This window comes from Arachis ipaensis, chromosome B6 (genome assembly GCF_059453495.1).
Source record: "Arachis ipaensis isolate K30076 ecotype BB chromosome B6, ASM5945349v1, whole genome shotgun sequence".
In the NCBI taxonomy this organism is placed as follows: Eukaryota; Viridiplantae; Streptophyta; class Magnoliopsida; order Fabales; family Fabaceae; genus Arachis; species Arachis ipaensis.
Genome location: NC_142441.1, coordinates 61,898,698 through 61,970,786, shown reverse-complemented (window position 1 = coordinate 61,970,786; position 72,089 = coordinate 61,898,698). Strand labels below are relative to the sequence as shown.

General features: G+C 39.1%; 3 non-coding genes across 3 annotated transcripts; 1 reads left to right on the top strand and 2 right to left on the bottom strand.

Moving 5' to 3' along the window:
• Positions 1-16,059: 16,059 nt before the first annotated feature.
• On the bottom strand, positions 16,060-16,167 carry LOC148555807 (small nucleolar RNA R71). The gene has a single exon (XR_015886843.1). It is a non-coding gene; the product is annotated as a small nucleolar RNA R71 (small nucleolar RNA).
• A 26,475-nt stretch (positions 16,168-42,642) lies between these two features.
• On the bottom strand, positions 42,643-42,750 carry LOC148555806 (small nucleolar RNA R71). The gene has a single exon (XR_015886702.1). It is a non-coding gene; the product is annotated as a small nucleolar RNA R71 (small nucleolar RNA).
• Positions 42,751-64,798: 22,048 nt separating this feature from the next.
• On the top strand, positions 64,799-64,905 carry LOC148555805 (small nucleolar RNA R71). Its single transcript, XR_015887841.1, has one exon. It is a non-coding gene; the product is annotated as a small nucleolar RNA R71 (small nucleolar RNA).
• The last annotated feature ends 7,184 nt before the right edge of the window (positions 64,906-72,089 follow it).

Sequence of the window (72,089 nt, the reverse complement as noted above, 5' to 3'; positions counted from 1 at the left end):
GGACTACAGATGCTGTTGGATTCTGACCTCCCTACACTAGAAGTGGGTTTTCTGGAGCTACAGAAGCCCAATTGGCACGCTCTTAATTGCGTTGGAAAGTAGACATCCTGGGCTTTCCAGCATTATATAATAGTTCATACTTTGCCCGAGATTTGATGGCCCAAACAGGCGTTCCAAGTCAGCTCAAGAATTCTGGCGTTTAACGCCAGAACTGGCACAAAAGCTGGAGTTAAACGCCTAAACTGGCACAAAAGCTGGCGTTTAACTCCAAGAAAAGTCTCTACACATGGAAGTTTCAATGCTCACCCCAAGCACACACCAAGTGGGCCCGGAAGAAGATTTATGCATTAATTACTCATTTCTGTAACCCTAGGCTACTAGTTTTCTATAAATAAGACCTTTTGCTATTGTATTTTCATCTTTGGACATTAGTCCCTAGACCTTAGAGGCTAGCCATTCGGCCATGCTTACACCATTATCACTTTTATATTTTCAACGGTGGAGTTTCTACACACCATAGATTAAGGTGTGGAGCTCTGCTGTTCTTCATGAATTAATACAAGTACTCTTGTTTTTCTATTCAACTAAAGTCTATTTCTTCTCCAAGATATTCATTCGCACCCAAGAACATGATGAATGTGATGATTATGTGCACTCATCACCATTCTCACCTATGAACGAGTGACTGACAACCACTTCTGTTCTACATGCAAACAAGCTTGAATGTGTATCTCTTGGGTTTCTAATCTAAGATTGGAACCTTCGTGGTATAGGCTAGAACTATTGGCGGCCATTCCTGAGAGACTATGACGAGCTTCAAACTCACGATTGTTGGGCGTGTGATAGACGCAAAAGGATCAATGGATCCTATTCCAACATGATCGAGAACCGACAGATGATTAGTCGTGCGGTGACAGCGTGCGTAGAACATTTTCACTGAGAGGAAGGGAAGTAGCCATTGACAATGGTGATGCCCAACATAAAGCTTGCCATGGAAAGGAGTATGAATGATTGGAAGAAGGCAATAGGAAAGCAGAGGTTCAGGAGGAACAAAGCATCTTCATATGCTTATCTGAAATTCCTACCAATGAATTACATAAGTATCTCTATCTTTATTTTATGTTTTATTTATCTTTTAATTATCATTCCTCCATAACCATTTGAATCCGCCTGACTGAGATTTACAAGATGCCATAGCTTGCTTCAAGCCGACAGTCTCCGTGGGATCGACCCTTACTCACGTAAGGTTTATTACTTGGACGACCCAGTGCACTTGCTGGTTAGTTGTGCGGAATTGTGACAAAGTGTGATTCACGTTTGAGAGCTCCAAGTTTTTGGCGCCATTGTTGATGATCACAATTTCGTGCACCAAGTTTTTGGCGCCGTTGCCGGGGATTGTTCGAGTTTGGACAACTGACGGTTCATCTTGTTGCTTAGATTAGGTAATTTTACTTTTTATTTTCGAAATTTTTTTTATATAAAAAAAAGGGAAATTTTTTTTTTCTATTTTGTTCTTCAGAGTTTTGAAGAATGAATTCTAGAGTTTCATGATGATTTGTTGAAGTCTGGTTGGCTGTGAAGCCATGTCTAATCTTATTGGACCGAGGTTTCAACTTATCATCACAAGAGCTTGTTGATTTCTATCAATTTTGCTGTTGTTAGCAATGATCTGCTAAAGCTTGGCTGGCCATTGGCCATGTCTAGTGTTTTGGACCGGAGCTTTCATTGAAAGCTTGGCTGGCTAGTAAGCCATGTCTAATTCCTGGACCGGAGTCTTAGACTAACATTGCAATGATTCCTGGAATTCTTATTAAAAATTTTGAATCCCTTTATTTTCTTTTCCACTCAATTTTTGTGAAACCACAAAAAATTTTATAAAATCATAAAAATCAAAAATATTTTATGTTTCTTGTTTGTGTCTAGTGTCTAATTTTAAGTTTGGCGTCAATTGCATGCCTCTAATTTTTGAAAATTACATGCATTATGTTCTTCATTAATCTTCAAGTTGTTCTTGATGATTTCATTGCTCTGATCATTAAATTCTCTTGTTTTGTGTGTTTTGTTGTTTCTCATATGCATTCTCAATTTGTTAGTGTCTCTTATAGGAAAATTTTTAAGTTTGGTGTCCTGGATGCATTGTTTATTTGATTTGAGTTTCCTAAGATTAGTTGTTGATGCCAGGACATTTTGACCAGTTTCACTGACCTTTTCTTTACCGTTTTAGGGTAGTTTCATGCATTTTCTTAGGAAATAAGCAAGTTTTGGGTAGAATTTCACTTACATCTTGATTTAAGCATACATTGTGCACTTTACATGATTTCATGAGAATTTTGCATGAATTAGATGACAAATTGGATGATGCATGTCTTAGGATGTGGATTAGAACTTTGATGCACTTTATTACTTGATTTCAGGACAAAGGAAGCAAGAAAGAGCCACGATTAGCAGCCACGTTAGTCTAACTAACGTGACCACCAACGTGGAATGGGAGCTAGCTTGCAACGTTAATGAGAAAAGTAATCGCCAAAAACGTCCTCGAAAGCCATCATAGCCCACGTTAAGAGTCACGTTAACTAAGTTAATGTGAACTCTAACGTGGAAGAAAGAAATAAGGCCAACGTTAGTGACGCTCACCTTTGTCACCAACGTTGGACCAAGCTCATAAGTGGCCACATTAAGAGCCACGTTAACTCAGTTAACGTGGACTCTAACGTTAGGAAGCAAAAGAGAAGCCAACGTTAGTGACACTCACCTTTGTCACTAACGTTGGCTAAGCTACAATGAGCCACATTAGTTGCCACGTTAACTTAGTTAACGTGGAAGCTAACGTGGAAAAAGCAAACAATCGCCAACGTTAGTGACACTCACCTTTGTCACTAATGTTGGAATGAGCCACAATGAGCCACTATGAGCCACATTAACTTCCACGTTAACTTAGTTAACGTGGAAGCTAACGTTGAGGATAGGATGATGAGCCAACGTTAGTGACACTCACCTTTGTCACTAACGTTGGAGATGGCTATCATTACCAGGTTAGAAGCCACGTTAACTTAGTTAACGTGGACTCTAACGAGGGAAGTATGGGCACCTTGGAACGTTAGTGACAAAGGTAAGTGTCACTAACGTTCTCGAAGAATTGGCAAGCCTACATTAAGAGCCACGTTAACTAAGTTAACATGAACTCTAACGTAGGGAGGGAGGACTCTCAACATTATTGGAAAAGGTGAGTCCCAATAACGTGTGCGAAGGACCAAGAGGCAAAGTTAGTGGTCATGTTGGTGCCACTAACGTTGAAGTTAACGTGGATCATCCCTGGGTGAAGAACGTTAGTGAAAAAGGTGATTGACACTAACGTTCTCGAACCCACGCTCTCACTTAACGTTAACGCCACTAACGTCCTGAGCTAAAGACCCTTCCTACTTCACACTTTCTCTCTGCAAGTAAAGCTAAGCCCACTGCAGAAGATAGCTGCTTCCAAAGGCCCATATCTAAGACTTGAAGAATCAACTAGAAGATCAGAAGAGTAGTATATATAGGGGTAGTTTCGAATCAGGAAACAACTTTTGGGGGAGTGAGGGGAAATTGAGAATTACTCTCTGTATAATTTACTTTCTCTGCACTTCTAGTTTTAGTTTTCATGATGTATTCTCCATCTTTGTTTTCCATTTTCAGAGCTATGAACAACTAAACCCCTTTCATTGGGTTAGGGAGCTCTGTTGTAATTTGATGGATCAATACTAATTTTCATTACTCTTCTTCTATCTTTTCTCTTGATTTTACTAGAAAGCTTTCAATCTACATCCAATTGGGTAGTTATCTTGGAAAAGAAGCTATTCATACTTGGATCTCTTCTGAACCTTGGAAGAGGAATGAAGAGATCATGCTAGAAATGCTTTCTCATGTTGGACCAAATTGGGTTTGGTTGGGTATGGTGACTATAATCCTACCAACACTTGATTTGGGAAGGTATGTGGTATAATCAGTGACCATACTTCATCTCTTCTCATGAGCAATTGACCAAGGAATTGGCTATTGATCAAGATTTGAGAGATTGAATTACCAAGAAATTGGAATTTGATCACTTAAGATTGCCAAGGAGATCAATGAATGCATTGATTCAGAGAATGCAACATCTCCTAAGCCCAATGAATCCCCATTTCTGATCTACCCATTCTCTTTAATTTCTGTAATTTACTTTCATGAGCATCTTCCCCATTCCCATTTACAATTCTGCAATTTACTTTCCGTCATTTACTTTCAGCTCTTTACTTCCAGCATTTATATTTTCTGCTATTTACTTTCCCGCCATTTAATTTCCTGCAACCCTCAAACCAAATTCTGCTTCGCTCAACTAGAACATTCCTCTAATTTAAGTTGCTTGAACAATCAATCCCTGTGGGATTCGACCTCACTCTATTGTGAGTTTTTACTTGACGACAATTCGGTATACTTGCCGAAGGAAAATTGTTGAGAGACAAGTTTCCGTGCTATCAAGTTTACGGCGCCGTTGCCGGGGATTGATTTTGTATCAACAATGACTAAATTGGAGGATAACTAGATTGAGCATTTTTCTTTTGTTTGATTTAAATTTCTGTTTGAGTTAATTACTTTTAGTTTTAGTTATTTTCCTCCCTTCCCCCTACTCCTTTTTCTTAGTTATTTACCATTCAGTTCACTAACCCACTAACTGTTTGATATATTACATCACTCACACTAACAGCAATTTTAACAAGAGTACTTTCTGCATCTATTTCCTTGCTTGTGCCTTGTTGGTTGTATGACAGGGAGAAGAAGCGAGGCTTCAACTTCCTTTGATTCTGAACCTGAGAGGACCTTCCTTAGATTAAGGAGGGCAGCAAGAGGAAAGAGAGTAGTTGGTGCTGAGAAAGAGGAGGAGTACTTTGAATCGGACATGGATGAAAACATGGAGAACCATCATGAAGAAGAGGCTCACGACCATGGCAGAGAAGGTCCAACGCATCAGGCTGGACAAGAGAGAAGTGTTCTGGGTTCTTACATCAACCCAAACCCAGGAAACTGTGGAAGCAACATCCAAAGGCCAACCATACATGCCAACAACTTTGAACTAAAACCACAACTCATCACCCTTGTTCAGAACAATTGTTCATTCGGAGGAGGTGTCCAAGAATACCCCAATCAACATCTAACCACCTTCCTGAGGATATGTGATACTGTGAAGTCTAATGGTGTTCATTCTAACACCTATGGACTACATCTGTTCCCTTTCTCACTTAAGGACAAGGCATCTAAATGGCTGGAATCCTTCCCAAAGGAGAGTTTAGCAACCTGGGAAGATGTGGTGAACAAATTCTTGGCAAGATTCTATCCTCCTCAACGGATCAACAGGCTGAGAGCTGAGGTGCAAACATTCAGGCAGCAGGATGGTGAGACTCTATATGAAGCATAGGAGAGGTTTAAGGACCTGACAAGAAGGTGTCCACCAGATATGTTCAATGAATGGGTGCAACTACACATTTTCTATGAAGGCCTCTCTTATGAATCAAAGAAGGCAGTAGACCATTCATCCGGGGGATCTCTAAACAAGAAAAAGACCATCGAAGAAGCCATAGATGTCATTGAGACTGTAGCGGAGAATGACTACTTCTATTCTTCTGAAAGAGGCAACACTAGAGGAGTAATGGAGCTAAACAATGTGGATGCACTGCTGGTCCAAAACAAGCTTATTACCAAGCAGCTGCCTGACCTCACCAAGAAGATAGAAAAGAACCAAGTGGCAGTAATCACCACCTCCACAGCAACCCAAGAGGGAGTGAATGCTGAGGCAGAAGAGGAGCAAGAACAAGCCAACTACATTGGAAACTCACCCAGGCAGACCCATGATCCTTACTCCAAAACGTACAACCCTGGTTGGAGGAATCACCCAAACTTTGGGTGGGGAAATCAACAAGATCAAAGCCAAGATCAGAGACGTCACAACCCCAACAACTATGTAGCTCACCAACATTCCACACAGAGATCATATCAACACCACCCTAACAACACCTCTCCACATCCATACCAAAACCAAAATCTCACCTATCCACTCTCAACTGACCATCATCTGAAGATAGACTCTCCAAAATTGAGACTCTGCTTGAGGGCAAAGAGATTCAAAATAATAAGGTATTCAAAGAGGAGGTGCGAGCTAGTATCAAGAACCAGGGGGACACCATCAAGAGGCTGGAATTTCAAGTGGGATACTTATCTGAAAAGATTCCCAAACCTACTGATAGCTTCCCAAGTGACACAGAGAAAAATCTGAGAGGTGAAGCAAAGAAAGTCAGATGGGAAGATTGCAAGATGGTTACTATAAGTAATAAGGAGACTGAGGAAAAGCAAAACAAGCTATTAGAACAACTTGGAGAGACATCGGCAGAGAAACAGGAAAAGGATCACCAAGAACCCAAAATTTCACAAAAAGAGCTGACATAGAAGGAGCTGTTGAAACTCTATGCACCTTTTCCCCAATTACTCAATGGTGCTGTAGAGAAGAGAATATACTCAAGGTTTTTTGACCTGTTTGCATCCCTCCATGTAAACATACCATTCATCAAGGCCCACCAACAAATGCCCTCATATATTAAGTATATGAAGGAGCTGCTGACCAGGAAAAGCTCACTCAAGGGAGGACAAACAATAGTGATGAATAAGGAGTGCAGTGCTCTCATTCAACCGGAGTTGCCTATAAAAACGAAGGACCCAGGGAGTTTTCACGTCCCCTGTGCCATAGGAGAAAAAATGTTTGATAAAGCACTCTGCGATTTGGGAGCAAGCATCAACTTAATGTCTTTATCCCTTATGAAAAGGCTGCAGATCAATGAGATAATACCCACAGATGTAGTTATCAGGCTAGCTGACAAAACTCAAAAACAAGCAGTAGGAGTGGTTAAAAATATGCTGGTGAAGGTGGGAAAATACTTCCTTCCCACAGACTTTGTCATCTTGGACATGGAAGAAAGTCACACTCACCCAATCATATTGGAAAGACCGTTCTTAGCTACAGCCAGAGCACTCATAGATGTGGAGCGAGGGGAGCTAATTTTGAGGATCCATGATGAACAACTCCGATCCCCTTCAATGTCTTCAAACTCTCACAAGAAATAGATCATAATGAGATACTGAGGGAGGAGGCAAGCACTGAAGCACAACCAACACCTCTGGGAAACCACTTGGTTGAAGAACAAGGCAATCAGCAACTGTCACAGCTCAAGAAAAATAAGGAAGAACCTAAACCACCAGAGTCATATGAGACCAGTAACAAAATTCCTTTAGAAGAGGAGGTCACAAAGAGCAAGGCAACATCAAAAGGGACAAAGAAGAAGGCACCAAGGGGGTGGAGAAACAAGAAGATCCCTACAGAGGACTTCTCTCCAGGGGATAAAGTAATCTCAGCTTACTTCCCAGCTATTCCCCCCAATCTCCCCACCATCCCATCTCAGCTACCTAAGGTCTTTACCATCAACAGAGTTCTCTCTCTAGAACATGTAGAGATCCTTGATGAAGCCAATGGATATAGGTCTACTGCAAGAGGGGAAGATCTGAAGCATTACCAACCGCCATGACAAATGCAAAACGTCAAGCTAGTGACGCTAAAGAAGCGCTTCATGGGAGGCAACCCATGTTTTACATGCTTTTAAAAGTAGTTAATAATGCAAGGTTCAGGGATTTCAAATCAACTTCACAATGACTTGAATGAATCCTTGTGTGCAAGATATAGTGAAGAACAAGTTTGGTGTTCAAGGCACACTAAGAGAACATCAATGTAACCCATATCATGTCACTCTTAGGGGCCTTGAACAAATCTTTTACACCACACGGCACCAAACTAAGTTTGGTGTTGCCAATGTCGCACACATGGATGTTGAGTTAGTCAGTTGGTTTGCTCTAATGAATGGCACTTAGTTAGTTAAAACAAAAACTTTAAAAAGTAGTTATTCTTTTAATTTTGCCGCCACTTTCCACACATATTTTTTTAATCACAATTCTTTTATTTGGTAGGAGAGAGAAAGGGGTATTGAAATGGATTGAGTGGACAATTAAATGAGGAGGGTTCGGCCACTTCATGAAGGGAAAATACACACTTGTCTTCAAGGGGAATACATTGGAAAATGTGCCATGCAACATTGAAAGAATGAGACCCTTGAAGACCGAACCAATCTCCCTCATAAAGATGATGATCCTTGTGCTCATCCCTTGCAGAACCTCATCCGTTCATCATACACCAACCCCATCAATCCACACCTTTCATCCGCACACCACTTCCCTATATAAGTGATTCGCACTAAGTACACCCTTAACATTCCAATTTCACTCCCTACACTTCTCATTCTCGAAACCAAACACTCTTCCCCTTCATCACACCTTGTCCTAACCAACCGAATTCCTTATCTATCCGTACCTTCCACCCTCTTCACACATCAACTCAAACTCATGGCATCATCAAGCTCCAAGAGGCAAAAGAGGAAGGAACCAGTGGAGAGCATTCCTTTCGATGAGAAGAGATTCAAAACTGTATTCCATGAACTCGAATTTGAGCGGATAAAGCTCAAAAAGATACTGCCTGAGTTAACATTCCAAATCAACGAGGATGAATGCCCACAGATTCGAGAGAAAATTGAACAAAGAGGGTGGCAAAGGCTCACGAACCCAGAGGGGAAGATCAATGCAAACCTCATCAAAGAGTTCTATGCAAATGTGGTTAGAGAAGACAAAACCAAGGCCCCAACCTTCAAAAGTTACGTAAGAGGAAGAGAGGTGGACTTCAGCCCAAATGCTATAACAAGAACTCTTCAGCTGAAATCACCACATTTTGATGAGCTTAGTTATCATGCAAGGATAAGTAAGAGCCCTGACAATGATGAACTCGAAGAAATAGTGACTGACATATGTGTCATAGGAGCTGACTGGGAAAGGTATGCGGATAAGAGACCCCGGTTCATCAAGAGGGCAGACCTTAGCCCGGAAGCCAAGGGATGGTTTGAACTCGTGAGGAGGTCTATCCTCCCAGCTGCAAATAATTCAGAGGTCAATATTAATCGAGCGACTATGGTACATTGCCTAGTACAGGGTGGAGAAATCAATGTGCATGAACTCATAGCTGAGGGGATTCAAGAGTCAGCTGAGAAGGTTAATTCGGGTGCCAGGCTTTGGTACCCCAGCACCATTCTCAGATTGTGTACAAAGGCCAAGGTAGTCTTCGAGGATAGCAATCCAGATTGGGTGAGCCCTGGGAGGCTAGTTACACTTCAGCGTCTGATATATACTACGCTCGCCCAACAACAAAGAAGACCTCAAATAGGAAAGCGAAAACTAAAAGAAGGAGCCCACCAAGAAGAATATCATCAGGAAGAACACCAACAAAGAGAATATTATGACCCAACCAACATAAACCTGAATCACATTCATGGAGCCATTGAGGAACTAGCAAGGAGTTATATGGAGGGACAAGAACAACAACTGCATGTTCAAGCTCAAAGGATGGATCGTCAAGAAGAGCTCCTTTCTAATTGGATGAATCAACAAGGGGAGTGGCAGAAACAGCAAATGGAACATTATTCCCAGCTCACTCAAGCCATCAATCAAGTGTCTGAAAGGCAAGAGCGTCAAGATAAGCGCCTTCAAGAACTCAACCAACGCCAGCTAGCTCAGACGAAGGCATTCAATGAGTTCAGTATACTTAATGAAGGACTGCAACTACATAGGGAGGAGTTCAACACAAACACTCAAGCCACGTTGAACTACATGTCTAGTCATATGCATAATCTACACTATGCCATCCCTACATATGATGAGGTCCAAAAAGATTTTGTAGAACAAGAAGAAAGGAAGGTGAAATAGCAGAAGGAAACACTGAAAAAGAAGATGGAAGATGCTGGTTTTTGGAAGAAGTTGATTGGAAAAGGCAAGGGAAGTGAGAGTACAAGCACTCAAGAGAAACACAAAGAGGACAAGCAAGAGGAAGAGCATGGGCAATCCCATGAGTAAAAGGTCGTGGAGTTCCCTCTTTGTTCCATCTTTTTCAAGCATTAAATAAGGAAAATAATGTATGAAATAGGACATGCTTCCATGATAGTTTAGGATTTTCAATTATGTTTTTAGTATTCTACTTGCCTAGGTCTATGATTACTAGTCAAGTTACCTATTTTCAATTTCATCCTGCTTATTGGGTTGCTTGTCTCCTTTTGAATCAAATAAAAAGAGAATGATTGTTATCAAAGACCAAAGTGGAGTTCATATTGTGAAGTAAGTTCCTTAGTGTGTGATATGGTCATAAGTTAGCTAAGTTAATTCACCAACAAGGGTGGGAAGACAACTATCTGTCCTGAATCATATGCTTGAAACATCCCCCATGAGACTAGCTAAATAACAAGATCCTAATAAGAAAAAGGGGAAAAGAACAATAAGAGTTGAAAAAGAAAGAAAAGTTAATAAAGAATAAGGCTAGGCACCAAGGGTTTGAAACTTGAGAGATGTGTCTGTGGTGCTCCTGTACCAAGGATCTACTTGGATGAATAAGTTCGTAGGAGTGCTTCATCACTTGGTAACTTGGGTTAACTAACCCGAGATTATCAACTGAAAATCCACTATCAAGAGCAACCTTGCTACAGAACATTTAGTAACCCAAAGAGGTGCTGGACACCAAGGTCTCAAGAAAGGAAATAACAAACCATGTGCCTGTGGTGTGTATGTATGAGGGAAAGAGACTTGAGGGAGTAAGTCCTTAGGGGTGTCTCAACACCTAGCACCTTGAACCAACTGGTTCGGGAGTGCTGGCTAAAAGCTTATCTTAAAGAGTCGCCCCCTCACAAAGCACTTAGCCTAAGAACACAAATAAGCCCTGAAAACAATAAAAGGATCAATGAATAAGAGTCTCATAGGGTGCAATCAAGTGAGTATTCCAGGACATGATAAAGGTCTGAAAGCCAGTGAAGGAATGAACCTAAGTTGCTATGCATGAAACCACCCTAAAACAAAGGATATGACCTCCACAATAATGACTCATTCCTCTTGGCATTCCATTCATCATTCTCTTATTCCAGTACTTGCTTAGGGACAAGCAAGCTTTAAGTTTGGTGTTGTAATGCCAGGGCATTTTGGCCAGTTTCACTGACCTTTTCTTTACTGTTTTAGGGTAGTTTCATGCATTTTCTTAGAAAATAAGCAAGTTTTGGGTAGAATTTCACTTACATCTTGATTTAAGCATACATTGTGCACTTTACATGATTTCATGAGAATTTTTCATGAATTAGATGACAAATTAGATGATGCATGTCTCATGATGTGGATTAGAACTTTGATGCACTTTATTGCTTGATTTCAGGACAAAGGAAGCAAGAAAGAGCCACGAATAGCAGCCACGTTAGTCTAACTAACGTGACCACCAATGTGGAATGGGAGCTATCTTGCAACGTTAATGAGAAAAGTAATCGCCAATAACGTCCTCGAAAGCCATCATACCCACGTTAAGAGTCACGTTAACTAAGTTAACGTAAACTCTAACGTGGAAGAAAGAAATAAGGCCAACGTTAGTGACACTCACCTTTGTCACTAACGTTGGACCAAGCTCATAAGTGGCCACGTTAAGAGCCACGTTAACTCAGTTAACGTGGATTCTAACGTTGGGAAGCAAAAGAGAAGCCAACGTTAGTGACACTCACCTTTGTCACTAACGTTGGCCAAGCTACAATGAGCCACGTTAGTTGCCATGTTAACTTAGTTAACGTGGAAGCTAACGTGGAGAAAGCAAACAATCGCCAATGTTAGTGACACTCACCTTTGTCACTAACGTTGGAATGAGCCACAATGAGCCACTATGAGCCACGTTAACTTAGTTAACGTGGAAGCTAACGTTGAGGATAGGATGATGAGCCAACGTTAGTAACCCTCACCTTTGTCACTAACATTGGAGATGGCTATCATTACCATGTTAGAAGCCACGTTAACTTAGTTAATGTGGACTCTAACGAGGGAAGTAGGGGCACCTTGGAACGTTAGTGACTGATGAGCGGATAATTTATACGCTTTTTGGCATTGTTTTTAGTATGATTTTAGTAGGATCTAGTTACTTTTAGGGATGTTTTTATTAGTTTTTATCTTAAATTCACATTTCTGGACTTTACTATGAGTTTGTGTGTTTTTCTGTGATTTCAGGTATTTTCTGGCTGAAATTGAGGGACTTGAGCAAAAATCAGATTCAGAGGTAGAAGAAGGACTGCTGATGCTGTTGGATTCTGACCTCCCTGCACTCAAAGTGACTTTTCTGGAGCTACAGAACTCAAAATGTCGCGCTTCTAATTGCGTTGGAAAGTAGACATCCAGGGCTTTCCAGCAATATATAATAGTCCATACTTTGGCCGAGTTTAGAGGACGCAAAAGGGCGTTGAACGCCAGTTCTACGCTGTAGTCTGGAGTTAAACGCCAGAAACACGTCACGAACCAAAGTTGAACGCCAAAAACACGTTACAACTTGGCGTTCAACTCCAAAAGAAGCCTATACACGTGTAAACTTTATGCTCAGCCCAAGCACACACCACGTGGGCCCCGGAAGTGGATTTATGCATCAATTACTTACTTTTGTAAACCCTAGTAGCTAGTTTAGTATAAATAGGACTTTTTACTATTGTATTTACATCTTATGATTTTTAGTTGAACTTTGGATCATATTGATCACGTATGGGGGCTGGCCATTCGGCCATACCTGGACCTTCATCACTTATGTATTTTCAACGGTAGAGTTTCTACACTCCATAGATTAAGGTGTGGAGCTCTGCTGTTCCTCATGAATTAATACAAAGTACTACTAGTTTTCTATTCAATTCAACTTATTTCGCTTCTAAGATATCCATTCGCACTTCAACATGAATGTGGTGATCGTGACAGTCATCATCATTCCCTATGAACACGTGCCTGACAACCACTTCCATTCTACCTTAGATTGAATGAGTATCTCTTGGATTCCTTAATCAGAATCATCGTGGTATAAGTTAGAACCCATGGATGGCCATTCTTGAGATCCGGAAAGTCTAAACATTGTCTATGGTATTCCGAATAGGATCTGGGAAGGGATGGCTGTGACGAGCTTCAAACTCGCAAGTGCTGGGCGTAGTGACAGATGCAAAAGGATCAATGGATCCTATTCCAGTATGATCGAGAACCGACGGATGATTAGCCATGCAGTGACAGCGCATTGGACCATTTTCACTGAGAGGACAGGATGTAGCCATTGACAACGGTGATGCCTGACATACAGCTTGCCATAGAAAGGAGTAGGATTGGTTGGATGAAGACAGCAGGAAAGCAGAGGTTCAGAAGAACGAAAGCATCTCTATATGCTTATCTGAAATTCTCACCAATGAATTACATAAGTATCTCTGTCCTATTTTATGTTTTATTTATCTTTTAATTATGAAAACTCTACAACCCTTTGAATCCGCCTGACTGAGATTTACAAGGTGACAATAGCTTGCTTCAAGCCGACAATCTCCGTGGGATCGACCCTTACTCACGTAAGGTTTTATTACTTGGACGACCCAGTGCACTTGCTGATTAGTTGTATCGAAGTTGTGACAAATTATGAATTAAGATTAGAGCACCAAGTTTTTGGAGCCATTACCAGGGATCACAATTTCGTGCACCAAGTTTTTGGCGCCATTGCTGGGGATTGTTCGAATTTGGACAACTGACGGTTCATCTTGTTGCTCAGATTAGGTAAATTTCTTTTTGTTTTATTTTCAAAAATTTTTCAAAAATCTTTCAAAAATTTCTCATCTGTTTTCGAAAATTATTCTAAATTTTTAAGAATGAATTCTAGTGTTTCATGAAGCATGTTGAAGCCTGGCTAGCTATGAAGCCATGTCTAATTCTTTTGGACTGTGGCTTCCAACCATCAGCATAGAGGCAAGTTAATTGGAATATCAGCTGTTGCATGCCTGATTTATATCCTAAATTTGGCTGGCTATTAAGCCATGCCCAAGCCTTGGATTGGAGCTTTAGGCCAACATTGAAAGATTCCTGGGATTCTTATTAAAAATTTTGAATTTCTTATTTTCTTTTTCTTATATGTTTTTCGAAAAAAAAAATTTAAAAGAAAATACAAAAAAAAATCATAAAATCATAAGAACCAAAAATATTTTATGCTGTTTGTTTGAGTCTTGTGTCAAATTTTAAGTTTGGTGTCAATTGCATACTCATCTTGCATTTTTTTTTTGAAAATTGCATTCATGTATTGCATTCATCATGATCTTCAAGTTTTTCTTGATAAACCTTCTTGATTGATCTTCATATTATATTGTTTTGTGTTGCATGGTGTTTTTCATATGCATTCTTGAATTCTTAATGTCTAAGCATTAAAGATTTCTAAGTTGGGTGTCTTGCATGTTTTCTTTGCATAAAAAATTTTTCAAAAATATGTTCTTGATGTTCATCTTGACATTCAAAGTGTTCTTGGTATTCATCTTGACATTCATAGTGTTCTTGCATGCATTCATTGTTTTGATCTAAAAAACCTCATGCATTGAGTCTTTTTGATGTTTTCCTCTTTCAACATTAAAAATTCAAAAATCAAAAAAATATCTTTCCCTTTTTCACTCATAAATTTTCGAAATTTGAGTTGACTTTTTCAAAACTTTTTAAAAAAAATATTTTAGTTGTTTCTTATGAGTCAAATCAAATTTTCAATTTAAAAATCTTATCTTTTTCAAAAATCATATCTTTTTCATTTTTTCTTATATATTTTCGAAAATTTAAAAAAAATATTTTTCAAAAATCTTTTTCTTAATTTTATCTCATAATTTTCGAAAATATTATCAACAATTAATGTTTTGATTAAAAAATTTCAAGCTTGTTACTTGCTTGTTAAGAAAGATTCAAACTTTAAGTTCTAGAATCATATCTTGTGATTTCTTGTGAATCAAGTCATTAATTGTGATTTTAAAAATCAAATCTTTTTCAAAACTAATTTCAATCATATCTTTTCAAAAATATCTTTTTATCTTATCTTTTTCAAAATCATATCTTTTTAATCATACTTTTCATATCATATCTTTTTCAAATATCTTTTCTAACTTCTTAGCTTCTTATCTTTTCAAAATTGAATTTCAAATCTTTTTCAACTAACTAATTGACTTTTTATTTGTTTCTTATCTCTTTCAAAACTACCTAACTAACTATCCCTCTCTAATTTTCGAAAATACCTCCCTCTTTTTCAAAAATTCTTTTTAATTAATTAATTGTTTCAATTTTTAATTTTAATTTTAATTTTATCTTAATTTTCGAAAATCATTAACTCTTTTTCAAAATTTAGTTTTCAAAATTCCCGCTCTCCCATCTCCTTCTATTTATTTATTCATCTACTAACACTTCTCTTCATCCCAAAATTCGAACCCCTTCCTCTCCTCTGAGTTCGAATTCTTCTCTTCTACATTCTTATTCTTCTTTTCTTCTACTCACACAAGGGAACCTCTATACTGTGGTAAAGAGGATCCCCGGTATCTTTAGTCCTCTTTTTTTCACATGAGCAGGAGCAAGGACAAGAACATTCTTGTTGAAGTAGACCCTGAACCTGAAAGGTCTCTGAAGAGGAAACTAAGAGAAGCTAAATTACAACAATCCAGAGACAACCTTACAGAAATTTTCAAAAAGGAAGAGGAGATGGCAGCCGAAAATAATAATAATGCAAGGAAGATGCTTGGTGACTTTACTGCACCAAATTCCAATTCACATGGAAGAAGCATCTCCATCCCTACCATTGGAGCAAACAATTTTGAGCTTAAGCCTTAACTAGTTTCTCTGATGCAACGCAAGTTTCATAGACTTCCATCTGAAGATCTCTTTCAGTTCTTAACTGAATTCTTGCAGATCTGTGATACTATTAAGACTAATGGAGTAGATCCTGAAGTCTACAGGCTCATGCTTTTTCCTTTTGCTGTAAGAGACAGAGCTAGAGTGTGGTTGGACTCTCAATCCAAGGATAGCCTGAACTCTTGGGATAAGCTGGTCACGACTTTCTTAGCCAAGTTCTTTCCTCTTCAAAAGCTTAGTAAGCTTAGAGTGGATGTTCAAATCTTTAGACAGAAAGAAGGTGAATCCCTCTATGAAGCTTGGGAGAGATACAAGCAACTGACCAAAAAGTGTCCTTCTGACATGCTTTCAGAATGGACCATTTTGGATATATTCTATGATAGTCTGTCTGAATTAGCTAAGATGTCATTAGATACTTCTGCAGGTGGATCCATTCACCTAAAGAAAACGCCTACAGAAGCTCAAGAACTTATTGACATGGTTGCTAATAACCAGTTCATGTACACCTCTGAGAGGAATCCTGTGAGTAATGGGACGCCTCAGAAGAAAGGAGTTATTGAAATTGATACTCTGAATGCCATATTAGCCCAGAATAAAATATTAACTCAGCAAGTCAATATGATTTCTCATAGTCTGAATGGAATGCAGGCTGCATCCAACAGTACTCAAGAGGCATCTTCTGAAGAAGAGGCTTACGATCCTGAGAACCCTGCAATAGCAGAGGTAAATTATATGGGTGAACCTTATGGAAACACCTATAATCCCTCATGGAGAAATCACCCAAATTTCTCATGGAAGGATCAACAAAAGCCTCAACTAGGCTTTACTAATGGTGGAAGAAACAGGTTTAACAATAGTAAACCTTTTCCATCATCCACTCAGCAACAGACAGAGAATTCTGAGCAGAATCCATCTAGTTTGGCAAATTTAGTCTCTGATCTATCTAAGGCCACTTTGAGTTTCATGAATGAAACAAGGTCCTCCATTAGAAATTTGGAGGCACAAGTGGGCCAGCTGAGTAAGAAGATCACTGAAACTCCTCCTAGTACTCTCCCAAGTAATACAGAAGAGAATCCAAAGAGAGAGTGCAAGGCCATTGATATAACAATCATGGCCGAATCCAAGGAGGAAGGGAGGACATGAATCCCAAGGAGGAAGACCTCCTGGGACGTCCAGTGATCAATAAGGAGTTCCCCTCTGAGGAACCAAAGGAATCTGAGACTCATCTAGAGACCATGAAGATTCCATTGAACCTCCTTATGCCATTCATGAGCTCTGATGAGTATTTCTCATCTGAAGAGAATGATGTTACTGAAGAGCAAGTTGCCAAGTTCCTTGGTGCAATCATGAAGCTGAATGCCAATTTATTTGGTAAAGAGACTTGGGGAGATGAACCTCCCCTGTTCACCAATGAACTAAATGCATTGGATCAACTGAGATTGCCTCAGAAGGAACAGGATCCTGGAAAGTTCCAAATACCATGTACCATAGGCACCATGACCTTTGAGAAGGCTTTATGTGACCTTGGGTCAAGAATAAACCTCATGCCACTCTCTGTAATAGAGAAACTTGGAATCTTTGAGGTGCAAGCTGCCAGAATCTCATTAAAGATGGCAGACAACTCAAGAAAAGAGGCTTATGGACAAGCAGAGGACGTGTTAGTAAAGGTTAAAGGTCTTTACATCCCTGCTGATTTCATAATCCTAGATACTGGGAAGGATGAGGATGAATCCATCATCCTTGGAAGACCCTTCCTAGCCACAGCAAGATCTGTGATTGATGTTGACAGAGGTGAACTAGTCCTTTAATTGAATGAGGACTCCCTTGTGTTTAAAACTCAAGGTCACCCTTCTGTAAACATGGAAAAGAGGCACAGTAAGCTTTTCTCAAAACAGAGTCAACCAGAGCCCCCACAGTCAAACTCTAAGTTTGGTGTTTGGAAGCCACAACCAAACTCTAAGTTTGGTGTTGAACTCCCATATCCAAACTCTAAGTTTGGTGTTGGGAAGTCTCAACAATGCTCTGAACATCTGTGAGGCTCCATGAGAGCCCACTATCAAGCTATTGACATTAAAGAAGCGCTTGTTGGGAGGCAACCCAATCTTTATTTATCTAATTTTATTTTTATTTTTGTTGTTCTTTCATGATTTATTAGGTTCATGGTCATGTGGAGTCACAAAATAAATAGAAAAATAAAAAATAGAATCAAAAACAGTAGAAGAAAAATCATACCCTGGACGAAGGGCTTACTGGCGTTTAAACGCCAGTAAGGAGCATCTGGCTGGCGTTCAACGCCAGGACAGAGCATGGATCTGGCTTTGAACGCCAGAAACAAGCAGCATTCTGGCATTCAGACACCAGAAATGCACACTGAGGAAAGCTGGCGCTGAACGCCAGAAACAAGCATAGAACTGGCGTTCAACGCCAGAAACATGCTGCATCTGGGCGCTGAACGCCCAGAACAAGCACCAATTCGGCGTTTAAACGCCAGAATTGCATGCAAAGGCCTTTTACATGCCTAATTGGTACAGGGATGCAAATCCTTGACACCTCAGGATCTGTGAACCCCACAGGATCATCTCAGCATCTGTGGACCCCACAGGATCCCCACCTACCTCCACTCATATTCTTCCCTCTTCTCAATGTTCATTCTCTCTTCCCAATAAACACCCTTCCCCAAAACCCTTCACCAATCACCTCAAAGCTCTCTTCCCTATTACCCATTCACCACTCATGTCCATCCACTCTTCCCCATAAACCTACCTCATAAACCCCACCTACCTTCAAAATTCAATATCACTTTCCCACCCAAACCCACCCCATATGGCCGAACATTAACCCCTCTCCCTCCACTATGTAAACCTCTCCATTCTTCTTCATTTTCACACAACACATCCCTCTCTTCCCCTTCTTGGCCGAAACACAACTCTCTCTCCCTCTCCTTCATATCTTCTTCTTCTTCTACTATTCTTTCTTCTCTTGCTCGAGGGTGAGCAAAAATTCTAAGTTTGGTGTGGTAAAAGCATAAAGCTTTTCATTTTTCCATTACCATTGATGGCACCTAAGACCGGAGAATCCTCTAGAAAAGGGAAAGGGAAGACAAAAGCTTCCACCTCCGAGTCATGGGAGATGGAAAGATTCATCTCCAAAGCCCATCAAGACCACTTCTATGATGTTGTGGCCAAGAAGAAGGTGATCCCTGAGGTCCCTTTCAAACTCAAGAAAAATGAGTATCCGGAGATCTGACATGAGATCCAAAGAAGAGGTTGGAAAGTTCTAACAAACCCCATCTAACAAGTCGGAATTCTAATGGTTCAAGAGTTCTATGCTAATGCATGGATCACTAGGAACCATGATCAAAGTAAGAACCCGAACCCAAAGAATTATCTCACCATGGTTTGGGGGAATTACTTCGATTTTAGTCCGGAAAATGTGAGGTTGGCGTTCAACTTTGATCAAAGGTTGGACCAAGTCCTCATGGACATATGTTTGGAAGGAGCTCAATGGAAGATTGACTCAAAGGGCAAACCGATTCAACTGAGAAGACTGGACCTTAAGCCTGTAGCTAGAGGATGGTTGGAGTTCATTCAACGCTCAATCATTCCTACTAGCAACCGGTCTGAAGTTACTATAGACCGGGCCATCATGATCCATAGCATCATGATTGGAGAAGAGGTGGAGGTTCATGAGATTATACCTCAAGAACTCTACAAGGTGGCTGACAAGACTTCCACTGTGGCAAGGTTAGCCTTTCCTCACCTCATTTGCCATCTATGCAATTCGGCTAGGATTGACATAGAGGGAGATATCCTCATTAATGAGGACAAGCCCATTACTAAGAAAAGGATGGAGCAAACAAGAGAGCCTATTCATGGATCTCAAGAGATGCATGAACAAGCTCATCACCAAGAAATCCCTGAGACGCCTCAAGGAATGCACTTTCCTCCACAGAACTTTTGGGAGCAAATCAACACCTCCCTAGGAGAACTGAGTTCCAACATGGGACAACTAAGGGTGGAACATCAAGAGCACTCAATCATCCTCCATGAAATTAGAGAAGATCAAAGAGCTATGAGGGAGGAGCAACAAAGACAAGGAAAAGACATAGAAGAGCTCAAGGACATCATTGCTTCCTCAAGAAGAAAACGCCACCATCACTAAGGTAGACTCATTCCTTGTTCTCAAATTTTCTATTTTTCATTTTCTTTATGTTAAGTGCTTATCTATGTTAGTGTCTTATTACATGATCATTAGTATTTAGCAACTTTGTCTTAAAGTTATGAATGTCCTATGAATCCATCACCTGTCTTAAATGAAAAATGTTTTTAATTCAAAAGAACAAGAAGTACATGAGTTTCGAATTTATCCTTGAACTTAGTTTAATTATATTGATGTGGAGACAACACTTTTTGTTTTCTGAATGAATGCTTGAACAGTGCATATGTCTTTTTGAAATTGGTGTTTTAGAATGTTAAATATGTTGGCTCTTGAAAGAATGATGACAAGGAGACATGTTATTTGATAATCTGAAAAATCATCAAAATGATTCTTGAAGCAAGAAAAAGCAGTGAATACAAAAGCTTGTAGAAAAAAAAATGGCGAAAAAAAAATAGAAAAAGAAAAAGCAAGCAGAAAAAGCCAAAAGCTCTTAAAACCAAAAGGCAAGAGCAAAAAGCTAATAACCCTTAAAACCAAAAGGCAAGGGTAAATAAAAAGGATCCAAGGCTTTGAGCATCAGTGGATAGGAGGGCCTAAAGGAATAAAATCCTGGCCTAAGCGGCTAAACCATGCTGTCCTTACCATATGCTTATGGCGTGAAGGTGTCAAGTGAAAACTTGAGACTGAGCGGTTAAAGTCAAGGTCCAAAGCAAAAGAAGAGTGTGCTTAAGAACCATGGATACCTCTAATTGGGGACTTTAGCAAAGCTGAGTCACAATCTGAAAAGGTTCACCCAATTATGTGTCTGTGGCATTTATGTATCCGGTGGTAATACTGAAAAACAAAGTGCTTAGGGCCACGGCCAAGACTCATAAAGTAGCTGTGTTCAAGAATCAACATACTGAACCAGGAGAATCAATAACACTATCTGAATTCTAAGTTCCTATAGATGCCAATCATTCTGAACTTCAATGGATAAAGTGAGATGCCAAAACTATTTAAGAGGCAAAAAGCTACAAGTCCCGCTCATCTGATTGGAGCTATGTTTCATTGATATTTTAGAATTTATAGTATATTCTCTTCTTTTTATCCTATTTGATTTTCAGTTGCTTGGGGACAAGCAACAATTTAAGTTTGGTGTTGTGATGAGCGGATAATTTATATGCTTTTTGGCATTATTTTTAGTATGATTTTAGTAGGATCTAGTTACTTTTAGGGATGTTTTTATTAGTTTTTATGTTAAATTCACATTTATGGACTTTACTGTGAGTTTGTGTGTTTTTCTGTGATTTCAGGTATTTCCTGGCTGAAAATGAGGGACTTGAGCAAAAATCATATTCAGAGGTAGAAGAAGGACTGCTGATGCTGTTGGATTCTGACCTCCTTGCACTCAAAGTGGATTTTCTGGAGCTACAGAACTCACAATGGCGCGCTTTTAATTGCGTTGGAAAGTAGACAGCCAGGGCTTTTCAGCAATATATAATAGTCCATACTTTGGCCGAGTTTAGATGACACAAAAGGGCATTGAACGCCAGTTCTATGCCGTAGTCTGGAGTTAAACGCCAGAAACACGTCACGAACCAGAGTTGAACGCCAAAAACACGTTACAACTTGGTGTTCAACTCCAAAAGAAGCCTCTGCACGTGTAAACTTCAAGCTCGGCCCAAGCACACACCAAGTGGGCCCTGGAAGTGGATTTATACATCAATTACTTACTTTTGTAAACCCTAGTAGCTAGTTTAGTATAAATATGACTTTTTACTATTGTATTTACATCTTATGATTTTAAGTTGAACTTTGGATCATATTGATCACGTATGGGGGCTGGCCATTCGGCCATACCTGGACCTTCATCACTTATGTATTTTCAACAGTAGAGTTTCTACACACCATAGATTAAGGTGTGGAGCTCTGCTGTTCCTCATGAATTAATACAAAGTACTACTGTTTTTCTATTCAATTCAACTTATTCCGCTTCTAAGATATCCATTCGCACTTCAACATGAATGTGGTGATCGTGACAGTCATCATCATTCCCTATGAACACGTGCCTGACAACGACTTCCGTTCTACCTTAGATTGAATGAGTATCTCTTGGATTCCTTAATCAGAATCTTCGTGGTATAAGTTAGAACCCATGGATGGCCATTCCTGAGATTTGGAAAGTCTAAACCTTGTCTGTGGTATTCCGAGTAGGATCTGGGAAGGGATGGCTGTGACGAGCTTCAAACTCGCGAGTGCTGGGTGATGACAAGTCATCTTAGCCTAGTTTTACTAGCCCTTTTCTTTATTTTTATTTGGTTTTATGCACTTTCTTGCATTCTAAGTAAGTAATTTGGAATGGAAATGCATGACTTCTTTGAATCAAACAACTACCATATAATTGATGCTAAATCATGAGGTTTAGGCTAAATTTAATTGATTTTTAATGATTTATAAACCTTGTGAATTTGGTGATACTTTGATTGGTTGTTTTAATTAATTATAGGTGAAGAAAAGAAGAAAAGAAGAAAGCGTAGCCTAAGAAGTGTGGCCCATGGAAGAAAAAGTGTGGCCAAGAAAGGAAGAAGTGTGGCGCAACAAACCATGAAGCTCTCTCCAAGAGCACCAAGCTCCCCAAGGGAGCGCTACACTCTCTCTCAAGGGTCCAAGGCACAAAGCTCTGCTCACTTAGTGAGCTGAGCACAACACAAGACCAAGAAACAAGGAAAGGAAAGACCAAGCTCAGCTCACAAAGTGAGCAGTATCGAGAGCCCACAAGGAATAATTCAAAGAAAATGAGTTGTAAGTGCATTCTCCAAGAGTTGAACACATGACCAAAGGGGGATGGGGGAGCGCTACTCACAAGGAAAAATAAGCAAAAAATGGCCAAATGCATGCCCCAAGGTTCGAACTCCACACCTTGAGGAAGCAAGGAAGTAAGGCACCACAAGAAAACCAAAGAAATGGGCAGCGCATGCACTCAGCAAGTCTCGAACCAAGGACCTTCCCTTGAATACCCCAAGGCTTAGCTCATTTGGAGAGCTGAGCACTACCCATGGGCATCACACTAGCGCATCTTGACATGGCCAGGGGGAGTGGAGTGCACAACAAAATTGGCACGGTCCAGCAACACAAGGCGCGAACAAATTTGGCACCAAGACACCAATGCTCAGCTCACTTTGTGGGCTGAGCTTTCCCCTGATGCCTCTCCCAAGCAACAGCACGCTACGCAAGGCCTCCCCACACTAAGTCTCAAAGCTCAGCTCACTTTGTGAGCTGAGCATCCCCCTGGAAGCAAATTACTCATGGGCTGAAAAATCAACCAAAAATCCAATTAAATTCAAATCTTCACCAAATTAAAAGGCCATCCAAATTCCCATATCCAAGAATAGAAAGTGTATAAATAGGAGTTAGTTTGATGTAATTAGGACTTTTACCTTCTTCTTTTTTTAGACTTTACTTTTGATTTTTCTTTGAACTCTCATTTTCATTTTTAAGCTTTTTGTTTTTGAATTTAGATTTCAGAGAATTGGGAAGGAGAATTGATCTCTCTTCTTCCTTGTTCTTACTTGAGCACTCTTTAATTTTCTTGCTTTGGATTTTGGGTGAAGAATTGAAGAACTTCTGTTATAATCTCACCTTGAGATCTCTTCTTAAACTTTCTGCATAATTGAATTTCATTTTCTGTTCATTGCTTCTTCTTCTACTCTTTCTGCAATTTACTTTTCTTTATTTCTTTTGCAATTGTTCTTGTTGGATCAAGGAAGGATTTGAGATCTAGACTTGTTATCTAGTCTCTTCCACTCCTGAAATCTTGAACCACTTTTAAATTGCTGCAAATTAAGCATTGCTTTTTTGTTTTCTTAATCTTTCAGGGCATTTTACTTTTCTGTTTAAGATCTACTCCACTGCAATTAAATTTTCTACCTTCTTGTTTAATGCACTTTACTTGTTCTTGTTTAAATTATGCAATCCTAATTCCCAATTCCTTTTATAATTCAAGCAATTTACAATTCTTGCACTTTAAGCTTCAGTTATTTACATTTCTTGCAATCTAAGTTTCTGCAATTTACTTTACTTGTTCTTTAAGCTTCAGCACTTTTACTTTCTTGTTCTTTAATTTACTGCATTTTACCCCTCTCCCTTTACATTTCAAGCAATTTAGTTTCTGCCAATTGCAAACAACTCAACCAATACTTGATTCGCTTGACTAAATCAACCACTAAAATAAAATTGCTTAATCCTTCAATCCCTGTGGGATCGACCTCACTCATGTGAGTTATTATTACTTGATGCGACCCGGTACACTTGCCGGTGAGTTTTGTGTTGGATCGTATTCCACACATCAAGTTTTTGGGGCTGTTGCCGGGGATTGATTAGGTTGACAATGATTAAGTGAGGTGGTGGTCTAGATTAAGCACTTTTTATTTTTCTTTTTACTAAGCATACTAACTGTTTGAATTTTTGCTTAAGTTAACACTAACTTCACTCTAGCAATAGAGTGCTTAATTTTGGTTCCTGGTTCTGTGTTTATGTCAGGAGGAAGAAGCGATGAATCCATACCTTTTGATCCTGAAACACTTTGGAGGTTGAGAAGAGAACCAAGAAATGGAGGAAAATCCAACAAATCCACAAGTGGGAGTGGCCAACGACAATGGTCAGCCCCAAAGGAGAGTTTTGGCTTCCTACACATGTGCAGATCCTAGACATTGTGGGAGTAGCATTCTCACCCCAAATGTTAATGCAAATAACTTTGAACTAAAGCCACAACTCATCACCTTGGTTCAAAACAATTGTTCTTATGGAGGAGGACCACTTGAAGACCCTAACCAACACTTGTCCAACTTCTTAAGGATTTGTGACACTATCAAAACCAATGGTGTGCACCCTGACAGTTACAAGCTACTGTTATTTCCTTTTTCTCTCATAGATAAAGCCACTCAATGGTTGGAATCCTTCCCAAGAGACAGCATCAACAATTGGGATGATCTAGTAACCAAGTTCCTTGCAAAATTTTACCCACCTCAAAGAGTTATTAGATTGAAGACTGAAGTGCAAACATTCACACAAATGGATGCTGAACCCTTGTATGAGGCATGGAAACGATACAAAGCTCTAATCAGGAAGTGTCCACCGGGAATGTTCAGTGAGTGGGACAGATTGCAGAATTTATATGAAGGCCTGACACTGAAATCTCAAGAGGCTTTGGATTATTCAGCAGGAGGCTCTTTACAACTAATGAAAACGGCAGAGGAAGCCCAAAATCTCATTGATATGGTGGCCAACAACCAATATTTCTTTGCTCACCAAAGGCAATGCCAACCATCACAAAGGAAGGGAGTGATGGAGTTGGAAGGAGTGGACTCAATCATAGCTCAAAACAAAATGATGCAGCAGCAAATTCAACAATAATTTGAGCAAATGGCCAAGAGGATTGATAGCCTCCAAGTTGCAGCAGTCAACACAAGCCAACCATCATCCACATGGGGGCAAAATGAAGAAACTCAAGAGGAGCAACAGCAAGAACAAGTCCAGTACATGCACAACCGAAATTCTGGGCCAAATAAAGTCTATGGTGATACTTACAACCCTTCATGGAAGAACCATCCCAACCTCAGATGGGGAGACAACCACAATCAAACTCAATAGCCATGGCAGAGAAACTTAAACCAAAACAATTGGAAAAACACGAACCAAAACAACCAACAAAATAATAGCCCAGCCACATACAGAAAACCACAAAACACCTACCCCAATTCTAACCATCATCCATCCAATAACCAAGCCTCAAATCAAAATACTTACCCTCAACCTTCAACACCCCACAATCAACCAATCTCACAAGACTCTCAAAGGATTAACAACTTGGGGCTCTTAATGGAAAAGATGATGAAGCACCAAGAGATGACATTAAGGAACCAGGAAGCCTCCATGAAAAATATGAAAAGGCAAATTGGACAACTCTCCAAGCAAATTACCATTGAAAGGCCATCAAGCTCACTACCAAGTGACACCATCCCTAATCCAAAAGAGGAGTGCAAGGCAATACAACTGTGGAGTGGAAAAATCCTGGTGAAAAATGAAGAAGCAACCAAGAAGCCAAAAGAAAGTGACAAGAAACAAGCTGAAGAAGAAGCAACCAATGACAAGGAGGAGACAGCAAGCAAGTAGACCTCAGAGGAACTCAAAGAAAGGGAAGATCAGCCACAAAAATCAAGGAAAGAGAAGGAAGCAATGAGAGAGCCAACTAAGGAACAAAGGCAGGGAATGAACTTCACACCACCCTTGCCATATCCTCAAAGGTTCAACAAGGAGACTAAGGACCAACATTTTCCAAAATTTCTTGAAATCTTCAAGAAATTGGAGATAAACATTCCATTGGCTGAAGCATTGGAACAAATGCCCCTGTATGCAAAGTTCCTAAAAGAACTCATCAACAAGAAGAGAAGTTGGCAAGAGAAGGAAACTATACTTCTCACTGAAGAATGTAGTGCTGTGATTCAAGGAGTTATTGCACCAAAGCTCAAAGATCCAGGGAGCTTTGTAGTTTCATGCACCGTATGCAAAATGACCCTAGACAAAGCTCTCTGTGACCTTGGTGCTAGCATCAATCTGATGCCGTTATCAATGATGAAAAAGCTTGCCATAGAGGAACTCAAACCTACCAGGATGTCTTTGGTGATGGCTAACAGATCAATCAAGACACCCAATGGCATTGTGGAAAATCTGTTAGTAAAGGTTGGGAAGTTTATCTTCCCAACAGACTTCGTAATTATGGACAGAAGAGGAAGAAGAAGAAGGGAGAATCCAGTAAATCCAAAAGAATGGAAATGCCTGACAAATAAAAGTGGTGAAGTTTTTCTTCTTATTCGTACTTAAATAAGGAAGATGCATATCTGAAACATGACATGCCTCCAATTACTTTATGTTCTACTATTCCTTTTGCTTACATTAGTAGTCAGCTAAGAATAAACTATCTGCATAATAATTGTCATCATTCATTGACTTGAATACTTTGTCTTGTTCCCCTTGCTGTTTGAATAAAAGAAAGATGTTTGATTTAGAAAAGTAATTGTTCAATGTTGCAAAAGTTAGGATGGAAGTTAGTGGTGGTGTGTGTTTGATTCAATTGTTAGCTCATAGAATAAATGCTGCAAAATGACTTTGTACTTGAAGCCTAAGCTAGTCTGCTACTATGATCTCTCAATTATTGAAAGCCCCTTGAAAATAAACCAAAACAAAAAGAAAAAGAAAGAAGAAAAGCCAAAAGTTTGCAAAAGAAACAAACAATAAGGCTAGACACCAATAGCTTGGACCCTAGGACATATGCCTGTGGTGTTTGTGTACTAGGATATGCTTGGACAAGTAGGTTCTAAGGAGTATTTTAAAACTTGGCAACTTAGATCAACTGATTTGGGATTGCCAACTGAAAGTCCACAATAAAGAGCAACCTAGCTACAAAACATTTAGTGATCCAAAGAGATGCTGGGCATCAATGATCCTAGGAAGAAAAAGGTGACCCATGTGTCTGTGGTGAAGAAATATTGAGTGAAAATAAGCCAAAGGCCACTGCAACATTTGCCACCAAGCCTTTAATAAGTAATAAGCTCTTTATGCAAAAGAAACAAGAAAAGCTAACAAGGGAAATGAGCAAAAAGTAAGGAGTTATAGCAGCAACCTTGGTGAACCCTTAAAGAAACATTGTTTGTTTTGACAGCAAGTAATAAATGAGCTACTTTAGATCTGCATAAAACCCCATAGACCAAATTCAATTATCTGTTTAATAAGAACATATATACTTATCTATCTCATTCTATCTTCTCTTATGTTTGATGCTTGCTTGGGGACAAGCAAGTTTTAAGTTTGGTGTTGTGATGACAAGTCATCTTAGCCTAGTTTTACTAGCCCTTTTCTTTATTTTTATTTGGTTTTATGCACTTTCTTGCATTCTAAGTAAGTAATTTGGAATGAAAATGTATGACTTCTTTGAATCAAACAACTACCATATAATTGATGCTAAATCATGAGGTTTAGGCTAAATTTAATTGATTTTTAATGATTTATAAACCTTGTGAATTTGGTGATACTTTGATTGGTTGTTTTGATTAATTATAGGTGAAGAAAAGAAGAAAAGAAGAAAGCGTAGCCTAAGAAGTATAGCCCAAGGAAGAAAAAGTGTGGCCAAGAAAGGAGGAACTGTGGCGCAACAAACCATGAAGCTCTCTCCAAGAGCACCAAGCTCACCAAGGGAGCGCTACACTCTCTCTCAAGGGACCAAGGCACAAAGCTCTGCTCACTTAGTGAGCTGAGCACAACACAAGACCAAGAAACAAGGAAAGGAAAGACCAAGCTCAGCTCACAAAGTGAGCAGTATCAAGAGCTCACAAGGAATAATTCAAAGAAAAAGAGTTGCAAGTGCATTCTGATGAGCGGATAATGTATACGCTTTTTAACATTGTTTTTATTATGTTTTTAGTAGAATCTGGTTACTTTTAGGGATGTTTTCATTAGTTTTCATGTTAAATCCACATTTCTGGACTTTATTATGAGTTTGTGTGTTTTTCTGTGAATTCAGGTATTCTCTGGCGGAAATTCAGGGACTTGAGCAAAAATCAGATTCAGAGGTTGAAGAAGGACTGCTGATGCTGTTGGATTCTGACCTCCCTGCACTCAAAGTGGATTTTCTGGAGCTACAGAACTCGAAATGGTGCGCTTCCAGTTGCGTTGGAAAGTAGACATCCAGAGCTTTCCAGAAATATATAATAGTCTATGCTTTGGCCAAGAATAGAGGACGCAAACTGGCGTTCAACGCCAGCTCTCTGCCCAATTCTGGCGTCCAGCGCCAGAAAAGGATCCAAAACCAGAGTTGAACGCCCAAACTGGCACAAATGCTGGCGTTCAACTCCAAGAATGACCTCTCCACGTGTAGACTTCAAGCTCAGCCCAAGCACACACCAAGTGGGCCCCGGAAGTGGATTTATGCATCAATTACTTACTTCTGTAAACCCTAGTAGCTAGTTTATTATAAATAGGACTTTTTACTATTGTATTAGACATCTTTTGATCATTTTTAGATCTCTAGACCTCCATGGGAGGCTGGCCACTCGGCCATGCCTACCCTCCATTCACTTATGTACTTTTAACGGTAGAGTTTCTACACTCCATAGGTTAAGGTGTGGAGCTCTGCTGTTCCTCAAAGATTAATGCAAAGTACTACTGTTTTCTATTCAATTCATCTTATTTCGCTTCTAAGATATTCATTCGCACTTCAACCTGAATGTGATGAACGTGACAATCATCATCATTCCCTATGAACGCGTGCCTGACAACCACTTCCGTTCTACATTAGATTGAATGAGTATCTCTTAGATCTCTTAATCGGAATCTTCGTGGTGTAAGCTAGAATGATGGCGGCATTCAAGAGAATCCGGAAAGTCTAAACCTTGTCTGTGGTATTCCGAGTAGGATTCAATGATTGGATGACTGTGACGAACTTCAAACTCACGATTGCCGGGCGTAGTGACAGACGCAAAAGGATAGTAAATCATATTCCAGCATGATCGAGAACCGACAGATGAATAGCCGTGCCGTGACAGGGTGCGTTGACCATTTTCACTGAGAGGATAGGATGAAACCATTGACAAGGGTGATGCCTCCAGACGATTAGCCGTGTCGTGACAGGGCATTTGGATCATTTTCCCGAGAGAAGACCGAAATTAGCCATTGACAGTAGTGATGTATCACATAAAGCCAGCCATGGAAAGGAGTAAGACTGATTGGATGAAGATAGCAGGAAAGCAGAGGTTCAGAGGAACGAAAGCATCTCTATTCGCTTATCTGAAATTCTCACCAATGATTTACATAAGTATTTCTATCCCTATTTTATTAATTATTTTCGAAAACCCCATTACTATTTTATATCCGCCTGACTGAGATTTAAAAGGTGACCATAGCTTGCTTCATACCAACAATCTCCGTGGGATTCGACCCTTACTCACGTAAGGTATTACTTGGACGACCCAGTGCACTTGCTGGTTAGTTGTGCGAAGTTGTGAACCATGGTATTGGCATCATGTTTTTGGCACCATTACCAGGGAAAGAAAGAGCGATGAATTTTACATAATTAAAGTGTAATCACAATTTCTGCACACCACGTTTTTGGCGCCGTTGCCGGGGATTGTTTGAGTTTGGACAACTGACGGTTCATACTGTTGCTCAGATTAGGTAATTTTCTTTTTGTTTTGTTTTCAAAAAGTTTTCAAAAAAATCTTTCAAAAGTTTTTCTTTTGTTTTCGAAAAAATAAAAATGTTTTGTAAAAAAAATATATTTGTTATTCAAAATTTTTAAAGAATGAATTCTAGTGTTTCATGAAGCATGTGAAGCCTGGCCGGCTGTAATGCCATGTCTAAATTCTTTTGGACTGAGGCTTCTACTCATAAGTATATGAAGTTGGATGAAATATCAGCTGTTGTATACATGAGAGGTATCTATGTTTGCTGAAGCTTGGCTGGCCATTGGCCATGTCTAGTGTTTTAGACCGGAGCTTTCATTGAAAGCTTGGCTGGCTAGTGAGCCATGTCTAATTCCTAGACTGGAGCTTTAGATTAAAGAGCATAAGATTCCTGGAATTCATATTAAAAATTTTGGAATCCTTATTTTTCTTTTTCACACTAATTTTCGAATGAAAAAAAAAATACAAAAAAATTAGAAAATCATAAAAATCAAAAATATTTTTCATGTTTCTTGTTTGAGTCTTGAGTCATGTTTTAAGTTTGGTGTCAATTGCATGTGCATCTTGCATTTTTCGAAAATTTTCATGCATTCATAGTGTTCTTCATGATCTTCAAGTTGTTCTTGGCAAGTCTTCTTGTTTGATCTTTGCATTTGCATGTTTTGTGTCTTTTCTTGTTTTTCATATGCATTCTTGAATTCTTAGTGTCTAAGCATTAAAGAATTCTAAGTTTGGTGTCTTGCATGTTTTCCTTGCATAAAAATTTTTTTGAAAATATGTTCTTGGTGTTCATCTTAACATTCATAGTGTTCTTGGTGTTCATCTTGACATTCATAGCATTCTTGCATGCATCACATGTTTTGATCTAAAATTCTCATGCATTGCATCATTTGTCTTATTTTTCTCTCTCTTCATTAAAAATTCAAACATAAAAAAAAATATCTGTCCCTTTTTCTCTCTCATAAATTCGAAAATTAGATTTGACTTTTTCAAAAATTTTTAAAATCTAGTTGTTTTTATGAGTCAAATCAAATTTTCAATTTAAAAATCTTATCTTTTTCAAAATCTTTTTCAAAAATCAAATCTTTTTCAACTTTCTTAGTTATTTTCAAAAATTCTAAAAACATTTTTCAAAAATATTTTTCTTATTTTTATATCAAATTTTCGAAAATAACATCACCAATTAATGTTTTGATTAAAAAATTTCAAGTTTGTTACTTGCTTGTTAAGAAAGATTCAAACTTTAAGTTCTAGAATCATATCTTGTGATTTCTTGTGAATCAAGTCATTAATTGTGATTTTAAAAATCAAATCTTTTTCAAAAACTAATTTCAATTATATCTTTTCAAAAATATCTTCTTATCTTATCTTTTTCAAAAACTTGATTTCAAAATATCTTCTCTAACTTCCTAACTCCTTATCTTTTCAAAATTTGTTTCAACTAACTAATTAACTTTTTGTTTGTTTCTTATCTTTTTCAAAACCACCTAACTAACTCTCTCTCTCTAATTTTCAAAAATATCTTCCCCCTTTTTTAAAAATTTCTTTTTAATTAACTAAAATTTTAATTTTTTCATTTTAATTTTCGAAAATATCTTACTACTGTTTTCTATTCAATTCAACTTATTCCGCTTCTAAGATATTCATTCGCACTTCAACCTGAATGTGATGAACGTGACAATCATCATCATTCCCCATGAACGCGTGCCTGACAACCACTTCCGTTCTACCTTCGATTGAATGATTATCTCTTAGATCTCTTAATCAGAATCTTCGTGGTGTAAGCTAGATTGATGGCGGCATTCATGAGAATCCGGAAGGTCTAAACCTTGTCTGTGGTATTCTGAGTTGGATTATGGGATTGAATGGCTGTGACGAGCTTCAAACTCGCGAGTGCTGGGCGTAGTGACAGATGCAAAAGGAGGGTGAATCCTATTCCAGCATGATCGAGAACCTCAGATGATTAGCCGTGTTGTGACAGAGCATTTGGACCATTTTGACAAGAGGAGGGGATGTAACCATTGACAATAGTGATGCCCTTGCATAAAGCCAGCCATGGAAAGGAGTAAGACTGATTGGATGAAGACAGCGGGAAAGCAGAGATTCAGAGGAACGAAAGCATCTCTACACGCTTATCTGAAATTCTCACCAATGAATTACATAAGTGTTTCTATCCCTATTTTCTGTTTAATTAGTATTATTTTTGAAAACTCCATAATCAATTATTATCCGCCTGACTGAGATTTACAAGGTGACCATAGCTTGCTTCATACCAACAATCTCCGTGGGATCGACCCTTACTCACGTAAGGTTTATTACTTGGACGACCCAGTGCACTTGCTGGTTAGTTGTATCGAAGTTGTGACAAATTATGAATTGAGATTAGAGCACCAAGTTTTTGGAGCCATTACCAGAGCTCACAAATTCGTGCACCAAGTTTTTGGCGCCGTTGCCGGGGATTGTTCGAGTTTTCGGCAAGCTTTTGGTTCGGTAACATCAGTGCCAAATTTTCGGTCTGGCAACAACACCAAGTTTTTGGCGCCATTGCCGGGGATTGTTCGAGTTTGGACAACTGACGGTTCATCTTGTTGCTTGATGGGAAAATTTGTGGAAAAACAAATTTCCAAAACACCCAAATCTAACCGGCAAGTATACCGAGTCGCATCAAGTAGTAAAACTCACGTGAGTGAGGTCGATCCCACAGGGATTGATGGATCAAGCAACTTTAGTGGGTGATTAGTTTAGTCAAGCTAACATTTAAGTGAAATTGGATGAGAGGTAGCCAACAGAAAGTAAATTGCAGGGATTATAAAGTTGCAGAAAGTAAAATTGGATAGAAACTTAAAGAGCAAGAAATGTAAATTGGCAAAATCTTAAATGACAAGAAATGTAAATTGCATGAAATTAAAGGGGAGTGGGTGCTGGAAATTAAAGAAAGCAATAGATCAAGCAACTGGAAATGTAAATTGCAGGAAGAATAAATCGAACTAGGTGCTGGGAGCAATATAAATAGAGAAGCAAATTGGAAGCAATGCAACAGAAAGTAGAATTTCTTAAAGACTTTAAAGACAGAAAGACTATGCTTAATTTGCAGCAATTTAAAAGAAGATTGAAGATCTTAGGAGTGGAAGAGACTAGAAAACAAGTCTAGATCTCAAATCCTTCCTTGATCCAACAAGAACAATTGCAAGAGAAATTAAAGAAAAGTAAATTGCAGAAGCCAAGAGAAGGTGAAGCAGTGAACAGGAATGGAAATTCAATTGTGCAGAGAAAGTAAACAAGAAAATTCTCAAGGTGAGATTGAAACAGAATTTTTTCAATTCTCAACCCAAGATTCAAGACAAGAATGAAAACTAAGAGAGAGCTCTCTAATGGAGCTCCCCTGTACTCTCTGATGGGACTCTCCTCTCTAAAATAAAAATGATGCCTTTTTATAGGCTTTTACAAACATGACAAATGAAAATGAAATTGAAAAGCAAATTACAAAGAAAATGAAATTCCTAATCAAATTGTTTCTTGTGCCTTTGAGTGATGTCAATTGGGCTTTTGGCCTTGATGGAATTGGGTTGAAAATAGCCTCTGTTGATTGCTCTTGACCTTGGGAAATATTTAAGCTTTGAACCGGACCATTAACCAAAAAACAAAGTTTGAGGCAAACTTTGACTCAAGCTTTTTGTTGCAGCTTGCTCTTTTTGCTGTCATCCACGTTTGGCTTAAAGTTTGAGGTCAAACTTTAGCTCAAACGTGGATCCTCCCTTGCATATCTTGTGGCGGTACTTTGTCCTCTTGTCAAAATTGCCAATTTCATGCCCACTATAAACTATTATATATGGTTGGAAAGCTCTGAATGTCAGCTTTCTAACCCAATTAGAATCACTTCAATTGGACATCTACAACTCAAGTTATGCTCATTTGAAGAGGGCAGGGTCGCTGGCTTTGGTGTGCAGCGTTTGAGGTAAAGTTTGCCTCAAACGTGGTCGAAAACGCCAGTTCTGGAGGCTCAAACGTATTGTCCACCCAATACTATTATATATTGTTGGAAAGCCCTGAATGTCTACTTTCCAATGCCATTGGAAGCGCATCATTTGGAGCTCTACAGCTCGAGTTATACTCCGTCGAAGGTGCAGAGGTCAGTTGGCCTCACTGCAGGTTGCCACCATGTTCGTTTATGCACATTGCGGGGCAGTTTTCTCCCTCAATTTTAGTGTCCACCATGCAGTGCCATATATTCTTGGAAAGCTCTCGATTCCTACTTTCCATTGCTTTTTGAATCACCTCATTTGGAGCTCTGTAGCTCAAGTTATTCTTGTTGGAAGTATACCCCTTCAGGCTGTTGTGGTGTGTGGCGCCAACGTTTGCCAAAAAGTTTGAGACAAACGTTGGCAGGCAAACGTTGGCGCAAGCTTTTGCTCCAAGGTGTTGTTTTTGTGATGCCAACGTTTGCCAAAATGTTTGAGGCAAACGTTGGCTCAAACTTTTTCCTCCAGGGTGTTTTCAATTCTTGCAAAAGTTTGAGCTAAAGTTTGAGGCAAACTTTGGCTCAAACTTTTTGTTCTCTCTTGCTCCTAGCCATTCCTTCTTCCTTCAACCTTCTTCAAAACTCTTTTCACCTATCATCAATCAACCAAACACATCAAAGCTATGCTCAAAATCATGAGTTTGTTATTCTTTCATAATATATGACAATTATAGCATAAAATCTCATGAAATTGCATTAATTCATCTATGGTTGATTGAATCAAAGGAAATATGAAATTTCACCCAATTGGCTTACTTATGGCTCAAGAAAGTGCATAAAACCTATTGAAAACAAAGGAAAAAGCATAGAAAAACATGACATGGTGACATGTCATCACAACACCAAACTTAAACCTTGCTTGTCCCCAAGCAAGAAAAGAATCATGCAATAGAGATTGACAATCCAAGGTAAGAAGAATAGCAACTCAATGTTCATGGCAAGCTAGTTTTCTATGCATGCTACAATTACAAAAGAGATGTAAATGATTGATGCTTCTCTCTAACTCAATTTATGAAATCTTTCTTTTATATTTCTTCCTTGAAACAAGCTTTTGATTTTCTTATTTAGCTTCTCCTTTTGGGTGCTTTGCCCCATGAGTTGATAACAAAGCTACGACTTCTAAATGCTTTGTTTTCAAGTTTTACCACTTGATACATAAGCACCACAAGCATTTGATTAGAGGACTTCATTAAGCTCGTTTTTCTTTTCTTTTCTTGACTCTCTAATCATTGATGCTCAGAACCTTGAGCTTTGAGGGAATGCTTTTGCACTTTGAGCCTAACCTTGACTTCTAAGTGTTTTGTTTTCAAGCATTTGGCTTGATACATAAACACCACAAGTACTTAACAAATAAATTGCCATTGGTACTCAGAGCCTTCAGCTTTCTCATTCTTTCCCTTTTTCTTTTCTTGCTTTAATTGTATTTGCCTCTTCAAGGTTTTCATGATTTTCAAAAGATTTCACAAAATGTCCTAGATGAAAACTTCAATTAAATAAAATCCAATGTAATTAAGCAACAATCAAACATACTAGCTTTCCAATACTTTTATGCACATGCTAAAATCTTCTTTAATGCCTTGTTTGTTTATGATCATGATACTTTGTTGCTTTTGAATTCACAAAACTCAAGTTGGTAATCATAATGACATAGCACCATGTTGCAAATCAAGATTCAAGTTATGCTTTATTCATACACACATGTAAACAGAAAGGATGAAGACAATCATGCAATTTAAGTGCTGGAAACAAATGAGGAGAAAGGGAACTCTACAACCTTGTAGTTCATCTTCATTATTGTTGTCCTTTTTCCTCTATTCTTCCTCCTTCCCTTGCCAAACTCAGAATGCTTGCTCATCCTCAAGCAATAATTAGAACAATGGCTATGGGGCTAAGATGGATCATGAGTGTCTTACACAATGAAAAGTTAGTAGTACATGTGTTCTAAGCAACCAAAATTGAAGATAGTAATCAAGGCACAGGAGATAGAGACCCTGTGATTGCAAACATAAGAAGGTGAGCATAATACTTTGCATAAAGAATAAGTGGCACACCAAACTTAGTGTGACACTTTCACTTAGAATTGATGCAAGTATCTTGTAAGGATTAGAACCAAATTTTGTTGCATAGCAACACCAAACTTAGAATGCAACCACATGTCAATTTATTTGAAATAAAACTAAATGAAAGAAACTGTTATATGTTAAATACAATCACCAAGTAAAGAATATGTCATGAATAAGGGTCTCTTGGTGATGTATTAACAAAAACAGTTAATAAAAGAAAGCACTAAAAACAAGTAAATGAATAGAGTAGAGAGAGAAACTAAATTATCCAAAATGACACTGCAAAGGGCATTATGATTATGCAGACAAGTAGTGTTGCTTGAATGAATTGCATAGAAAAGAAGTGGCACACCAAACTTAGAATCTTGGTGTGTCACTTTCATTTTTTGATTTGATGCAATCATCCAAAAAGATTGAAAACAATTTGTTGCAAGGCAACACCAAACTTAGAATGTAACCATATGCCAATTTATTGAAATTTAAACAAAGCAAGGAGAAGAAACGTACCTACTGTCTACCTGTTCTTTACTTTCTTCCTCTTCTTCCAATTTGTTAAGAGAAATGACTTCAAAGGAGGAGAAGTTTCAGCTACTGTCCCTTGCCTTGGCCTTTCCTCAGCAAGCTTCCTTTTGCAAATGGCTTGATTGATCTTGCTTGCTGGATTAGGGACAGGATTGGTGCTCTTGTTAGTTGCCTTCACTTCTTTGAATCCAAGTCTTGGTTGCTGTGTGATTATTGGAGTTTTGTATTCATCCAGAGTCTTTTGAATCAGTGGTTCCATGAACTCTTCCTCACTTGAGTGTAAATTTTCTGGAATGACTTCCTCACTTTCTTGCTCCTCCACTCCTTTCTTTGCACTCAACATTTGCTTTAATAGCTCTTTCATGGAGGAGGTTTGTTGATCTTCCCAAGCTTTCTTCATCTCCTCTTCATACCTTTCAATCTCAGAGTCAATTGTTGAGACTTTTTGGTCCAGGGGAGTTTGAGGAGGTTGTGAGTGTTCAGGTCCTCTTGTCATCTCAAGTGCAGTTTCAGGTTCCAATACTTTCACCACCTCTTCCTTTTTTGCAATTTCACTTGACATAGGGACTTTGTGTTCTTGTTTTTCCATTTCCTCCTTCCTTGCATTCAACAATTTGCCTAACTACACTTCCATGTTTTTGAGGGAGTTCTCTTGTTCTTTCTGGTATTTCTCTTTCTCCTCCGCAATTCTTTTGAGCATGGACTCAAGCTTTGAGAGTCTTTGGTTCATGGAAGTTTGTGTGGGTGGTGAGTTTTGACAGAGGCTTTCTGTTGAAGCGTGGTCAAGTGATGATATCTTCGGATGAATATCAAATGGAGCATTAGAATTCCCTTCCCATCCACCATTAAAATCATGACTTGCAGCATTTTGTGGTGGAGGGAAATATCCCATATGATTTTCTTTCTCATCTTGTGGTTCTGAGGCATAGCTCCATGAATTGGAGTGCCCAGAATTTGAAGTTTCTTGGTGATATTCCCAGCCATCATTAGAGATTGATGATGGTGGGTAATATCCCAAAAAATTTTTTTTGACCAAATGATGAGTTGAACTCCATTTGTATTTTGCAAACATCAATGAAAATTGAAATTACTCATATCAGAGATGAGAATTTCTTAGTGAGGCAAAAACCCAAACACCTTGGTTTCAATCTAAAATAGAAAACAAAAATAAAGAAAATGCTTGATCTAGACTTCTCACCCACTTAATCATTGTTGATCCAAATCAATCTCCAGCAATGGCGCCAAAAACTTGATGGGAAAATTTGTGGAAAAACGAATTTCCAAAACACCCAAATCTAACCGGCAAGTATACCGGGTCGTATCAAGTAGTAAAACTCACGTGAGTGAGGTCGATCCCACAGGGACTGATGGATCAAGCAACTTTAGTGGGTGATTAGTTTAGTCAAGCTAACATTTAAGTGAAATTGGATGAGAGGTAGCCAACAGAAAGTAAATTGCAGGAATTATAAAGTTGCAGAAAGTAAAATTGGACAGAAACTTAAAGAGCAAGAAATGTAAATTGGCAAAATCTTAAATGACAAGAAATATAAATTGCATTAAATTAAAGGGGAGTGGGTGCTGGAAATTAAAGAAAGCAATAGATCAAGCAACTGGAAATGTAAATTGCAGGAAGAATAAATCGAACTAGGTGCTGGGAGCAATATAAACAGAGAAGCAAATTGGAAACAATGCAACAGAAAGTAGAATTTCTTAAAGACTTTAAAGACAGAAAGACTATGCTTAATTTGCAGCAATTTAAAAGAAGATTGAAGATCTCAGGAGTGGAAGAGACTAGAAAACAAGTCTAGATCTCAAATCCTTCCTTGATCCAACAAGAACAATTGCAAGAGAAATTAAAGAAAAGTAAATTGCAGAAGCCAAGAGAAGGTGAAGCAGTGAACAGGAATGGAAATTCAATTGTGCAGAGAAAGTAAACAAGAAAATTCTCAAGGTGAGATTGAAACAGAATTTCTTCAATTCTCAACCCAAGATTCAAGACAAGAATGAAAACTAAGAGAGAGCTCTCTAATGGAGCTCCCCTGTACTCTCTGATGGGACTCTCCTCTCTAAAATAAAAATGATGCCTTTTTATAGGCTTTTACAAACATGACAAATGAAAATGAAATTGAAAAGCAAATTACAAAGAAAATGAAATTCCTAATCAAATTGTTTCTTGTGCCTTTGAGTGATGTCAATTGGGCTTTTGGCCTTGATGGAATTGGGTTGAAAATAGCCTCTGTTGATTGCTCTTGACCTTGGGAAATATTTAAGCTTTGAACCGGACCATTAACCAAAAAAAGTTTGAGTCAAAGTTTGAGGCAAACTTTGACTCAAGCTTTTTGTAGCAGCTTGCTCTTTTTGCTGTCATCCACGTTTGGCGCTACTTTGTCCTCTTGTCAAAATTGCCAATTTCATGCCCACTATAGACTATTATATATGGTTGGAAAGCTCTGAATGTCAGCTTTCTAACCCAATTAGAATCACTTCAATTGGACATCTACAACTCAAGTTATGCGCATTTGAAGAGGGCAGGGTCGCTGGCTTTGGTGTGCAGCGTTTGAGGTAAAGTTTGCCTCAAACGTGGTCGAAAACGCCAGTTCTGGAGGCTCAAACGTATTGTCCACCCAATACTATTATATATTGTTGGAAAGCCCTGAATGTCTACTTTCCAATGCTGTTGGAAGCGCATCATTTGGAGCTCTACAGCTCGAGTTATACTCCGTCGAAGGTGCAGAGGTCAGTTGGCCTCACTGCAGGTTGCCACCATGTTCGTTTATGCACATTGCGGGGCAGTTTTCTCCCTCAATTTTAGTGTCCACCATGCAGTGCCATATATTCTTGAAAAGCTCTCGATTCCTACTTTCCATTGCTTTTTGAATCACCTCATTTGGAGCTTTGTAGCTCAAGTTATTCTTGTTCGAAGTATACCCCTTCAGGCTGTTGTGGTGTGTGGCACCAACGTTTGCCAAAACGTTTGAGACAAACGTTGGCGCAAGCTTTTGCTCCAGGGTGTTGTTTTTGTGATGCCAACGTTTTCCAAAAAGTTTGAGGCAAACGTTGGCTCAAGCTTTTTCCTCCAGGGTGTTTTCAATTCTTCCAAAAGTTTGAGCTAAAGTTTGAGGCAAACTTTGGCTCAAACTTTTTTCCTCTAGGATGTTTTCAACTCTTCCAAAAGTTTGAGCTAAGGTTTGAGGCAAACTTTGGCTCAAACTTTTTGTTCTCTCTTGCTCCTAGCCATTCCTTCTTCCTTCAACCTTCTTCAAAACTCTTTTCACCTATCATCAATCAACCAAACACATCAAAGCTATGCTCAAAATCATGAGTTTGTTATTCTTTCATAATATATGACAATTATAGCCTAAAATCTCATGAAATTGCATTAATTCATCTATGGTTGATTGAATCAAAGAAAATATGAAATTTCACCCAATTGGCTTACTTATGGCTCAAGAAAGTGCATAAAACCTATTGAAAACAAAGGAAAAAGCATAGAAAAACATGACATGGTGACATGTCATCATTGCTCAGATTAGGTAATTTTCTTTTTATTTTATTTTCAAAAATTTTTCAAAAACCTTTCAAAAATTTCTCATATGTTTTCGAAAAAAAAAATAAATCTTTTCAAAAATATATTTTTCTTCAGAATTTTTAAGAATGAATTCTAGAGTTTCATGAAGCATGTTGAAGCCTGGCTGGCTGTAAAGCCATGTCTAATTCTTTTGGATAGGGGCTTCCAGCCATCAACATAGAGGCAAGTTAATTTGATAAGTAATGAGCAATATATTCTGATGTTACATGCTAAAGCTTGACTGGCTATTAAGCCATGTCTAACCCTCAGATTGGAGCTTTAGACTAACATGGCAAGATTCCTGGAATTCATATTAAAAATTTTGGAATCCTTATTTTTCTTTTTCATATAATTTTCAAAAAAACCAAAAATAAAATTAGAAAATCATAAAAAAAAATCAAAAATATTTTGTGTTTCTTGTTTGAGTCTTGAGTCAGATTTTAAAGTTTGGTGTCAATTGCATGTTCATCTTGCATTTTTCGAAAAATTCATGCATTCATAGTGTTCTTCATGATCTTCAAGTTGTTCTTGGTAAGTCTTCTTGTTTGATCTTGATGTTTTCTTGTTTGGCATCTTTTCTTGTTTCTCATATGCATTTTTGCATCCATAGAGTCTAAACATGAAAGATTTCTAAGTTTGGTGTCTTGCATGTTTTCTTTGCATATAAAAATTTTCAAAAATAAGTCTTGATGTTCATCTTGATCTTCAAAGTGTTCTTGGTGCTCATCTTGACAATCATAGTGTTCTTGCATGCATTCCTTGTTTTGATCCAAAAAGAAAGAGAAAAACATGAAAATGATGTTTTAGTTTTTTCTCTCTCATCATTAAAAATTCAAAAAATCAAAAAAAAAATATTTTCTCCTTTTTACTCTCTTAAAATTTCGAAAACTAGATTTGACTTTTTAAAAAATTTTTAAAATCTAGTTGTTTTTATGAGTCAAATCAAATTTTCCATTTAAATATCTTATCTTTTTCAAAATCTTTTTCAAAAATCAAATCTTTTTCATTTTTTTTATTATTTATTTTCGAAAATTATAAAAATATTTTTCAAAAATCTTTTTCTTAATTTATCTCATAATTTTCGAAAATATCCTCAACAATTAATGTTTTGATTCAAAAATTTCAAGTTTCTTACTTACTTGTTAAGAAAGATTCAAACTTTAAGTTCTAGAATCATATCTTGTGATTTCTTGTGAATCAAGTCATTAATTGTGATTTTAAAAATAAAATCTTTTTCAAAACTAATTTCAATCATATCTTTTCAAAAATATCTTCTTATCTTATCTTTTTCAAAAATTTGATTTTAAAATATCTTTTCTAACTTCCTATCTTCTTATCTCTTCAAAATTGATTTTCAAATTTGTTTCAACTAACTAACTAACTTTTTGTTTGTTTCTTATCTTTTTCAACTACCTAACTACCTCTCTCTCTCTAATTTTCGAAAATATCTTCCCTCTTTTTCAAAATTTCTTTTTAATTAACTAATTATTATAATTTTTTATTTTTATTTTCGAAAATTACTAACCTTTTTCAAAAAAAAAATTTTCGAAAATCACTAACCATTTTTCAAAAATAATTTTCGAAAATCCTCTTCCTCACTCACCAAAAATCTGAACCCCCCTCTCTCTCTCTGAGTTCAGATTTTCTCTTCTTCTTTTCTTCTACTCACACAGGGACCTCTATACCTGGGTAAAAAGGATCCCTATTATTATTATTATTATTTTTTTTCTGTTCCCTCTTTTTCATATGAGCAGGAGCAAAGACAAGAATATTCTTGTTGAAGCAGATCCAGAACCTGAAAGGACTCTGAAGAGGAAACTAAGAGAAGCTAAATTACAACAATCCAGCAAGCACCTTTCAGAAATTTTCGAACAAGAAGAGGAGATGGCAGCCGAAAATAATAATAATGCAAGGAGGATGCTTGGTGACTTTACTGCACCTAATTCTAATTTACATGGAAGAAGCATCTCCATCCCTAACATTGGAGCAAACAATTTTGAGCTTAAACCTCAATTAATTTCTCTGATGCAGCAAAACTGCAAGTTTCATGGACTTCCATCTGAAGATCCTTTTCAGTTCTTAACTGAATTCTTACAGATATGTGATACGGTTAAGACTAATGGAATAGATCCTGAAGTCTACAGGCTCATGCTTTTCCCTTTTGCTGTAAGAGACAGAGCTAGAGTATGGTTGGACTCTCAACCTAAGGATAGCCTGAACTCTTGGGATAAGCTGGTCAAGACTTTCTTAGCCAAGTTCTTTCCTCCTCAAAAGCTGAGTAAGCTTAGAGTGGATGTTCAGATCTTCAGACAGAAAGAAGGTGAATCCCTCTATGAAGCTTGGGAGAGGTACAAAGAACTGACCAAAAAGTGTCCTTCTGACATGCTTTCAGAATGGACCATCCTGGATATATTCTATGATGGTCTATCTGAATTGGCTAAAATGTCATTGGATACTTCCGCAGGTGGATCCATTCACTTAAATAAAACGCCTGCAGAAGCTCAAAAACTCATTGACATGGCTGCTAATAACCAGTTCATGTACACTTCTGAGAGGAATCCTGTGAGTAATGGGGTGCCTATGAAGAAGGGAGTTCTTGAAATTGATACTCTGAATGCCATATTGGCTCAGAATAAAATATTGACTCAGCAAGTCAATATGATTTCTCAGAGTCTGAATGGAATGCAAGCTGCATCCAACAGTACTCAAGAGGCGCCTTCTGAAGAAGAGACCTATGATCCTGAGAACCCTGCAATAGCAGAGGTAAATTATATGGGTGAACCCTATGGAAACACCTATAATCCATCATGGAGAAATCATCCAAATTTCTCATGGAAGGATCAACAAAAGCCTCAACAAGGCTTTAATAATGGTGGAAGAAATAGGTTTAACAATAGTAAACCTTTTCCATCATCCACTCAGCAACAGACAGAGAATTCTGAGTAGAATCCATCTAGCTTAGCAAATTTAGTCTCTGATCTATCTAAGGCCACTGTGAGTTTCATGAATGAAACAAGATCCTCCATTAGAAATTTGGAAGCACAAGTGGGCCAGCTGAGTAAAAGGATCACTGAAATCCCTCCTAGTACTCTCCCAAGCAATACAGAAGAAAATCCAAAAGGAGAGTGCAAGGCCATTGACATAACCACCATGGCCGAACCTGTAAGGGAGGTTGAGGACGTGAATCTCAGTGAGGAAGACCTCCTGGGACGTCCAGTGATCAATAAGGAGTTTCCCTCTGAGGAACCAAAGGAATCTGAGACTCATCTAGAGACCATAGAGATTCCATTAAACCTCCTTATGCCCTTCATGAGCTCTGATGAGTATTCCTCTTCTGAAGAGAATGAGGATGTTACTGAAGAGCAAGCTGCCAAGTTCCTTGGTGCAATCATGAAGCTGAATGCCAAATTATTTGGTATTGAAACCTGGGAAGATGAACCTCCCTTGTTCACCAATGAACTAAGTGATCTGGATCAACTGACATTGCCTCAGAAGAAACAGGATCCTGGAAAGTTCTTAATACCTTGTACCATAGGCACCATGATCTTTAAGGCTCTGTGTGACCTTGGTTTAGGAATAAACCTAATGCCCCTCTCTGTAATAGAGAAACTGGGAATCTTTGGGGTGCAAGCCACTAAAATCTCACTAGAGATGGCAGACAATTCAAGAAAACAGGCTTATAGGCAAGAAGAGGACGTGTTAGTAAAGGTTGAAGGCCTTTACATCCCTGCTGATTTCATAGTCCTAGATACTGGGAAGTATGAGGATGAATTCATCATCCTTGGAAGAACCTTCCTAGCCACAGCAAGAGCTGTGATTGATGTGGACAGAGGAGAATTGATCCTTCAAATAAATGAGGACAACCTTGTGTTTACAACTCAAGGATCTCTCTCTGCATCCATGGAGAGGAAGCATAAAAAGTTTCTCTCAAAGCAGAGTCAAACAAAGCCCCCACAGTCAAACTCTAAGTTTGGTGTTGGGAGGCCACAACCAAACTCTAAGTTTGGTGTCAAACCCCCATATCCAAACTCTAAGTTTGGTGTTGGGAGGTCTCAACAAAGCTCTGCACATCTGTGAGGCTCCATGAGAGCCCACTGTCAAGCTATTGACATTAAAGAAGCGCTTGTTGGGAGGCAACCCAATTTTTATTCAATTATATTTTTATTAGTTATATGTCTTTATAGGTACATGATCATGTGGAGTCACAAAATAAATAAAAAATTTGAGAACGGAATCAAAAATAGCAGAAGAAAAATCACACCCTGGAGGAAGACCTTACTTGCGTTTAAACGCCAGTAAGAAGCATGTTTTGGGCGTTCAACGCCAGAATAGAGCATGGTTCTGGCTCTGAACGCCAGAAATGGGCAGCATCTGGGCGTTTGAACGCCAGAAATGCACCCTGGAGAAGAGCTGGCGCTGAACGCCCAGAACAAGCATGGTTCTGGCATTCAACGCCAGAAATAGGCTACAAATGGGCGTTCAATGCCCAGAACAAGCACCAATCTGGCGCTGAACGCCCAGAGTTGTGTGCAAGGGCATTTTGCATGCCCAATTTGGTGCAAGATTGTAAATCCTTGAACACCTCAGGATCTGTAGACCACACAGGATCACCTCAGGATCTGTGGACCCCACAGGATCCCCACCTACCTCCACTCACTTCTTCTCACCCCTCTTTCACACAATCCCATAAACACTCTTCCCCAAAACCCTTCACCAATCACCTCAATCTCTCTTCCCCATCACCTCTTCACCACTCACATCCATCCACTCTTCCCCATAAACCTACCTCATAAACTCCACATACCTTCAAAATTCAAAATCAATTTCCCACCCAAACCCACCCTAAATGGCCGAACTTACCCACCCTCCCTTCCCTATATATACCCCTCCATTCTTCCTCATTTTCTCACAACACAACCCTCCTTTCTCTTCTTGGCCGAAACACACCTCCCCCCTCCTCTCCATATTTTCTTCTTCTTCTTCATCTATTCTTTCTTCTCTTGCTCGAGGGCGAGCAAAATTCTAAGTTTGGTGTGGTAAAAGCATAAGCTTTTTGTTTTTCCATTACCATTAATGGCACCTAAGACCGGAGAATCCTCTAGAAAAGGGAAAGGGAAGACAAAAGCTTCCACCTCCGAGTCATGGGAGATGGAAAGATTCATCTCCAAAGCCCATCAAGACCACTTCTATGATGTTGTGGCCAAGAAGAAGGTGATCCCCAAGGTCCCTTTCAAACTCAAGAAAAATGAATATCCGGAGATCCGACATGAAATCCAAAGAAGAGGTTGGGAAGTTCTAACAAACCCCATCCAACAAGTCGGCATCCTAATGGTTCAAGAGTTCTATGCCAATGCATGGATCACTAGGAACCATGATCAAAGTAAGAACCCGAATCCAAAGAATTATGTTACAATGGTTCAGGGGAAATACTTGGATTTTAGTCCGGAAAATGTGAGGTTGGCGTTTAACTTGCCTATGATGCAAGGAGATGAGCGCCCCTACACTAGAAGGGTCAACTTTAATCAAAGGTTGGACCAAGTCCTCATGGACATATGTGTGGAAGGAGCTCAATGGAAGATTGACTCCAAAGGCAAGCCGGTTCAACTAAGAAGACTGGACCTCAAGCCTGTGGCTAGAGGATGGTTGGAGTTCATCCAACGCTCCATCATCCCCACTAGCAACCGATCTGAAGTTACTGTGGATCGGGCCATCATGATCCAGAGTATCATGATTGGAGAGGAAGTAGAAGTTCATCAAGTCATCTCCCTTGAACTCTATAAAATAGCCGAAAAGCCCTCCCCTGGGGCAAGGCTAGCTTTTCCTCATCTTATTTGCCATCTATGTTACTCAGCTGGAGCTTTCATAGAAGGAGACATTCACATTGAGGAAGAGAAGCCCATCACTAAGAAAAAGATGGAGCAAGTAAGAGAGCCCATTCATGGAGCTCAAGAGGCGCAGGAAGCTCATCATCATGAGATCCCAGAGATGCCTCAAATGCATTTTCCTCCACAAAATTATTGGGAGCAAATCAACACCTCCCTAGGAGAATTAAGTTCCAACATGGGACAACTAAGGGTGGAACATCAAGAGCACTCCATCATCCTTCATGAAATCAGAGAAGATCAAAAAGCAATGAGGGAGGAGCAACAAAGACAAGGAAGAGACATAGAAGAGCTCAAGGACATCATTGGTTCCTCAAGAAGAAAACACCACCATCACTAAGGTGGACTCATTCCTTGTTCTCACTTTCTATTTTTCTTTTTCTCTATGTTAAGTGCTTATCTATGTTTGTGTATTCATTACATGATCATTAGTAGTTAGTAACTTTGTCTTAAAGTTATGAATGTTCTATGAATCCATCACCTCTCTTAAAATGAAAAATGTTTTAATTCAAAAGAACAAGAAGTACATGAGTTTCGAATTTATCCTTGAACTTAGTTTAATTATATTGATGTGGTGACAATGCTTCTTGTTTTCTGAATGAATGCTTGAACAGTGCATATGTCTTTTGAAGTTGTTGTTTATGAATGTTAAATATGTTGGCTCTTGAAAGAATGATGACAAGGAGATATGTTATTTGATAATCTGAAAAATCATAAAAAATGATTCTTGAAGCAAGAAAAAGCAGCAAAGAACAAAGCTTGCAGAAAAAAAATATAGAAAGAAAAAGAAAAAGCAAGCAAAAAAAGCCAAAAGCTCTTAAAACCAAGAGGCAAGAGCAAAAAGCCAATAACCCTTAAAACCAAAAGGCAAGGGCAAATAAAAAGGATCCCAAGGCTTTGAGCATCAGTGGATAGGAGGGTCTAAAGGAATAAAATCCTGGTCTAAGCGGCTAAACCAAGCTATCCCTAACCATGTGCTTGTGGCATGAAGGTGTCAAGTGAAAACTTGAGACTGAGCGGTTAAAGTCAAGGTCCAAAGCAAAAAAAGAGTGTGCTTAAGAACCTTGGACACCTCTAATTAGGGACTTTAGCAAAGCTGAGTCACAATCTGAAATGATTCACCCAATTATATATCTGTGGCATTTATGTATCCGGTGGTAATACTGGAACACAAAGTGCTTAGGGCCACGGCCAAGACTCATAAAACAGCTGTGTTCAAGAATCATCATACTGAACTAGGAGAATCAATAACACTATCTGAACCCTGAGTTCCTATAGATGCCAATCATTCTGAACTTCAATGGATGAAGTGAGATGCCAAAACTATTCAAGAGGCAAAAAGCTACAAGTCCCGCTCATCTGATTGGAGCTATGTTTCATTGATAGTTTGGAATTTATAGTATATTCTCTTCTTTTCATCCTATTTTCTTTTCAGTTGCTTGGGGACAAGCAACAATTTAAGTTTGGTGTTGTGATGAGTGGATAATTTATACGCTTTTCGGCATTGCTTTTAGTATGTTTTTAGTAGAATCTAGTTGCTTTTAGGGATGTTTTCATTAGTTTTTATGGTAAATTCACATTTCTGGACTTTACTATGAGTTTGTGTGTTTTTCTGTAATTTCAGGTATTTTCTGGCTGAAATGAGGGACTTGAGCAAAAATCAAATTCAGAGGTTGAAGAAGGACTGCTGATGCTGTTGGATTCTGACCTCCCTGCACTCAAAGTGGATTTTCTAGAGCTACCGAACTCAAAATGGCGCGCTTCCAACTGCGTTGGAAAGTAGACATGCAGGGCTTTCCAGCAATGTATGATAGTCCATACTTTCAACGAGTTTAGATAACGTAAAAGGGCGTTGAACGCCAGTTCTACGCTGCTGTCTGGAGTTAAACGCCAGAAACAAGTCACAAACCAGAGTTGAACGCCAGAAATACGTTACAACCTGGCGTTCAACTCCAGCATTCAAGCTCAGCCCAAGCACACACCAAGTGGGCCCCGGAAGTGGATTTATGCATCAATTACGTACTTCTGTAAACCCTAGTAGCTAGTTTATTATAAATAGAACTTTTTATTATTGTATTAGACATCCTGAGTTTTATCTTCGGATCATAGAGTCTTGGTTACTCCGGTTCCCCTCTGGGGCCGAGACCAATGAACCCCATTTTCACTTATGTATTTTCAACGGTAGAGTTTCTACACTCATAGATTAAGGTGTGGAGCTCTGCTGTTCCTCAAAGATTAATGCAAAGTACTACTGTTTTCTATTGAATTCAACTTATTCCGCTTCTAAGATATTCATTCGCACTTCAACCTGAATGTGATGAACGTGACAATCATCATCATTCCCCATGAACGCGTGCCTGACAACCACTTCCGTTCTACCTTCGATTGAACGATTATCTCTTATATCTCTTAATAAGAATCTTCGTGGTGTAAGCTAGATTGATGGCGGCATTCATGAGAATCCGGAAGGTCTAAACCTTGTCTGTGGTATTCTGAGTAGGATTCTGGGATTGAATGGTTGTGACGAGCTTCAAACTCGCGAGTGCTGGGCGTAGTGACAGACACAAAAGGAGGGTGAATCCTATTCTAGCATGATCGAGAACCTCAGATGATTAGCCGTGTTGTGACAGAGCATTTGGACCATTTTCACAAGAGGAGGGGATGTAACCATTGACAACGGTAATGCCCTTGCATAAAGCCAGCCATGGAAAGGAGTAAGACTGATTGGATGAAGACAACGGGAAAGCAGAGATTCAGAGGAACGAAAGCATCTCTACACGCTTATCTGAAATTCTCACCAATGAATTACATAAGTGTTTCTATCCCTATTTTCTGTTTAATTAGTATTATTTTTGAAAACTCCATAATCAATTATTATCCGCCTGACTGAGATTTACAAGGTGACCATATCTTGCTTCATACCAACAATCTCCGTGGGATCGACCCTTACTCACGTAAGGTTTATTACTTGGACGACCCAGTGCACTTGCTGGTTAGTTGTATCGAAGTTATGACAAATTATGAATTGAGATTAGAGCACCAAGTTTTTGGAGCCATTACCAGAGATCACAATTTCGTGCACCAGCAATCAAACTCGTGAACCAGGAACCAAAGAGATACACTCAATCCAAGGTAGAACATAAGTGGTTGTCAGGCACGCATTCATAGGTTGAGAATGGTGATAAGTGTCACGGATCATCACATTCATCATGTTGAAGTTCAAGTGAATATCTTAGAATGGAAACAAGCATGATTGAATGGAAAATAATAGTAATTGCATTAATCCATCGAGACACAGTAGAGCTCCTCACCCCCAACCATGGGGTTTAGAGACTCATGCCATAGAAAATACAAGTTCTGATGTAAAATTTCATGAGGTACAAAATGAATCTCTAAAAGTAGCTTTTATACTCAACTAGTAACCTAGGTTTATAGAAAATGAGTAAGCTAAGATAGATAGTGCAGAAATCCACTTCCGGGGCCCACTTGGTGTGTGTTTGGGCTGAGCACTGAAGCTTTTACGTGCATAGGCTATTCCTGGCATTGAACACCAGCTTTTGTGCCAGTTTGGGCGTTTAACTCCAACTTTTATGCCAGTTCTAGCGTTTAACGCCAGAAAAGAGTAAGGAGCTGGCGTACTCTTTTTCCTTTGGACCACGACTTTAACCACTCAGTCTCAAGCTCTTCACTTGGACCTTCATGCCACAAGCACATGTTTAGGGACAGCTTGATTTAGCCGCTTAGGCCAGAATTTTATTCCTTTAGACCCTTCTATCCATTAATGCTCAAAGCCTTGGATCCTCTTTACCCTTGCCTTTTAGTTTAAAGGGTTATTGGCTTTTTCTGCTTGCTTTCTCTTTTTCTTTCTTTTTCTTTTATTTTTTGCCATTTTTTTTCCGCAAGCTTTGTATTAACTGCTTTTTCTTGCTCCAAGAATCAATTTTATGATTTTTCAGATTATCAAGTAACATTTCTGCTTTTTCCTTATTCTTTCAAGAGCCAACAATTTTAACATTCATAAATAACAAATTCAAAAATATGCACTGTTCAAGCATTCATTCAGAAAATAAAAGGTATTGTTACCACATCAAAATAATTAAACTAATTTCAAGATAGAATATGAAACCATGTATTTCTTGTTCTTTTGCAATTAAAAACATTTTTCATTTAAGAAAGGTGATGGATTCATAGGACATTCATAGCTTTAAGGCATAGACTCTAAATTTTATTAATCATAAAATAAAAAAAATAAGGCGTAAAATAAACATAAAAGCAGACCAATAATAATAAAATCAAGAAATTGAAAAACATAAATTTAAATGACTCTTAAAATAGATCTCTAATAACAAAAGTTATCACAGAGTTAGGACTCAACAACCTTGATTTTGAGGGGTGTCTGGTCCCTCAAGGGAGAGCCTTTGGCACTTTAGCTCCTGTAGCTCACGCCCTTGCTTTTCTTGCTCCTTAAGCAGTTTACAGAGCATGCTATTTTGATTTTGCTGTTCTTCCTTAAGTTGATCCATAGCTTCTTGCAGCTTGGTGACAGATGCTTCTAGGCGGGTCCAGTAGTCAGTCTGAGCAATTTCTAGGAGGAACTCCTGCGCCCTCCTTTTGATGGAGTTATCTTGCACTTGTTGTCCTTCCATTGACTTCTTGGTAATTGGGTGCTCAACTGGGATAAACTCATCTACTCCTATCTTCACCCCAGCATCTTTACATAGCAGAGAGGTTAAGCTTGGGTAAGCCAATTTGGCTTCAGTGGAGTTCTTATTTGCAATTGTGTAGATCTCACAAGAAATCAGATGATGAATCTCTACTTCGTTTCCCAGCATAATGCAATGAATCATCACTACTCTTTTGACAGTGACCTCAGAGCGGTTCCTAGTGGGAAGTATAGAATGCCTAATGAAGTCTAACCATCACCTAGCGACTGGTTTGAGATCTCCTCTCTTGAGTTGGTTTGGGACACCTTTTGAGTTGGTTATCCACTTAGTTCTAGGGAGGCATATGTCCTCTAGAACTTGGTCCAATCGCTTATCTACTCTCACCATTCTCCTATTAAAGGATTATGGATCATCTTGCAGTTGAGGCAGCTTGAAGACCTCTCTTATTTTGTCAAGGTGGAAGTAAATAATCCCCCCTCTGACCATAGTTCGAAAGGTATGGAAGGCAGTTCCAGTCATTCTCTGCTTATCTGTCAACCACAGATTTGAGTAGAATTCCAGAACCATGTTTCTTCCCACTTTTGTCTCAGGATTAGCTAGAATTTCCCAGCCTCTATTTCGAATCTACTCTTGGATCTCCGGATATTCGTCTTCTTTCAGATTGAATTTAACTTCAGGGATCACTGACCTCGGACCCATTATTTTGTGGTAATAGTCTGCATGTTCTTTGGGTAAGAATCTCTCTTGATTCCAAAGTGGCTTTGGAGTATTCTCTTTCTTGCCTCTTGAAGTGGTTTATTTTTCCTTAGGGGCCATGATCTTAATGAGTCTTAGCTTGGTGATCACGGAAAAACACACCAAACTTCGAGGTTTGCTTGTCCTGAAGCAAAAGAAAGGATAGGAGAAGAATAGGAGGAGAGTCAAATTCGAGTTGTGGAGGAGAGGGGATGGCCGAATGTGTATTTAAAAGTGGTGGGGTGGGGTTTCAAAAATTTTGAAAAGGATATGATAGAAAGATATGATTGGTAAAAAAAAATGAATCATGATATGAAAAAGATGAGATTTTAAAATTCAAGAGATATGAAAAAGATATAAAAAAGTTAAATCTAAAAATTTGTTGATGCATCTAAGAATTAAGAGAAGATATTATGAGTTGGAAAAGATTTGGAAAGGATTTAAAAAGATAAATGAGTTTTTGAAAAAGATTTGAAAAGGATTTGAAAGAAAATTGAAAAGGGATTTAGAAGATTATTACATTTTTGAAAATTAAGTGTGAGTGATAAAAATTTGTAACATTTTTATGCAGAAAATTATGAATTAAAACATGAAAGTTTGAAAAAATTTGAAATGGAAACAAAATCTCCTCCCCCTGCCTTTTCTGGCGTCAAACGCCTAGAATGGTATCCATTCTAGCATTTAACTTCCATATGTTGGCCATTGTGGGCGTTTAACGCCCAGCCAGGTACCCTGGATGGTGTTAAACGCCAGAAATCCTTTGTCACTGGGCATTTTTTTTAATGCCCAAGATGCTGCAATTCTGGCATTAAATGCCCAGAATGGTACCCATTCTGGCGTTTAACACCCAAAATACCCCTTACTGGCATTTTCGTGCCAGTGAGCTCCTTTTCTCTGCTTTAAGCTCTGAATCCTTCTATAACTCTGTGAACTCCTGCAATTGATAATTAACCTTGAAGATAATTTATATCAAACTCCTATAATTATTATTTAGATAACAAATAAACCTTGCTAATGGCTGGGTTGCCTCCCAGCAAGCGCTTCTTTATTGTCTTTAGCTGGACTTTACTGAGCTTTAATCTAGTCTCAGTTTTGAGCATTCTTTCTCAACATTGCTTTCATGATAATGCCTTGGGTGTTCTTGCTCATCATTCTTGCTTAACAATGAACATTTTGTCAGAGTCAATATCCTGAAGCTCTACATATCTATATGGTGACACACTTGTAATCACATATGGTCCCCTCCACCGGGATTTTAATTTCTCAGGGAATAATCTGAGCCTAGAGTTAAAGAGAAGAACCTTCTGTCCTGGCTCAAAGACTCTGGATGACAGTTTCTTGTCATGCCACCTTTTTGCTTTCTCCTTGTAAATTTTTGTATTTTCAAAAGCATTGAGTCTGAATTGCTCTAGCTCATTCAACTGGAGCAATCTTTTCTCCCCAGCTAACTTGGCATCAAGGTTTAGGAATCTGGTTGCCCAGTAGGCCTTGTGTTCCAGTTCCACTGGCAGGTGACAAGCTTTTCCATACACAAGCTGGTATGGAGAGGTCCCTATAGGAGTTTTGAATGCAGTTCTGTATGCCCATAGAGCGTCATCCAGACTCCTTGCCCAATCCTTTCTACGGGTACTTACAGTCCATTCCAGGATTCGTTTTAGTTCTCTATTTGAGACTTCAGCCTGCCCATTTATCTGTGGATGATATGTAGTTGCCACTTTGTGGTTAATTCTATATCGGATCAGAGCAGAATCAAGCTGTTTATTGTAGAAATGAGTCCCTCCATCACTGATTAGTATTCTAGGGACACCAAATCTACTGAAGATGTGCTTCTGGAGGAACTTCTGCACTATCTTAGTATCATTAGTGGGTGTGGCAATTGCCTCTACCCATTTTGATATATAGTCTACTGCCACTAGAATGTAAGTGTTTGAGTCTGATGGAGGGAAAGGCCCCATGAAGTCAATACCCCATACATCAAATAATTCAAACTCTAAGATCCCTTGCTGAGGCATGGCGTAACCATGAGGCAGATTGCTAGCTCTGTGGCAACTGTCACAGTTACGTACAAACTCTCGGGATTCTCTATAGAGGGTAGGCCAGTAGAAGCCACATTGGAAGATCTTAGTGACTGTTCGCTCACCTCCAAAATATCCTCCATATTGTGATCCATGTCAGTTCCATAGGATCTTCTGTGCCTCTTCTCTAGGCACGCATCTGCGGATCATTTCGTCTGCACATCTCTTAAAAGATATAGTTCATCCCACAAGTAGTACTTTGCATCAGAAATTAATTTTTTTATTTGCTATCTACTATACTCCTTGGGTATGAATCTCACAGCTTTATAGTTTGCAATGTCTGCAAACCATGGTACTTCCTGAATGGCAAAGAGTTGCTCATCCGGAAAGGTTTTAGAGATCTCAGTAGGAGAGAGGGATGCCCCTGTTACTGGTTCTATACGGGACAGGTGATCAGCTACCTGGTTCTCTGTCCCTTTTCTGTCTCTTATTTCTATATCAAACTCTTGCAGAAGCAACAACCATCGTATGAGCCTGGGTTTTGAATCCTGCTTTGTGAGTAGATATTTAAGAGCAGCATGGTCAGTGTACACAATCACTTTGGTTCCTACTAAATAGGATCTAAACTTGTCAATGGCATAAACCACTGCAAGCAGCTCTTTTTCTGTGGTTGTGTAGTTCTTCTGTGCGTCATTTAGAACACGGCTGGCATAGTAAATGACGTGCAGAAGCTTGTTATGCCTTTATCCCAATACTGCACCAATAGCGTGGTCACTGGCATCACACATTAATTTGAATGGTAATGTCCAGTCTGGTGCAGAAATGATAGGTGCTGTGACCAGCTTAGCCTTCAGAGTCTCAAAGGTCTGCAAACACTCTGTGTCAAAGACAAATGGTATATAAGCAGCTAGCAGATTACTCAGAGGTTTTGCAATTTTTGAAAAATCCTTTATAAACCTCTTGTAGAATCTTGCCTGTCCCAGAAAGCTTCCGATTGCCTTAACATTGGTGGGTGGTGGTAAATTTTCAATTACCTCTACCTTAGCTTAATCCACCTCTATTCCTTTGTTCGAAATTTTATGCCCAAGGACAATTCCTTCAGTCACCATAAAATGACATTTTTTCCAGTTTAAAACTGGTGCACGAAATCCCAATCACACTTTTGCAATTCCGCACAACTAACCAGCAAGTGCACTGGGTCGTCCAAGTAATACCTTAGGTGAGTAAGGATCGATCCCACGGAGATTGTCGGCTTGAAGAAAGCTATGGTTATCTTGTAACTCTTAGTCAGGATATCAATAATTCTCAGATTTAATTGTAAAAAGTAAAAGAACATGAAATAAATACTTGTTATGCAGTAATGAAGAACAGGTTGAGGCTTTGGAGATGCTTTGTCTTCTGAATCTCTGCTTTCCTACTATCTTCTTCTTCAAACACGCAATGCTCTTTCCATGGCAAGCTTTATGTTGGGCATCACCGTTGTCAATGGCTACTTCCCGTCCTCTCAGTGAAAATGTTCCAAATGCGCTGTCACCGCACGACTAATCATCTGTCGGTTCTCGATCATGTCGGAATAAGATCCATTGATCCTTTTGCGTCTGTCACTACGCCCAACACTCGCGAGTTTGAAGCTCGTCACAGTCATCCCTTCTCAGATCCTACTCAGAATACCACAGACAAGGTTTAGACGTTCCGGATCTCAGGAATGGCCACTAATAATTCTAGCTTATACCACGAAGACTCTGATCTGAATCATGAGGCTAAGAGATATGCATTCAATCTAAGGTAGAACGGAGGTGGTTGTCAGGCACGCGTTCATAGGTGAGAATGATGATGAATGTCACGGATCATCACATTCATCAGGTTGAAGTGTGAATGAATATCTTAGAATAAAAGCAAGCGTGATAGAATGGAAAACAGTAGTAATTGCATTAATTCATGAAGAACAGCAGAGCTCCTCACCCCCAACAATGGGGTTTAGAGACTCATGCCATAGAGAATACAATATAAAACGTGTAAAGTGTCATGAGGTACAAAATGAATCACTAAAAGTAGTTTTTATAGTAAACTAGTGACCTAGGGTTACAGAAAATGAGTAAGCTAGGGTGGTTAGTGTAAAAATCTACTTTCGGGGCCCACTTGGTGTGTTCTTGGGCTGAGCATTGAAGCTTTCATGTGTAGAGACTTTTCTTGGAGTTAAACGCCAGCTTTTGTGCCAGTTTGGGCGTTTAACTCCAGTTTTTATGCCAGTTCTGGCGTTAAATGCCAGAATTCTTGAGCTGACTTGGAACGCCTATTTGGGCCATCAAATCTCTGGAAAAGTATGGATTATTATATATTGCTGGAAAGCCCAGGACGTCTACTTTCCAACGCAATTGAGAGCACATCAATTGGGTTTTTGTAGCTCCAGAAAATCCACTTTGAGTGCAGGGAGGTCAGAATCCAACAGCATCTGCAGTCCTTTTTCAGCCTCTGAATCAGATTTTTGCTCAGGTCCCTCAATTTCAGCCAGAAAATACCTGAAATCACAGAAAAACACACAAACTCATAGTAAAGTCCATAAAAGTGAATTTTAAATAAAAACTAATAAAAATATAATAAAACTAATAAAAATATACTAAAAACATACTAAAAACAATGCCAAAAAGCGTATAAATTATCCGCTCATCACAACACCAAACATAAATTGTTGCTTGTCCCCAAGAAACTGAAAATCATATAGGATAAAAAGAATAGAATATACAATGAATTCCAAAAACATCTATGAAGATCAGTATTAATTAGATGAGCGGGACTTTTAGCTTTTTGCTTCTGAACAGTTTTGGCATCCCCCTTTATCCTTTGAAGTTCAGAATGATTGGCTTCTATAGGAACTTAGAATCCAGATAGTGTTATTGATTCTCCTAGTTAAGTATGTTGATTCTTGAACACAACTTCTTTATGAGTCTTGGCCGTGACCCAAAGCATTTAGTTTTCCAGTATTACCATCGGATACATAAATGCCACAGACACATAACTAGGTGAACATTTTTAGATTGTGACTCAGCTTTGCTAGAGTCCCCAATTAGAGGTGTTCAGAGCTCTTAAGCACACTCTTTTTGCTTTTGGACCACGACTTTAACCGCTCAGTCTCAAGTCTTCACTTGACACCTTCACGCCACAAGCACATGGTTAGGGACAACTGGGTTTAGCCGCTTAGACCAGGATTTTATTCTTGTGGGCCCTCCTATCCACTGATGCTCAAAGCCTTGAATCCTTTTTATTACCCTTGCCTTTTGGTTTAAAGGGATGTTGGCTTTTTTTTTTCGCATATCATCCTCTCTTTTTTTTATTCACTGTTTTTTCTTGCTTCAAGAATGAATTTTATGATTTTTCAGATTATCAATAACATTTCTCCTTTTCCATCATTCTTTCAAGAGCCAATAATTTTAACATTCATAAACATCAAATTCAAACATATGCACTGTTCAAGCATTCATTCAGAAAACAAGAGTATTGCCACCACATCAAAATAATTAAACTGTTTTAAAATTTGAAATTCATGTACTTCTTTTTCATTTTTTTCAATTAAAAACACTTTTTATTTAAGAAGGTGATGGATTCATGGGACATTCATAGCTTTAAGACATAAACTTTAAATTTTATTAATCATGGAATGACAATAAGACTCAAAAATAAATATAGTAGCAAACCAATAATAATAGAAGGCAGAAAATAAAAAACTAGAAAAATAAATGACTCTTAAAATAGACTATTAATAATAAAGGTTATCACAGAGTTAGGACTCAACAACCTTGATTTTGAGAAGTGGATGCTCCCTTAATCTGTGGGGTGCTTGGTCCTTCAAGGGAGAGCTTCTAGCGCTTCAGCTCCTTTAGCTCACGCCCCTGCTTCTCCTGTTCCTTCAGCAGTTTGTAGAGCATGCAGTTTTGATTCTGCTGTTCTTCCTTAAGTTGTTCCATAGCTTCTTGCAGCTTGGTAGCAGATGCTTCTAGGCGGGTCCAGTAGTCAATTTCAGGAATTTCTGGGAGGAACTCCTGCGCCCTCTTTTTTATGGAGTTGTCTTGAACTTGTCCTTCCATTGACTTCTTGCTGATTGGGTGTTCGATTGGGATGAATTCATCTACTCCCATCCTTACCCCAGCATCTTTACATAGCAGAGAAATTAAGCTTGGGTAGGCCAGTTTGGCTTCAGTGGAGTTCTTGTTTGCAATTGTGTAAATTTCACAAGAAATCAGATGATGAATCTCCACTTCTTTTCCAAGCATAATAAAATGAATCATCACTGCTCTTTTGACAGTGACCTTAGAGCAGTTGCTAGTGGGTAATATAGAATGCCCAATGAAGTCCAACCAGCCTCTTGCAACTGGTTTGAGATCTCCCCGCTTGAGTTGGTTTGGGACACCTTTTGAATTGGTTATCCACTTAGTTCCAAGGAGGCATATGTCCTCTAGAACTTGATCCAACCCCTTATCTACTCTCACCATTCTCCTATTAAAGGATTCTGGGTCATCTTGTAGTTGAGGCAATTTGAAGACCTCTCTTATTTTGTCCAGATGGAAGTAAATAAGCCTCCCTCTGACCATGGTTCGGTAGGTATGAAAGGCGGTTCCAGTTATTCTCTGCTTATCTGTTAGCCACAGATTCGAGTAGAATTTCTAAACCATGTTTCTTCCAACCTTTGTTTCAGGATTAGCTAGAATTTCCCATCCTCTGTTTCAAATTTGCTCTTGGATCTCCGAATATTCATCTTCTTTCAGATTGAATTTAACTTCTGGGATCACTGACCTCAGACCCATTATTTTGTGGTAATGGTCTGCATGTTCTTTGGTTAGGAACCTCTCTTGATTCCAAAGACTCTTTGGAGTATTCTCTTTATTGCCTCTTGATTTGGTTTGTTTTCCCTTAGGTGCCATGATCTTGATGAGTCTTAGCTCAGTGATCACGAAAAAAAACACGAAACTTAGAGGTTTGCTTGCCCTCAAGCAAAAGAAAGAAAAGGGGAGAGAGAGGAGAAGAGGCAAATTCAAATGGTGAAGAGGAGGGGATGGCCGAATGTATATTTATAGGAGGAGGGGAGGGATTCAAAAAATTTGAAAGAGATATGACATAGAGATATGATTGATGGAAGAAAATAAAATAATGATATGAAAAAGATGAGATTTGTAATTCAAAAAGATATAAAGATGTTAAATCTGAAAATTTGGTTATGCATCTAAGAATTAAGAGATGATATGATGAGTTGAAAAAGATTTGGAAAGAAATTGAGAAGATAATTGAGTTTTTGAAGAAGATTTGGGAAGGATTTGGAAGAAAATTGAAAAGAGATTTAGAAAATGTTTGAATTTTTGAAAATTGATGGTGAATGATGAAAGTTTGAAACATGTTTATGTAGAAAAGTATGAATCAAAACATGAAAATTTGAAAAAATTTGAAGTTGGAAACAAAATCTCCTCCCCCTGCCTTTCTGGCGTTAAACGTCTATCCATTCTGGCGTTTAACGCCCAATTGTTGGCCATTATGGGCGTTTAACGCCCAGCCAGGTAAACTGGCTGGCGTTAAACACCAGAAACCCCTTTATCACTGGGCGTTTTGCTGAATGCCCAGGATGCTGCAATTCTGGCGTTAAACACCCAGAATGGTACCCATTCTGGCATTTAACGCCCAAAATGCCCTTTACTGGCATTTTCTTGTCAGCAAGCTCCTTTTCTCTGCTTTTTGCACTGAATCCTTCTGTAACTCTATCAATTCCTTCAGTTTTGGTGATTAACCTTTGAAGAAAAATGTATATCAAACTTCTACAAGTATTAATTAAAACAAATAACTTGCTAATGGCTGGGTTGCCTCCCAGCAAGCGCTTCTTTATTGTCTTTAGCTGGACCTTTACTGAGCTTCATTCAAGCCTCAGTTTTGAGCATTCTTGCTCAAAATTACTTTCAAGATAATGTTTGATTCTCTGTCCATTAACAATGAACTTTTTGTCAGAATCAATATCTTGAAGCTCAACATATCCATATGGTGACACTCCTGTAATCACATATGGTCCCCTCCACCAGGATTTTAATTTCCCGGGGAATAATCTGAGACTAGAGTTGAACAACAGAACTTTTTGTCCTGGCTCAAAGACTCTGGATGACAAATTCTTGTCATGCCACTTTTTTGCTTTTTCCTTATAAATTTTTGCATTTTCAAAAGCATTGAGTCTGAAATCCTCTAGCTCATTTAGCTGGAGCAATCTTTTCTCACCAGCTAACTTAGCATCCAGGTTTAGGAATCTGGTTGCCCAGTAGGCTTTATGTTCCAGTTCCACAGGCAGATGACAGGCCTTGCCATACACAAGCTGGTATGGAAAGGTTCCTATAGGAGTCTTGAATGCTGTTCTGTATGCCCACAGAGCATCATCCAAGCTCTTTGCCCAATCCTTTCTACGGGCAATTACAGTCCATTCCAAGATTCTCTTTAGTTCTCTGTTAGAGATTTCAGCCTGCCCATTTGTCTGTGGATGATACAGAGTTGCTACTTTGTGGCTAATTCCATATCGAACCATAGCAGAGTAAAACTGTTTATTGTAGAAATGGGTGCTCCCATCACTGATTAGTACTCTTTGGATATGATTTTTTAAAGGGATTTTGAATTAAATGAGGAAAGAGAAAAATAATGAAATGACACCAAATTTAGAATTTTTTGATCAAAACAAAGAAAACAAACAGGAAAACTTTGAAAAATTTTTAAGAAAACAGAAACACAAAGGACACCAAACTTAAAAATTTTTATACTCTGAGCACTAATAATTCAAAAAAAATTGAAAGAAAAATAAACTTATGCAATTGAAACCAAACTTAAAATATAAAACTAAACTCAAACGAAAGACTCTAAACCAAAAAGAAAAATTTTTCCTAATCTAAGCAACAAAATAAACCGTCAGTTGTCCAAACTCGAACAATCCCCGACAACGGCGCCAAAAACTTGGTGCACGAAATTGTAAATCACACTTTTCACAACTCGTACCACTAACCAGCAAGTGCACTGGATCATCCAAGTAATACCTTACGTGAGTAAGGGTCAATCCCACGGAGATTGTCGGCTTGAAGCAAGCTATGGTTATCTTGTAACTTAGTCAGGAAATTAGTAATAAAAATGGTTGGGTTTATAAAGAGTAAATAACATAAAATAAATAATACTTGTTATGCAGTAATTGAGAACAGGTTGAGGTTTTGGAGATGCTCTGTCTTCTGAATCTCTGCTTTCCTACTGTCTTTTTCTTCATGCACGCGAGGCTCCTTCCATGGCAAGCTGTATGTTGGTGGATCACCGTTGTCAATGGCTACCATCCGTCCTCTCAGTGAAAATGGTCCAAATGCACTGTTACCGCACGGCTAATCATCTGTCGGTTCTCACTCATGTTGGAATAGGATCCATTGATCCTTTTGTGTCTGTCACTACGCCCAACACTCGCAAGTTAAAAGCTCGTCACAGTCATTCCATCCCAGATCCTACTTGGAATACTGATAGCACGGAAACTTGTCTCTCAACAATTTTCCTTCGGCAAGTATACCGAATTGTCGTCAAGTAAAAACTCACAATAGAGTGAGGTCGAATCCCACAGGGATTGATTGGTCAAGCAACTTTAATTTGAGGAATGTTCTAGTTAAGCGAAGCAGAATTTGGTTTGAGAGTTGTAGGAAATTAAATGGCGGGAAAGTAAATAGCAGAAAATGTAAATGCTGGAAGTAAAGAGATGAAAGTAAATGACGGAAAGTAAATTGCATAATTGTAAATGGGAATGGGGAAGATGCTCATGAAAGTAAAATGCAGAAATTAAAGAGAATGGGTAAGATCCGAAATGGGGATTCATTGGGCTTAGAAATGGGACTGCATGAAAGTTGATCTTATTGACTCTCTGGTGGAGGAGATCAACATGGCTGAGAGTCTCGAATCAGAGCTGGAAGACATCTTTAAAGTTGTTCCACCTGATCTAGAGCAGAGGAATTGAAAAAGCCTCTGAAATTTCCTCAGGGAGAGGAAAAACCTCCTAAACCCAAGCTCAAACCATTACCACCATCCCTGAAATATGCATTTCTGGGAGAAGGTGATACTTTTCCAGTGATCATAAGCTCTGCTTTAAATCCACAGGAATAGGAAGCACTAATCCAAGTGCTAAGGACACACAAGGCAGCTCTTGGGTGGTCCATAAGTGACCTTAGGGGCATAAGCCCAGCTAGATGCATGCACAAAATCCTATTGAAGGATGATGCTAAGCCAGTGGTTCAACCACAGAGGCGGCTAAATCCATCCATGAATGAAGTGGTGCAGAAAGAGGTCACTAAATTACTGGAGGCTGGGATTATTTATCCTATTTCTGATAGCCCCTGGGTGAGTACTGTTCAAGTTGTCCCTAAAAAGGGAGGCATGACAGTGATTCATAATGAAAAAAATGAACTGGTTCCTACAAGAACAGTTACAGGGTGGCGCATGTGTATTGATTACAGAAGGCTCAATACAGCCACCAGAAAGGATCATTTTCCTTTACCATTCATAGACCAGATGCTAGAAAGACTAGCAGGTCATAATTACTACTACTTTTTGGATGGCTATTCAGGCTACAACCAAATTGCAGTAGATCCCCAGGATCAAGAGAAAACAGCATTCACATGTCCATCTGGAATATTTGCTTACAGAAGGATGCCTTTTGGGCTGTATAATGCGCCTGCAACCTTTCAGAGATGCATGCTCTCTATTTTCTCTGATATGGTGGAAAAATTTCTGGAAGTCTTCATGGATGACTTCTCAGTATATGGAGACTCATTCAGCTCCTGTCTTGATCACCTGACACTGGTTTTGAAAAGATGCCAAGAGACCAACCTGGTTTTAAACTGGGAAAAATGTCACTTTATGGTGACTGAAGGAATTGTCCTTGGGCATAAAATTTCAAACAAGGGAATAGAGGTGGATCAAGCTAAAATAGAGGTAATTAAAAAATTACCACCACCTGCCAATGTTAAGGCAATCAGAAGCTTTCTGGGGCATGCAGGATTCTATAGGAAGTTTATAAAGGATTTTTCAAAAATTGCAAAACCTCTAAGCAACCTGCTAGCTGCTGACACGCCATTTGTGTTTGACACAGAATGCCTACAGGCGTTTGAAACTCTGAAAGCTAAGCTGGTCACAGCACCAGTTATCTCTGCACCAGACTGGACATTGCCATTCGAATTAATGTGTGATGCCAGTGATCACGCCATTGGTGTAGTACTGGGGCAGAGGCATGACAAGCTTCTGCATGTCATTTATTACGCTAGCCATGTTCTGAATGATGCCCAGAAAAATTACACAACCACAGAAAAAGAATTGCTTGCAGTGGTTTATGCCATTGACAAGTTTAGATCATACTTAGTAGGATCAAAGGTGATTGTGTACACAGATCATGCAGCTCTTAAATATCTACTCACAAAGCAGGATTCAAAACCCAGACTCATAAGATGGGTGTTACTTCTGCAAGAGTTTGATATAGAAATAAGAGACAGAAAAGGGACAGAAAACCAAGTGGCTGACCATCTGTCCCGAATAGAACCAGTGGAAGGGGCGACCTCCCCCTCTATTGAGATCTCTGAAACCTTTCCGGATGAGCATTTGTTCGCCATTCAGGAATTACCATGGTTTGCAGACATTGCAAACTACAAAGCTGCAAGGTTCATTCCCAAGGAGTACAGCAGGCAACAAAAGAAAAAATTAATTACTGATGCAAAGTACTACTTGTGGGATGAACCCTATCTCTTTAAGAGATGTGCAGACGGAATAATCCGTAGGTGTGTGCCTAGAGAAGAAGCGCAGAGGATCCTATGGCATTGCCATGGATCACAATATGGAGGCCATTTCGGAGGTGAGCGAATAGCCACAAGGTCCTCCAATGTGGTTTCTACTGGCCTACACTCTACAGAGATTCCCGAGAGTTTGTACGTAACTGTGACAGTTGCCAGAGAGCTGGTAATTTGCCTCATAGTTATGCCATGCCTCAACAAGGAATCTTGGAGATTGAGTTGCTTGATGTATGGGGAATTGATTTTATGGGCCTTTTCCACCATCATACTCAAACACTTATATTCTGGTGGCAGTTGACTATGTATCAAAATGGGTAGAGGCCATTGCCACACCCACCAATGATACTAAAACAGTACTAAAGTTCCTCCAGAAACATATATTCAGTAGATTTGGTGTCCCTAGGGTACTAATCAGTGATGGGGGCACTCACTTCTGGAACAAACAGCTTTACTCTGCCATGGTCCGGTATGGGATTCGGCATAAGGTGGCAACTCCATATCATCTGCAGACAAATGGACAAGCTGAAGTTTCTAACAGAGAACTAAAAAGAATCCTGGAACGGACTATGAGTACCCATAGAAAGGATTGGGCACGAAGCTTGGATGATGCTCTGTGGGCTTATAAAACAGCATTCAAGACTCCTATAGGGACCTCTCCATACCAACTTGTGTATGGTAAGGCATGCCACCTGCCCGTGGAACTGGAACATAAAGCCTACTGGGCAACCAGATTCCTAAACTTTGATGCCAAATTAGCTGGAGAAAAAAGATTGCTCCAGCTGAATGAGCTAGAGGAATTCAGAGTCACTGCTTTCGAAAATGCCAAGCTTTACAAAGAGAAATCAAAAAGGTGGCATGACAAAAAGCTGTCATCTAGAATCTTTGAACCAGGACAAAAAGTTCTGTTATTTAACTCTAGGCTCAGGCTATTCCCCGGGAAACTGAAGTCCCAGTGGAGAGGACCATATGTGATTACAAGTGTATCCTCCTCTGCCTCAGCATTCTCTCCCTCTTGGGTTGCTGATGAGGTGGTGATTGCTGCCACTTGGTTCCTCTCCATCTTCTTGGTGAGGTCAGCCAGATGCTTGGTAATAAGCTTGTTTTGGGCTAGCAGTGCATCCACATTGTTTAGCTCCATTACTCCTCTAGTGTTGCCTCTTTCAGAAGCATAGAAGTAGTCATTCTCCACTACTATCTCAATGACATCTATGGCTTCTTGAATGGTCTTTTTCTTGTTCAGAGATCCCCCGGAAGAATGGTCTACTGCCTTCTTTGATTCATAAGAGAGGCCTTCATAGAAAATGTGTAGTTGCACCCATTCATTGAACATATCTGGTGGACACCTTCTTGTCAGGTCCTTAAACCTCTCCCATGCTTCATATAGAGTCTCACCATCCTTCTGCCTGAATGTTTGCACCTCAGCTCTTAGCCTGTTGATCCATTGAGGAGGATAGAATCTTGCTAAGAATTTGTTCACCATATCTTCCCAGGTTGCTAAACTCTCCTTTGGGAAGGATTCTAGCCATTTAGATGCCTTGTCCTTAAGTGAGAAAGGGAACAGAAGTAGTCTATAGGTGTCAGGATGAACACCATTAGACTTCACAGTATCACATATCCTCAAGAAGGTGGTTAGATGTTGATTGGGGTCTTCTTGGACACCTCCTCCGAGTGAACAATTGTTCTGAACAAGGGTGATAAGTTGTGGCTTTAGTTCAAAGTTGTTGGCATGTATGGTTGTCCTTTGGATGCTGCTTCCACAGTTTCCTGGGTTTGGGTTGATGTAAGAACCCAGAACTCTTCTCTCTTGTCCAGCTTGATGTGCTGGACCTTCTATGCCATGGTTGTGAGCCTCTTCTTCATGATGGTTCTCCATGTTTTCATCCATGTCCGGTTCAAAGTACTACTCCTCTTCCTCAGCACCAACTACTCTCTTTCCTCTTGCTTCCCTCCTTAATCTAAGGAAGGTCCTCTCAGGTTTAGAATCAAAGGAAGTCGAAGCCCCGCTTCTTCTCCCTGTCATACAACCAACAAGGCACAAGCAAGGAAATAGATGCAGAAAGTACTCTTGTTAAAATTGCTGTTAGTGTGAGTGATGCAATATATCAAACAGTTAGTGGGTTAGTGAACTGAATGGTAAATAACTAAGAAAAAGGAGTAGGGGGAAGGGAGGAAAATAACTAAAACTGAAAGTAATTAACTCAAACAGAAATTTAAATCAAACAAAAGAAAAATGCTCAATCTAGTTATCCTCCAATTTAGTCATTGTTGATACAAAATCAATCCCCGGCAACGGCGCCATAAACTTGATAGCACGAAAACTTGTCTCTCAACAATTTTCCTTCGGCAAGTATACCGAATTGTCGTCAAGTAAAAACTCACAATAGAGTGAGGTCGAATCCCACAGGGATTGATTGGTCAAGCAACTTTAATTAGAGGAATGTTCTAGTTGAGCGAAGCAGAATTTGGTTTGAGAGTTACAGGAAATTAAATGGCGGGAAAGTAAATAGCAGAAAATGTAAATGCTGGAAGTAAAGAGCTGAAAGTAAATGACAGAAAGTAAATTGCAGAATTGTAAATGGGAATGGGGAAGATGCTCATGAAAGTAAATTGCAGAAATTAAAGAGAATGGGTAAGATCAGAAATGGGGATTCATTGGGCTTAGGAGATGTTGCATTCTCCGGATCAAGTTCATTTTCATCTCTTCCTCAATCAATGCATTCATTGATCTCCTTGGCAATCTTAAGTGATTGAATTCCAATTCCTTGGTAATTCAATCTCTCAAATCTTGATCAATAGCCAATTCCTTGGTCAATTGCTCATGAGAAGAGATGAAGTATGGTCACTGATTATACCACATGCATTCCCAAATCAAGTGTTGGTAGGATTCTAGTCACCATACCCAACCAAACCCAATTTGGTCCAACATGAGAAAGCATTTCTAGCATGATCTCTTCATTCCTCTTCCAAGGTTCAGAAGAGATCCAAGTATGAATAGCTTATTTTCCAAGATAAATACCCAATTGGATGAAGATTGAAAGCTTTCTAGTAAAATCAAGAGAAAAGATAGAAGAAGAGTAATGAAAATTAGTATTGATCCATCAAATTATAACAGAGCTCCCTAACCCAATGAAAGGGGTTTAGTTGTTCATAGCTCTGGAAATGGAAAACAAAGACGGAGAATACATCATGAAAACTAGAACTAGAAGTACAGAGAAAGTAAATATACAGAGAGTAGTTCTCAATTTCCTATCCCCCAAAAGCTATTTCCTGATTCAAAACTACCCGTATATATACTACTCTTCTGATCTTCTAGTTGATTCGTCAAGTCTTGGATATGGGCCTTTGGATCTTGAGTTTGAAGCAGTTATCTTCTGCAGTGGGCTTAGCTTTACTTGCAGAGAGAAAGTGTGAAGTAGGAAGGGTCTTTAGCTCAGGACGTTAGTGACGTTAACGTTAAGTGAGAGTGTCGGTTCGAGAACGTTAGTGACAATCACCTTTTTCACTAACGTTCCTTACCCAGGAATGATCCAAGTTAACTTCAACGTTAGTGGCACCAACGTGACCACTAACGTTGCCTCTTGGTTCTTCGCACACGTTATTGGGACTCACCTTTTCCAATAACGTTGAGAGTCCTCCCTCCCTACGTTAGAGTTCACGTTAACTTAGTTAACGTGGCTCTTAACGTAGGCTTGCCAATTCTTCGAGAACGTTAGTGACACTTACCTTTGTCACTAACGTTCCAAGGTGCCCCTACTTCCCACGTTAGAGTCCACGTTAACTAAGTTAACGTGGCTTCTAACGTGGTAATGATAGCCATCTCCAACGTTAGTGACAAAGGTGAGTGTCACTAACGTTGGCTCATCATCCTATCCTCAACGTTAGCTTCAACGTTAACTAAGTTAACGTGGAAGTTAACGTGGCTCATAGTGGCTCATTATGGCTCATTCCAACGTTAGTGACAAAGGTGAGTGTTACTAACGTTGGCGATTGTTTGCTTTCTCCACGTTAGCTTCCACGTTAACTAAGTTAACGTGGCAACTAACGTGGCTCACTGTAGCTTGGCCAACGTTAGTGACAAAGGTGAGTGTCACTAACGTTGGCTTCTCTTTTGCTTTCCAACATTAGAGTCCACGTTAACTGAGTTAACGTGGCTCTTAATGTGGCCACTTATGAGCTTGGTCCAACGTTAGTGACAAAGGTGAGTGTCACTAACGTTGGCCTTATTTCTTTCTTCCACGTTAGAGTTCACGTTAACTTAGTTAACGTGACTCTTAACGTGGGCTATGATGGCTTTCGAGGATGTTATTGGCGATTACTTTTCTCATTAACGTTGCAAGCTAGCTCCCACTCCACGTTGGTGGTCACGTTAGTTAGACTAACGTGGCTGCTAAAGTGGCTCTTTCTTGCTTCCTTTGTCCTGAAATCAAGCAATAAAGTGCATCAAAGTTCTAATCCACATCATGAGACATGCATCATCCAATTTGTCATCTAATTCATGCAAAATTCTCATGAAATCATATAAAGTGCACAATGTATGCTTAAATCAAGATGTAAGTGAAATTCTGCCCAAAACTTGCTTATTTCCTAAGAAAATGCATGAAACTACCCTAAAACAGTAAAGAAAAGGTCAGTGAAACTGGCCAAAATGCCCTGGCATCAAGAAGTGACCATCCTCTATTGTTGATCTTAATGTTGATTTCAATGTGCTCGTTCCTCCATAATTGGAACCGAACTTCTGGAATGATCTCTCTCTCACTCACCCAACCATAGAATTGATTTTGGTTGAATGCGGAGAGGAACCTGTAGTCATTGAAGGAACTTGAGGATCCAGAAGTTGGTTCCTTGACTTTTCTTTTCTTTGAGGCTGAGCTTTTTGGTGGTGCCATGAGGTTGAGAGAGTGTGTTTGAGAGTAAAATGGGGGTTGCAGGTTGCAAGAAAGAGTAAAGAAAAATAAGGTTTTGCTCCAACACCAAACTTAGGACTTGATTGTCCCAATCAAGAAAAAAAAATGAAAGAAAGGAGGTATGGAAAGAGATGGTAAAAGATGAACAGAGAAAGGAAGGTGAGGGCTGTATGCTCTTCGTGTGTGATTGGGGTTGTTGAAGTGGAATACGAGCTGGTGAAGTGAGGCTTTTATAATGGGTGAATGATGTGGTGGGAAGGGTGGGAAATAAAAAGGGTTAAATGTTTTCCCACTTGGGGAGTGGCGCCTAGCGTGGGAAGAGGCGCCAACTCTTTTCTCACTGTGTCTTCTGCGTGTGTTGAGTTCCAAAGTGTAAGTACACTTTGACTTCCTTGCTTTGTGAGTTATTTACCATGTGGGCCCCATCTTCTCTCCTGAAATAAAACTGAACCCATTAGTAATGACAAAAGAACCCTTTCACATTCCTTCTCATTAAAAGTGAATTGGATTGCAACTGATGGGTGTCCCTTGGGACACGAAACTTAATTCTTTGGCATCTTAATAAATTGGTCTCATCATTGTGTATTTAATGTGTTCATAAGAGTGGAATAACATCAATCTTTTCATTTTCTTTTGATTCCAATTCTTCTGAACTCATTAATCCACATTCATGTTCTTACCCAAAGCATTAAGTGCTTTCAAATTGGGTGACTTGGGCTACTAGATGATTCTTGGTGGTGGCCACACCAAACTTAGCAATTTAGCTAGTCCTCAGCCCAATCACTCATCATGATTTATGCCTTCATCAAGTTGCAATTCCGGAAAAATATAAAGAAACTCTAGCTACCAAAGTTAAAATAAACTTTTTAATCTGCAATTGTAAACTAATCCTAATATGGTAATGTAAAATAAATGGGAGACTGAAAATTAAACTACCTAACGCAACGAATTTTTAAACTACTTCTAAGAAAAGTAACTAAATTAAAAAGGATAAAGTGTTGGGGTGCTCCCAACTAGCGCTTCCTTATTGTCATTAGCTTGACATTTCTTCATCTTCAGCTGAGCTTGTAGCTCACTCCCTGCTCCTCTAAGGAGCCTCCCAAGTAGTGTTTGAGTTTATGGTCATTGACAGTAAAAGTTCTCTGAGTCTTGTCCTCCATGAGCTCCACATGACCATAGGGAAACACCTTGAGTATGGTGAAAGGTCCTGACAATCTAGACTTCAGTTTTCCAGGGAAGAACTTGAGTCTTGAGTTGTAGAGTAACACCTTCTGTCCTTCAGTGAACTCCCTTCTTGCTATCTTTTGGTCATGCCACCTTTTTGTGTTCTCTTTGTAGATTTTTGCATTCTCATATGCTTGATTCCTAAACTCATCCATCTCATTGAGTTGCATTAATCTCTTTTTTCCAGCAGCTTGCTCATCATAGTTTAACATCTTTAGAGCCTAGAATGCTCTATGCTCAAGTTCAACTGGCAAGTGACAAGCCTTGCCATATACCAGTTGGTATAGAGACATCCCAATGGGAGTCTTATAGGCTGTTCTGTAGGCCCATAATGCATCATCCAGCTTCTTAGACCAATCCTTTCTTGAGCTTCCAACAGTTTTTTCAAGGATTCTTTTTAGCTCTCTGTTGGAAATTTCAGCTTGCCCGTTGGTCTGTGGGTGGTATAGAGTTGCCACTTTGTGCTTTACTCCATATCTGAGAAGGAGTGTCCCGAGTTGTTTGTTGCAGAAGTGTGTCCCTCCATCACTAATGAGAGCTATGGGGACTCCAAATCTACTGAAAATGTTTCTTCTCAAGAAGCTTATCACAACCTTGTTGTCATTTGTTGTAGTGGCTATGGCTTCTACCCATCTTGAGACATAATCAACAGCCACCAATATGTAGCTATTAGAGTAGGAGGTTGGGAAGGGTCCCATGAAATTAATCCCCTATACATCAAATAGCTCTAACTCTACTATGAATTATTGTGGCATCTCATTTCTCTTGGTTTGATTACCACCTCTTTGGCATTCATCACACCTTGACACAATTTTCTTGGCATCCTTAAACATTCTTGGCTAGTAAAATCCAGATTGAAGCACTTTTGCTGCTGTCCTTTCTCTACTGAAATGACCTCCATATGCAGATCCATGGCACTGCCATAATACTTCCTGCCCTTCTTCATAGGGTATACACCTTCTTAGGATTCCATCAGCACACTTTTTGAACAAATAACGATCGTCCCAGATGTAGTGTTTGGCATCCTTAATTAGCTTCCTCCTCATGTGCCTATTGATGTTGGTTGGTAGTTCCCCAATAGCCTTGAAGTTGACTACGTCTGCAAACTAAGGAGCTATTCGAATCATCATCAATTGCTCATCAGGGAAGCTTTCATTGACTGCTACTTGTTGCATCTCTTCTTCTTGTGGGATCCTTGAGAGGTGGTCAGCTACCTTGTTCTCTGCAACGCTCCTATCTTTAATCTCAATATCAAATTCTTGGATCAGCAAAATCCACCTTATTAATCTGGGCTTAGATTCTTGTTTGGTAAGCAAGTATTTGAGTGCTGCATGATCAGTGAACACAATTACTTTTGAGCCAATAAGATATGATCTAAACTTGTCAAAAGCAAAAACTATGGCTAAAAGTTCTTTCTCTGTGGTGGTATAGTTCCTTTGATTCTCATTAAGAACCTTGCTAGCATAGTAAATAACATGTACTAGCTTGTCTTTCCTCTGTCCTAGAACAGCACCAACAGCAAAATCAGATGCATCACACATTAGTTCAAAGGGAAGATCCCAGCTTAGTGGTGCTATAATAGGTGTAGAGGAGAGTTTCTTCTTAAGTTCATCAAAGTCTACCATGCACTTTCTATCAAAAAAAAGGGAGTATTTGAGACAAGCAGGTTGCTAAGAGGTTTTGCAATCTTTGAAAAATCTTTGATAAACCTCCTATAGAACCCAGCGTGTCCCAAAAAACTTCTGATTGCTTTGATATTGCAAGGTGGGGGTAATTTTTCAATTACTTCCACTTTTGCCTTGTCCACTTCTAAACCATCTTTTGAAATCTTGTGACCAAGAACCACCCCTTCAGTCACTATAAAATGGCACTTCTCCTAGTTTAAAACTAGGTTGGTTTCTTGACACCATTTTAGCACAAGAGCAAGATGGTATAGGCAATCAGAATATGAGTTCCCAAATACAGAGAAGTCATCCATGAATATTTCTATGAACTTCTCAATCATGTCTGAAAAATAGAGAGCATGCGCCTTTGGAATGTTGCAGGTGCATTGCACAATCCAAAGGGCATTCTCCTATAAGCAAAGACACCATCTGGACAAGTAAATGAAGTTTTTTCCTGATCCTTGGGGTCTACAACAATTTGATTGTAGCCCGAATACCCATCTAGGAAGCAATAGTACTCATGACCTGCCAATCTTTCAAGCATCTGGTCCATGAAAGGTAAGCGAAAGTGGTCCTTCCGGGTGGCTTCATTGAGTTTCCGGTAGTCAATGCACATACGCCATCCGGTCACTGTCCTTGTGGGTATCAATTCATTCTTCTCATTTGCCACAACAGTGATCCCTCCTTTCTTAGGGACTACTTGCACCGGGCTTACCCAAGGGCTGTCTGAGATGGGGTAGATCACCCCTGCTTGCCATAATTTCAACACTTCTTTCTGACCCACTTCATTCAAAGTTGGGTTCAGCCTCCTTTGTTGTTGTCTT